The following is a 72,089-nucleotide window of genomic DNA, read 5'->3' on the forward strand; positions in this document are numbered from 1 at the left end:
ATTGGTGGAGAAGAATGAAGAAGGATATCGTTGCATATGTGGCTCGGTGTTTGAACTGTCAGTAAGTTAAGTACGAGCATCAGAGGCTTGGTGGTTTGTTTCAGAGGATTGAGCTTCCTGAGTGGAAGTGGGAGCGTATCACTATGTACTTCGTTGTTAGACTCTCATGGACTTAGAGGAAGTTCGACGCAGTGTGAGTTATTGTTAATAGGCTGACCAAGTCAGCACATTTCATTCCTGTGGCAGTTTCCTATTCTTCCGAGAGGTTAGCTGAGATCTATATCCGGGAGATAGTTAGTCTTCATGGTATGCCCGAGTCTATCATTTCAGATCGAGGTACATAGTTTACCTCACATTTCTGGAGAGTAGTTCAGCGAGAGTTGGGCACACAGGTTGAGTTGAGCACAACGTTTCATCCTCAGATGAAGGGGCAGTCCGAGCGGACCATTCAGATTTTGGAGGATATGCTCTGAGCTTGTGTCATTGACTTTAGAGGCTCGTGAGATCAGTTTTTGCATTTAGCGGAGTTTGCCTACAACAACAGCTACCAGTTGAGTATCTAGATGGCTCCGTATGAGGCTTTGTATGGTAGGTGGTGTCGGTCGCCGGTTGGATGGTTTGAGCTAGGAGAGGTTCAGTTGTTGGGTACAAATCTAGTACAGGATGCCTTGGACAAGGTCGGTATTATTCAGGATAGGCTCCGTACAGCTCAGTCCAAGTAAAAGAGTTATGCCGACCGCAAGGTTCGTGATTTCGCATTCATGGTCGGTGAGCGAGTATTGCTTCGAGTGTCGCCTATGAAGGGCATGATGAGATTTAGGAAGAAGGGCAAGCTTAGCCCTAGGTTCATTGGCCCGTTTGAGATTTTTGATCGAGTGGGAGAGGTGGCTTACAGACTTGCGTTTCCGCCGAGCTTATCAGCTGTGCATCTAGTGTTTCATGTGTCAATGCTTCAAAAATAACACGGCGATCCATCCCATGTGTTAGATTTCAGCATTGTCCAGTTGGACAAGGAATTATCTTATGAGGACGAGCCGGTAGCTATTCTAGAATGGCAGGTCGTCAGTTGAGATCGAAAAGTTTTCCTTATGTTCGTGTTCAGTGGAGAGGTCAGCCCGCTGAGGCATCGACCTGGGAGTCCAAACCCGATATGCGGAGCCGCTATCCACATCTTTTCCCCGACTCAGGTAGTTCCTTCTTCTTCCCATTCGAGAACTAATGGTTGTTTTAGAGGCTTGTTTTAAAAGTTAATTCTGTATTCCGAGGCCCTAAAAACCACTTTCAGCATTACCTCGATTTGTGTGAGCAGTCCGGGCGCATAGCCGGAAAGCCACTTTGTGAAAATCTGTGAAAAATGATGAATTTTGCATTTAAAATGAGTTTAAGTTGACTTTGGTCAATATTTTGGGTAAACGGACCCGGACCCGTGATTGGACGGTCCCGGAGGATCCGTAGGAAAATATGGGACTTGGGCGTATTCCCGGAACTGAATTCCAAAGTCCCAAGCCCGAGAAATGATTTTCTAAAAAACATTGCTTTCTGAAATTATTTATGAGTTTTGGAAATGAAAAGTGTTTAAAATTTGATGGTATTGGGCCCGTATTTTGGTTGTGGTGCCCGGTACAGGTCTTATATGTGATTTAAGATGAGTCTGTAAAATTTGGTAAGGAACGGACTTGAAACGACGTGAATCAGACCCTTTTTGAGAAAATTGGAAAATTTGAAGTTCTTGAGAAATTTCATGATTTTGATGTTAAATTCATAGTTGTTAATGTTTTTTTAGTGATTTGAATGCACGAATGAGTCCGTATGATGTTTTTAGGTTGGTGTGAATGTTTGCGTTGGAGCCCCAAGGGCTCGGGTGAGTTTTGGATAGGCCACGGGGTGGATTTTGGACTTAAGGAATTGCAGACTTTTAGCTGTTGCATTGCAGGCCTGGCTCGCAAATGCGAGTTCGCAATTGTTGCAAATGCGAACAATGGACCAGGCCAACTACCTCGCAATTGCAAGGAAATCTATCGCAAATATGATGTTTTCCCCTCTTAGCCAGTCGTCGCAAATGCGACGCATTCTTCGCAATTCCCAACTCGTAAATGCGAGAAGTTGTTTGCAATTCCCAACTTAGCAGAGTCTGGGTTCGCAATTGCGAACCCTGGTCGCAATTCCCATATCTGCAACCTGCAATTTTATAACTTAGCCGAAAATCTTTCATTTTTCACACTCTTTCAAAACCAAAACGCTCTTGGGTGATTTTACAGAGACAACTCTTCTTGCAAAATCGATTGTAAGTCAATTTTAACTCATTTTATTCAATCATTGACATCTTTTCACATGATTTCAACTCAAAATCAATGATTTTCATGGGGAAAATTGGGTGTTTTGGGTAGAATCTAGGTTTTTCAAAAATTGGACCGATTTCGAAACAAATTATATATTTGGGTTCGTGGGGGAACGGGTAATCGGGTTTTGGTTTGAACCTCGGGTTTTGACCATGTGGGCTCGGCAGCAATTTTTGACTTTTTGAGGAAAACTTTAGAAAACTCATTTTCATGCATTAGAATTGATTCATTTAGCATTTATTAGTGTAATTAAGTAACTTGTGGCTAGATACGAGCAAATTGGTGGTGCAATCAAGGAGTAAAGCGATATCAGAGGCTTGAATTGTGTTCGTGGCATCGAGGTAAGTGTTTGATCTAACCTTAGCTTGAGGAATTAGGAGTCGAGTCTTATTTGCTATGTGGTATTTGTCGAGTACGACGTATAGGCATGGTGACGAGTATCTATACGTTGGTGTCAGCATGCCTGTGAATCTTATATTGTGACTATTATGGCTTCATTGTATTATTCATGCTTTGATGATGATTTCTATTGTTGGGAAAAGTTTGTGGAAGTAATTGTGATGTTTGAACATTGAGGAGTGTTGGCTCGAGTTGTACAATGAAATGTGAAAGTATAAGTAGAAATTGAACCTTTTAGAGCATTAGCTCAAAGTGGTGAAGTGAGTTGTGAAGTAAAAGTGGAAAAGATTAGAGAATCATTATATTATCTCCTTTACCGGGATATTGTTGCTTTTAATTTCATCTCTCTTGCCGGTATGTTGGTGTGTTTTTGGTGTTATTCCCTTGCCAGGACTTGATTGTTGAACTATTGTTCCCTTTTCAGGATTCTTATCGTAATTTCATTTATTCCCTTGTCCTATTGTTTGTGATTGTTGTTTGGGTGAGGAAGAGTGTTAAAGCACGAAAGGTGATGTAGTGTATTATTTTGATGAGAGAGTGTTAAAGCACGAAGGGTGATGTCGTGTATGATTTGTGAGGAAAGAGAGTAAAGCACGAAGGGTGATGCTGTGCAGCACGATATACTATTCTGTGCCGATTATATTGATTATATGGTGAGGAGGAGAGTAAAAGCACGAAGGGTGATGTCGTGCACTTATTCAGTTCTGATTCTTTGTTGATATCCGAGAGATGTTGTTTCTTCCAATTTCTTGTTGTCTTTCTATTCTAAACTGATAGTTCCCCTACAGCATGTTACCCCTTCCATACTTGAATGTATATTATTGTTCTTCTTTTTCGCTGTATATAGTTAAATTGCACAGGGTTAATTGGTAGTCTGGTCCTAGCCTCGTCACTACTTTGCCGAGGTTAGGCTAGGTACTTACCAGCACATGGGGTCAGTTGTGCTGATACTACACTCTGCATTGTGTGCAGATCCAGGAGCAACAGCTTTTGGACCGTGGATTGGGTGGCTGCCTTCAGTCCATGCGGAGATCCAAGGTAGACCTGCAGGCGTCCGCAGACCCTACGTCTCCCTCTATCCCTTTATTCCTGTTTCATTTCCTTGATTCAGAAACAATGTATTGTTTATTTTCGGACTTTGTATGTAGCATTCTTAGATCGTTTGTGGTACTATGACACCAGTTCTGGGTAATCAAGGTTCAAACAGTTGTATTATATATATACTTCCGCTTATTAAAATTTTCCGTTGTACGCACTATGGCTTTGTAATTGTTAAAGAGTAAAAAAAGAATAAAGATGTAATTTGTTCAAATAATTGGCTTGCCTAGCTCACATTAGTAGGCACCATCACGACTCTCGATGGTGGAAAATTCGGGTCGTGACATTAGGCGATGGCTCTCTCTCCCATCCCTCATTGATTCAAAATTTAACTGGGGTGAACTTTAATTAAGTTGAGATAATGAGTTTTGAAATATATATCTAACTATGATTTATATTGGTTTTTTCTACAAACATGTAGAATTCGACCACAAGTTATCGTTCTTCATCGAACCAGCAACTGGCCATGGTTGGATCGTGGACCCAGGGGCGGCCCGACCAGTTTTGTGGCCTAAAGCCAAATTTTATGAGGGGTCTTAACTTTTTTTCAAATTTTATTTGTTTATTTGAAGTCTACTTTTTTATCATTTCTTAGATACAAAGTTATGAATAATTTTCTTATAATCAATAACTCCTAATAAGTCTTTCTTAATTGACAATATAGCTAATCCATTTAACCTTTCTGGAGACACTGATGATCCTAGGTAAGATTTTATCAATTTTAATTTTAAAAATTTCTTTCTGCTGAAACGAAGGTCACAAGAGTTATTAACATTATTCCATAAGTAATATAGGTATTGAAAAAAGAATCAAATCTTTTTATTTGGCCGAGTGTACAATTAATCTGTTGTCTTCTAATTGTGCTATTTTCTTAATATTTTTATTTCTGAAAATAAATCTAAACCATCAATATCAAATTGATTATTATGTTTTAAAGAACATTCAAGATTAAGGCAATATTTTTTCAAATTTCTATCATCTAGTGATCTTAATTTTTATCGCTAAATAGAAAACCAATAATATTTTCATATGTTTCGAATTGTTCAAATCTATTTTGAAGTAAGAAAACAACATTGTCTACTATGTATAAAGTAATCAACTACAAATGACTCTTCAAAAGATTTTAAGTATTTATTATCAACATTCCCATCAAATTGTTACTTCCTATATATCATACATTTCTTACGAAATTCGGGTTCGATATTCATTTCAAGTGCAATTTTCGTGGCAGAAATCATAGCAGTTGTAAATCCTTCTTCTCTATACTTGTTAAAGAAAGATATCAAATTTTTTCACTTCACAGAACCTTTTTCTAAACTTATACATAACCTATTAGGTATAACAAAAAATGAGGCCCTTACAAGCATGGGGCTAAAGCATCTGCTTTAGTTGCTTTATTGAAAGGCCGCCCTTCATGGACCGTAATTATTTTTCCCCCTTCTTCTTTAAGGAACTTTTTGTTTGGGAAATGTAGATTTTCTAGGGTGTATACTTTCTTTTTACTAAGTGATTATTGCGGCAAAATAAAGTTTGAAAATATCTGATTTTATACTTTTCAGTTAATAATGATCTTAAGAATGGAAGCAAAAATATGTACGTCTACTTCGGAAGTTAGGCAAGGAATGTTTCAATAGCGTGTGAAGATATTTATTTAATTTGTTGTCTACCATGTCTTGGATCTACTGAGATTCCTTTGAGTATTTCTTTAAAAAATACAAAATTGGCAAAAGCAAAAACAGATTTCTTTTATTTACAAATGCTAATTAAAAATTAGCCATAATTTTAAAAGTAATTAAATTTTAGTTACTTTTTCATGTAAAAATAAAATCTAAACAAAAATATTTTTAAAAATTCGAAAAAATTCCAGCATTATATGTTGGAGTTGGAACTTTTTACGTAAATGATTCCAGCATAATGTGCTGAAATTTCATAATGTAGTAGAGTTCCAACATAGTATGCTGGAAATTTCAATGCAGGAGCTCCACAATCTAGCATATTAATTATGGTGGAACTTTTTATATTTCATCTAGGGTATTTTTAATCCAGATTTTATCTCCGCATAAAATAGTGGCTATTTTTTTATGACTTTGTAAATATTAGTTATTTTGCAATTATCAGTCCAAAAACTCACTAACCCATGCTATTTTTCACTTGGGAAATAAATCATAAATAACCTGATTTACAACTGCTAATTAAAAATTAGCCACAGTTTCAAAAGTAATCGAAATTTAGCCAATTTTTCATGTTAAAAAATTGAACAAAAACACTCTTAAATATTCGGAAAAATTCTAGCATAATATGCTACAATTCGAATTTTTCATATATGAGATTATAACATAATGTGTGGGAGTTCCAACATAATATGCTGGAAATTTATACGCGGGAGCTCCATAATCCAGCATGATGGAACTTTCTATTTTTTAGTTAGGGTATTTTTATCTAGATTTTATCTCCACATAAATAGTGACTATTTTTTAATAACTTTACAAATATTGATTATTTTTCAATTACCCGTCTTGAAACTGGCTAGCTCATTCTACTTTGACAATTTAATTATGTAAAATTTAATTATTATCTTTTGTAAATGACCTTGACAATGCATGATTAGGAGATGGGATTATTAAACAGAAAGCGTGGCTCAATATTAAAGGGCCAAGTGACTTCCATTGGTTAGGGTGACTCTAAACGAAATCACTTGTGTCTTTAAGAAAATAAAATTGACTAATATAATGACGCTGGTGGTAGTTTTTTAAATTTTCTTCATCCAATTAATATTGGAAGTTTGATTAGACAAAACTTAAGTGTCGTTTTCAATGGTATACGCAAAATATTTATGCTATCAGTGTTGCCTATTATCACATTCAACTTGTCTTTAAGTGGATATATAGCTATATATATGTTAGTATTAAAAGATTTATTTTTTATCCCAAATTGTGGCCTATTATACATATAGATAAGTTAATTAGAAAAATATATTTATACATGTATATAATGAATTTTTAGTAGGTATCTCCACTAATGGCCTCCTTCATCTTTTGTTCAAGCTCAAAAGTTTACGAAAAATGGGACGCTGCTAGTTGTAAATAATAAATATGTACTTTAAAAATTAAAAAGAGAAGAAAATTAAGGAAAAGAGAGGAACTTAATAAAGAATAAGTCGTGCAAAGCCGGCCAAAATGCCAATTGTAAAATGCATTCCCAAGAGAACAAATCTGATCTTTTGGAGCTGTTCAAATCTCTCTGTTCTTCAAAAGAAATTAGATTTTATTCCCCTCATATATATGTGGTTGCTTTTGTTCTTTTCATTTTCTTTACTATTTTTAGGTTATTATCTTTTGTGCAAGTGTTTTTGTCTCTTTTGAGATCGTGCAAAGGTTGGTGCGGCCTTCAAAGTACATTGAAAGAGAATACTTACAGAAATTTCAAGGAAGATTTATTTGACAAAAAACAACTGTATTGTATATTTTCATTATAAATAAATTAAAATAGTAGTATAATTATTGTTCATGTACGTCAGATCAATGGAAGAGTCTCTGACGTGTATATGAAAGCGAAAAGATCGGCAGAATCAAAGGTAGTACATGAATTGGCAAGGGAGAAATTTGAAGTGTTCAGGAATCTAAATCCCAAAAAATGAATTCATATATCATATCTAAGTGTATTTTCCGATCTTAAAACCTAGATATCACTTTTTTTTGGTACATTGGAAAGTACTAAAAAGCAATACTAAAATCTTTCAAAAGCTACCATGCTTAAATCTGGTAGGAGTAAAAACACCATTTTCATAGCCACATATGAAATACCCCGAAGAACAATTTAGGCACAAGCAAGAAATTTAGCAAAAGCTATATAGAAAAAATTTATTAAACTAGCGAGAGAACTTGGTAGAAGGCTTTTTTCACAACTCATAAACTCTTGAATCTCTCTACAACGTAGCTACCTCTCTACAATAGAAAATATGTAGTAGCACCCCTATTTATAATACTACAAAACCAAATTTGACTAGAATCTATAAAACTTATTCCTACATGATTTGGGTTATGAATCCTAATTAAACATAAATTAAATAAATTAGTAAAAATCAAATCCTAGACAACTTAAGAATACTAATTAATCTTGGTTTAATTTCCTAACATTCCATATTATCAAATCTTCCTTATGTCTATGGTATTTATTCCCCAAAAAATATACACATATGTTTGCCAAGAATCAGAGTAGTAATATATGTATGATTTTGGTATAGTATTCAATATATATTTTCTAACCTTCAAGTTCTTTCCATTACAAATTAAATCTCCTAACAAAACTAAAAAGACGCTTAGGCATTAGGCAATGTTGGACCAAATGTAAACGTACCAACAACATTAATCTTTTATGTCCACCAATTGGTATTTTCTATATATGAATCTGCATACATTCTAATTGTAGATTTTTCAGTACAACTTCCTCTCGTGATTTCTTATTTGTACGTCGTCTGAATCCTTTGACATGTACAACTAACATGGTTTTGCACTTGCAGACTAGTGCATCTTGAGGTTTATGCATGTAGGAGATGACAAAACCATCTTATGAACAACTTTCTCTTTTTATCTTGTACATATGCTATCTACGGTCCTTCCCCGGACCCCGCAAATAACGGGAGCTTAATGCACCGGACTGACTTTTTTATATGTTAATTATCTACGTCTTCTGTCACACGTGATCATTCATAATTTCGTCTTTATTATACAATTGAACATCTAACTTAACATTCTTATTTTTGCGAAAACTCTCATCTTGTGTGTTGGGTATTAAAATTCGGATACCGGGTCACTCTATATGGGCTGACCCAACCCATTTGGGAAGAGATAGAGTTTGAGTACAAAGTAACTTCTTTGGAGAAGTTACTACACGTTGGATGCAGTTGAGCAAGTTTCTCATAGCAGTTAATTTATTTTCTGCATAATAACTTGGTCTTCCTATTTGAAAGGAAAGACACGAACAGAAGAAAAATAAAAGGGTGGGTTCTTGTTCTTCCTTTTTCCATCTATTTCCTTCTTCCATAACAGTTGTGAAACTAAACTTTGTTTTCCAAGAGATTCAAAGTTCGTCTTGGGGCAATTCTTTTGGTGGTGAGTTCAACAATTCTTCTGCAGCATTGACAGGTACGCTAATGTTGTTCTCGCCCCGCGATTATTAATTAACATTGGTATCAGAGCAAGATTGTGTGTTCTGTTATTTTAAATACACGACTGAAGAATATTGCCTTAAAGTTCTTGAACAATTTGTTTACTGGAAACTGAACGAAGTGAACAAAAGACATTTTTTTTCATGTCAATGGCACTACCTGCAAACTTGCCAGAGATATGATCAACATTGAGATATACACACAACAAGCATATTTTTTTTAAAGGAAAAACACCGAAGAAACCACCCCTCTCACAAATCTTCTGATTACAGAAGTGGTTGATATGATGCTGATGTTTTGTTTGAATCAAAATATCAAAAATTTTAAAAAGTTAGTTACAAGTAGATATTTGACCACACCTTCTTTTTTGATCAGAAAGTATCTTTGGCTTAAAATATGAGCAACATTATATGATTTATTGTTCTTAAATGAATTTGTGATTCATTTTAGTGTAGTAAATATATTTATGATTTGTCAAAGTCTTCTTGGGAAAATGACTAGACAATGACAGTGGATCAAATGGTTCGAAAAATAAATGATTTGTCTTTGACTGTATAGAGTTACTACGTGATTTTGTTATATATCTGTGGCAAATTGACTCATTTTTTTGAATAAGGTGCATGATATATATATTAAATAATCACTTCGTTTAAGCCATTCTTATATTGACATACTTCTACGAGTTAATGTGACATATGTTGTCACATTGAATGGTTTTAACCATTCTAAGTGTTTCCTTGGTCCTATTTCAGATATGGCTGAAGAGGGACAGGTTCGAATTACTCCAAGTAGGAGTTCTCGAAGACAAGAAAGGGGACAACGTAGAAGGGTACGTCGTCGCAGGACTTATTTCTATAATGATTCAGACTCGGAGCCTGAAGGCATCAGGAATGTCCCAAGGGCGAGACAAAATTAGTTAAGAGATCGAAGGGCTGAACGAAGGGAAAGAGAAAAGAAATTTAGGGAGTTTAAGGAATTTAAAATGGGCCCTGATGTTTCCATTCCTGAACATGTACACCTCTTTAAGATAAAAAGAGCTGAATTGGCTAATTACGTAGAAATTACTAATTGGGAAGCATTAGCTATTTTAGCGGACTCTCTTAGAGAGCCTTGGGGTGAAATTTTAACTGAGATTTATCATGATGTTTGGCCTAGTGCACCTTTTAGCGTATATGAGCAAGAGTTAATGTTCGATTGGTATATGGATATCCTAGCAAACATGTAAATTGTTATTATATGTTTTATTTTAATGAAATTTATATTATGTTTTTTGTCTCACTAGTTACATGCACTGTTTATTGTATCCTTTTGTAATGGATTGAGACTTAAAATATGTACACACTAAGAAGTTATCTTAATATTAATTAAAATATTTAGATATAGATGATGAATGGAAACGTAGTGACCGTTCGATTCTATACTAAATGTAGAATTAATATTACAATTAATTTTCTTGAGTGTGTAATCACATGCATAAATTAACTGAAGTATATATTGATGAGTTAAATTTGTAATATTGTCTATAATAACAGACATGGCATCAAAAAGTATCATTGCTGACTTGAACAAGGGTGACAAACTGAACGGTGAAAATTACGATATCTGGAGTCGTAAGATGTGGTATGTACTCGAAGAGCAAGATGCTCTTGAAAGTATTAACCATGTTATGAGTCACCCAGAGGAGGGTAACACTGCCCAACACAGGAGGGATCTAGAAACTTACAATGTTTGGAAAAAGAAAGATTTCACTGCACGTGAAATTATTGTAAGTTCAATTGCTGATGATCTCATTCACGAATGTGAGCAATATCCTATTGCTCAAGCCATGTGGGCACATTTAAGGGAGGCATATGGGGGTACTACTGTGACTCGCCTTCGACAACTGACAATCAAGTTTGACACGTACAAAAAGCGTCATGATCACGGTGTCAAGCAATATCTAAGGGTGATGTCAAATATGATTGCTCAACTCAAAAGTGCTGGCCATGTTCTCTCTGATGAGCAACAGGTTCAGGCATTCGGTCTCTTCCCAATAATTGGGAACATTTGAAGGTCAACTTGACCCACAACGATAGCATCAAAACTTTTGCTGATGTTGCCCGTCATGTGGAGCTTGAAGACGAGCGGCTTGGTGCTGCTAAAGCTGTACCTAATACTTTTGTGGCAGAATCAAGTGGTACAAAGAGATCAAGCTTCAAGCGCAAGAGAAACTGGAAAAACGACGGAAAGGGTAAGGAGACCAGAGAAGGACCCTCCAAGAAAAGAAACAAGCCAAATTCCAAGAAAGGAAAACGGTTCTTTAAGAAGAAAGACAAGAGCAAGATGAAGTGTTACAATTGCCAAGTTCCAGGGCATTTTGCTCGTGAGTGCACTGAGCCGAAAAAGGTAGCATTTCAAAACGCATCTCTTAGTGCTATATATGTTTCTAGCACTGTTTTACTAACTGAATCTTATCCTGTGTGGATTATAGACTCAGGGGCCACCGACCATGTGAGCCACGATAGAGAAGCGTTTATAGAGTTTCGTCGAGTTCCACCTGGATCAAAGCATGTATATGTGGGAAATAATGCAAAGCTTGAAGTCAAGGGGATAGGCACTTGCAAAATAGACATGCGTGGTGGCCGATCTTTGATGTTGCATGACGTTCTATATGTTCCAGAAATTCGACGAAACTTAGTATCTGTGTCTGTTCTTCTAATTTAGATTTCAATTTGAACTTTAGTCGCAGTGGTCTTAGAATTACTCAAGACAGTATTTTTTATGGTTTGGGACATCGTTACGATGGTTTTATTGTGTTAGATTGTAATCCTTCTACGTATAACTATTATGTTGACCGTTGTATTATGGCATGTTATTCTAGTAACAATGATGTTGATGTTATTACATGGAATGCAAGATTAGGTCACATAGGGTAGGATCGAATGAATAGATTGGCTAAGGAAGGACATCTAGGTCCTTTATCTAAAATTGAAATGCCAACTTGTGAAAATTGTCTTGCTGGAAAGATTACACGTAAACCATTTGGAAAGGCTAAGAGATCTGGTTTTCCATTACAATTAATCCATTCTGATATCTGTGGTCCAATGAATATGAGGGCTAGGTCTGGTGCTTTATACTTCATTACGTTCATTGATGATTTCACACGCTTTGGTTATGTCTATCTGATCTCTCATAAATCTGAAGCACTTGAATGCTTTAAGAAATATATGAATGAAGTTGAGAATCAATTAGACAAAAGGATTAAGACCTTAAGAACCGATAGAGGGCGTGAATATATTTCAAAAGAATTTGAAGGATTGTGCAATGAAAAGGGAATCACCAGACAGTTAACTATTCCGTACACACCTCAACAAAATGGTGTAGCGGAAAGGAGGAATAGAATGCTACTGGACATGATAAGGTCCATGATGGTGCAAACAAAGTTACTTATCTCCTTTTGGGGAGATGCTTTATTGACTGCAACTTATATATTAAACAAAGTGCCTTCTAAATCAGTTTCTTCCACTCCTTATGAGCTATGGACTGGTCATAAACCAAACTTAAAGGATTTACGACCTTGGGGTTGTACTGCATATGTAAAAGATTCTTTTAGCAAGTTTGGTAAATTAGGTCCAAAAGGCAAGAATTGTATCTTTATAAGATATTCAGAACACTCCAAAGGATATGTGTTCATTGGTGAATTAGAGGATGGAAGTGTTACTAAGATTGAATCGCGAGATGTCATTTTTTTGGAAAATGATTTTCCAAAGAAGGGTGAGGTAAAGAATGGAGAGCCTCTTTATGAAATGTTGAACTCAGATAGTCAGCAAGTGTCTTCTGACACAGTTGATAATCAAATTGATCAAGATATTATTCTCGATCCGAGTGGGAGTGGGAACTCTCAATCCCAAAATCCTTCTGACGAACCTGAATTTCAACTACGAAAGAGTGCCAGGAAAAATATACCCAAACGTACTTATGAAATTGAAGATTATATTTTCTTGGCATCTCCCACATAAATGGATGAGCCAAAGTCTGTGACTGAGGCTTTGTCGAGCCCTGGAAAAGATGAGTGGATGAAAGCAATGAAAGAAGAATTACAGTCCATGAAAACCAACAAAGTCTGGGATCTAGTTGGTCTTCCGCCTGGGTATAGAGCCATTGGGAACAAATGGGTTCTCAAAGTTAAACACAAAGCGGACGGGTCAATAGAAAGATACAAGGCATGATTGGTGGCAAAAGGCTTTACTCAAGAAGCTGGAATAAATTATGAGGAAACATTTTCACCAGTTGTGAAGTTTACCTCAATTCGCTTACTTTTGGCTATTGTTGCACGTTTGGATTTGGAATTACATCAAATGGACGTGAAGAAATCTTTTCTCAATGGAGAACTGAACGAAGAAATCTACATGGAACAACCTGTAGGCTTCATCATTAAAGGCCAAGAAAAGAAGGTCTGTAAATTAAAAAGATCTATTTATGGCCTGAAGCAATCTTCAAGGCAAGGGTATTTGAAATTCACAAGGAGGTGATCTCATATGATTTCACCATGATCAATGAGGACCATTGCATTTATGTGAAGAAATCCAATGGGATGTTTGTAATTCTTTCTCTTTATGTGGACGATATTTTATTGGCCGGAAATAATTTGGAGTATTTAAAAACTATCAAGTCATGGCTTTCAAAGTCATTTGACATGAAAGATATGGGTGAGGCAGACTATATCCTTGGAGTTAAGATCCAAAGAGACCGTTCCAAAAAGTAATTGAGTCTATCTCAAGAAACTTATATAAAGAAAATTTTGGAGCGTTTTCGCATGAATGGTTGCAAATCCATGGATACTCCTATAGTGAGAAGTGAAACTTTAAGCCTTGAAATGTGTCCCAGGACTGAAAATGAAAAGGAAGACATGTCTCGAGTTCCATATTCAAGTGTTGTCGTGAGCTTAATGTACGCTATGATGTGTACTCGCCCAGACATTTGTTATGTCGTAGGTCTGGTTAGTAGGTATCAATCCAATCCTGGAAGAGATCATTGGAAAGCTGTGAAGAGAATTTTCAGATACCTGAAGGGGACTGCAGATTATTCACTATGTTATAGTGGAAAATGATTTATACTTGAGAGGATATACATATGCTGATTGGACTGGTGATCGAAATGATAGAAAATCAACATCCGGTTATGCCTTCTTACTTAATGGTGGTGCTATATCATGGAAAAGTAAGAAACAAACAAGTACAGCCCTTTCAACAATGGAAGCTGAGTTCGTAGCTTGTGCGTCTGCAGTACAAGAAGCTGTTTGGTTGAAGAGATTCTTTAAACATTTGGATATTGCAAAGAACTCTCAGGGTGCCATAACTCTATATTGTGATAGTCAAGCGGCTATTGCATATACAAAAGATCCAAAGTATCACAGCAAGACCAAACATATTGACATCAAGTATAACTTTGTAAGAGACATGGTAGCAAGTGGAGAGATAAATTTACAGTACATTCCTACGCGAAACATGATAGCTGATCATTTTACAAAGGCGATATCTAGAGACCTGTTTGAGAAACATGTTATGGCTCTAGGTTTGCGAAGGATATGAATATATTTATGTATTATAAAATGACTTAAGTATTATAATACACTCATCAATATTTGACTCTTGAATTGTGATTATATCTCGTATGCATGTGATGAATATTTTGTTGATAAAGTGTGTCGAACAAGTCGCGAGATTGGCTCTCTCACACGAGCAATCGCCTCTTATATTAAGAATCGTGAAGAGATGAGACCTTATAGAACCTTGGATAATGTGAGGTTATATTCACTTGTAGAGGTCAGTCATGACAACTAATTAGACTTACGAATTTTACAATTCGATTATGACTTGTTTTGTAGGCCAGATGGAAGTTTCTCTAAGATGATGGTTTGAGGATTATTGAAGTGAGAAACTCAGGTTAGACATTTAGAGGTGTCTAGACCAAAATCTGTACGGTGTTGAATGAGTAAAAGAATAAGACACACGCACCAATATAAGGTGAGAACACCGTAACATGTGTTTCATACCACGTGTGCTATCGACCACGGGATAATGGAAGAATGAGTCTGTGCGTCTTCATTGTGTGAGATCCCAAAGAAGTTATATCAACTTTTATAAGAATACCCTTTGACCTTTTACTGTCTCTTGAAGTGCCAATCAGTGTTGCTACTTTAGCATGTCACTAATAGCCATGAGTGATTCGGCAATGCAGTGCATGTCTAGGAAAGCAGTTGATTTGGAATGGAAAGATTCGAGTAGAGAGGGAAGACAACTAAAATTTAGTAATTTAACCTGTATTCATAGGTCGACCATTACACTTACCATGAGGGTATTGGTGTAATTATGGATACAAAGTTAAACATAAACTCGAGTTCGCATCTTTTCGAGGATAAGGGATCAGATAACTAGCTACTAGAATAGCCAACAATGTCTGGGGTATTGCGAGTAATAATAAGATCCTCATGTTAGTAGTAAATCCCTTCCGCATGTGATTGGATTTTTACTTAGAGCTGTTAAACAACCTTAAAGGGTTTGATTATATTATAGCTCTTGGTGCTCGCAGGTCGCACGAACTACTTGTCTGTATGAATTAAGTATGTTATTTATTCATGATACTGGTTTGAGTTCCAGCCCATCATGAGCGAAGTGGGAGATGTTGGGTATTAAAATTCGGATACCGGGTCACTCTATATGGGCTGACCCAACCCATTTGGGAAGAGATAGAGTTTGAGTACAAAATAACTTCTTTGGAGAAGTTACTACACGTTGGATGCAGTTGAGCAAGTTTCCCATAGCAGTTAATTTATTTTCTGCATAATAACTTGGTTTTCCTATTTGAAAGGAAAGACACGAGCAGAAGAAAAACAAAAGGGTGGGTTCTTGCTCTTCCTTTTTCCATCTATTTCCTTCTTCTATAACAATGAAGATTTCTCTTCTTCTTTTCGCAAAAACACACAAGAACAAAGACATATAGTTTGTGAAACTAAACTTTGTTTTCCAAGTGATTCAAAGTTCGTCTTGGGGCAATTCTTTTGGTGGTGAGTTCAACAATTCTTCCGCAGCATTGACATGTACGCTAATGTTGTTCTCGCCCCGCGATTATTAATTAACATTGTGAAATGTTGAACCTTGGAGGTCCAAAAGTACAAATGTTCTATGAAACTTGTCTCTCACTTGAGTTTTGTTACATATATACAACAATAAAATATTAGTACACAGAAAAAAAATTCTGTGTTTTTCACTACCTACCACATTCTAACCGTCACCCTCCAAGAAACAAACTAAAATGAGTTCTCATATTATAAGAGGGAGCAAAAAACATTACAATTGAAATTGTTGCGTGGGATATCGTTTTTTAGTATAAATACAAGTTACAACACAATACAACTACTAGGGTAATAACGGTTAGGTTTAGAGACAAGATACGAGCTTGGCGCTTACTGTGTCTGATTTTGGCAGTTGTTTTAAGGATGTCAGTACTCGTCTTCCATGATCTACTGTCCTTAATTATTCTTCATTTCCCTTAACTTAATTCAAACCCCCCTCCCCCATCGTTTTTATACGGAAGAAAACAATATATCACGTTCTCTCAATTATTTTTATACAGATCGAACTCAAAAATGTTTTCTTCGAGAAAATGATAAGTTTAAAATAGTCTTATGTTATGTCCTCTAAGTTAGCAAAAAGTGTGCACTTTTGGACTTCAACGTTTTACAAACTTAACTATTATATTTAATATTGAAAACTGTGGGGGAAAAAAGATTCAATGGGAACTCATAATTTTTGCTATTTTTGGTCATGTCTACTGCAATTTTGGGGTTGTAGTTTCTAGATTTGACATTTGCTAGTATTTCAAGTTAAATCTTTTTCTTTTCATAGATCCCCTTAATTCTAACCGCCACAGTTTGTTAAGTATTGGATGAAGTAAAAAATACTCACTTTTAATAAACTTAAGGACCAAAACTGCTTACGAGTATATTTAAGGGGCTATTTTAAACCTATCCCAAACATAAGGGACCATTTTTGCCATTCTCTCTTTTCTTCTGCCAAACTCAAGAATCATCATTAATCATTTTTTAACAAAAAGACTCATTAATCAGTGGATTAAAAGCCATGCCCCAATGATTAGATTAAGACAGTTATCCTTCTAATCAGTCTTCAAAGCATAATAACTAAGTCCAAGATTGCACTAATCTCATCTGAAAGGATGCAAACTATTTTTATTTTATCATTGCATGAACTTGGTCCCACTTCTGAGTTGTCCATTGCCTGTTATTTGGCCCCACAGTGGACTCCTAGAGATTCCATATGGAATTATGGAATTCAATATACAAATTAATTATACTACTAAACATTCTTCCATATTCCTTGTAACCCTTCCTAGCATAAATAAGTTCCCAACTTTTGGCACATTCTAACTGAGATCATCCTCAAAAGCTTGTTTTGTCAGTACCACTTTTGAGAATATTTAGTGGTTATATTTAGTAAACCAATTCTCATTCTCCCCTCCTTACTAGCCTTTCAATTAAAAAAAAACACACACACACACAAAATGGAGTCTGTGGGAGCTTTCTTTGATGAAGAATGTCAATCTTTGGGCAGAATGTTCTTTACTGAAAATTCAGATTTCATGTTTCAATTGCATTGTGATAATCCATCAGACTTAACTTGGCATGATGAAGAAGCTAACAAGAATGTGACTGACAATACTAATACTCAAGGGAGTTTTTTCTCTTCTCCTTCTCATAGTCATAATGGCAACATAGAGTATTTTTCTCAAGAAAATAGCAATGACAGCAGAGGAAGTGATGGTATGTTTTTTCTCAACAATACAAGTCATGAGTATCTGCAACATTATAATGGTGTTACTAACCTCCTTCAAGTAACAAACAACCACCCTGATGAGTCCACCTGATTTTTACATGATGGGCCACAATAATCTTGAAAATTCATCGGTTAATCCATCGTTTCAAGACGACGATTTCATGAAGGAAATGGTCAGCTTAAAAGAAGATATAGGTAAGCAAATGCTGCTAAAGAGGAAGTTTCATGAAGTAGAACTTCAATCAGGAGCAGAGGATCAGAAATTGGAGGACACTAAAAATCCCAAGAAGAAATCGCGGGGGTCAAGAGAGGTGAGTTAATTAAAAAAGTTTTGATTACAGAAATTGATTGTCTTTGTGCTAGAAATCTTGAAGTCAAGATGAGAATTTTCTAATAGGGTTAATTCTTTACTAATGCAGGGACCAACAAATAAGAAGAGTGCCCAGCCAAAAGTAAAAAAGAACCACAAAAACATCCAAATTAACAATGAAGAAGTAGGAGATCAGCAAGAGATTAATAATGCAGCAAATTGTAAGAGTGGACAGAGCATAAGTAGTTGTAGCTCTGAGGAAGATTCCAATGCTTCTCAGGAATTAAACACAAATTCTGACACTAAAAGCAACTTGAATAGTAAAACAAGGGCCAGCAGAGGAACTGCAACAGATCCCCAGAGCCTTTATGCAAGGGTAAGCAGCTTGAATAGTTGAATGGCGTTTTTACTCTTCTCCTTCTCATACTTTTAAACACACTGATAGTTTAGAATTTTATACTGTCATATAACGTGAAAGATTACGATGAAAATTCTCTGTAAAAAGTGAAAATTGGAAAATAAGGCAAGTTACGTGCTTCGACATGTTAAAAGCACTGCTAATTATAACTGTCCATGTACATAAGTTAAATCCTAAAACTAAAAGGTCAGCTGGGTACACAAGGCATCCTGCGTACACGCGGGATCCGGGAAAGAACCGTACCACAAGGGGTGTGATGTAGATAGCATGCATTAGGATAGACTTCCACGGCTCGAACCCGCGACCTACATGTTATACGGAAACAACTTTATTTTTGTTCAAAGGCTCCCCTTCACGTTAAATCCTAAAACTGATATTTTTATTTACAAACTGCAGAGAAGAAGAGAGAAAATCAATGAAAGATTGAAGATCTTGCAGAATCTTGTCCCCAATGGCACAAAGGTACAATGCTTTTAATTACCATCTTACATCCCCTCGAAATAGTATGTATAGATAGCATTCTAGTGTTTCCTAAACGTGTTGAAAATAATCAAGAATAGTCCTCTGATTTAGTTCTTTAATTGGTGTAACTCAGGTTGACATAAGCACAATGCTTGAAGAAGCCGTCCAATATGTGAAGTTTCTGCAGCTACAAATTAAGGTATATATAAAAACCAAAGTTTCCCTTTTTTGCTTCTTTATTATTTCATAGATTGAAATCAGAAGGAATCTTAATAACTAATTAAATACTTCCCACTTACTGCAGTTACTGAGCTCGGATGATATGTGGATGTATGCTCCAATTGCTTATAATGGGATGGAGATGGACCTCTCGCATACCTAATTTATAATTTGGAAGCAATAATATGCCATTTGCTTTTAATTATTTACCTACAAGATACTAAGAAACCAATATGCTGACTATGTAAAAACGCATTTTTTTGTATATTGATCATGAGTAATTCTCATGTTTCATATTAGACATGTATAGCCTATCAATTGTACCTATTAACGAATAACGATCACCTACACGCTATTATGATGAGAGTTACTATAATTTAACTAACTTAAGCTAAATATCATAGTATAAAGCTACACAAGTTAAACGCATTAAAAAAAGGATATACTGCTATTTTAGTTTAAACAAAATTGAACCAAAGCCAGTGAAAAATTCGGGATTTGGAATAAGTGGATTATGTTCTTTGGAGAAATTCAAAAATAGTCAGATTTACAACTGGTCGTTAAAAAATAGCTCAATTTTAAAAGTAATTAAAATTTAACCACTTTTCATGTAAAGATAAATCTAAGTTAAAACACTGTTCAAAACCCGGAAAATACGCCAGTATATTATGCTGGAGTTCCAGCATAAGTACACTACAACTCCAGCATAATATACTGGAGTTCCAGCAAGTATACCGGTCCAGCATAATATACTGGAGTTTGTGCTCCTGTCTCCAGTATATTATACTGGAGCCAACAAAGTATACCGGTCCAGCATAATATGCTGGAGTTCATACACAGGTGCACCGAACTCTAGTATATTATGCTGGACCGGTCTCTGTTACAGCAAAATAGTGGCTATTTTTTATTGACTTGGTAAACGCTGACTATTTTTGAATGACCAGTCCGAAAAGTGGTTATACCGTGCGATTTTTACTTCTTTAAATGCTTATTTTTACTTCTTTTCTCACACACGAACATGGCCCAGAACTTTGAACCCACTCTAGATCACCATTGTCAAAGCCAATGTTGAAATTAAGAAAGTTTGATTTTGCAAGCCAAAGAATCTATGCAAACCCATTGGAGTTGAGGGGCGTTAAACGTTTAATATTAATAATAGTACTATTTATGTGAAAAAGCTGTTTCATGATCTAAATTTTTTCTTTAATTATCGTTTTGTTGGCTTTTGTAAATTAACTAAATTTCAACGAGGAAAGATGGGGGGTTAAGGAAAAGGTTGTTAGAGGTGGTGGATGACAATTGTACACACAGAAAGATTGAATGATGGAAGCTATAAAAGGTACTTCCTCCGATCCATAAGTGACAATTTTACATTTAGCACGTCCATTAAGGAAATACGAATTCTCGAAAGAAAAAAAAAGATGTATTCACTAAATTAATCTTTATTAATTGATACCTTGACACTATAGAATATATAAAAAAGGGCAAAGTTTTAAAAAATAATATTAAATTCTTCTCGATTATGTAAATGGACACTTATTTTGGACTAAAATAAAAAAGTAAAATGATCGGGATTTTTACCTAGCTATACTATAATAGAAACCTATTTACTACCTTTATTTAGGTTCCTTATTAATTACTTTATATATCTATATTTACTAGTTTTATATAAAACCATAAAAAGGAGAAAATAAAACATACCTTAAATACTGGATACCAGTTACACATAATCCCCCTACATTTAAGATACTCTTCTTTTGAAATTTTTCAAAGGATTACAAAACATCATCTGTCTTTGTACTTACCCACCATAAGAAACCCATTGATACCCAAAACCATCACCTCTCTTTCATACAAATCAACTAATCTCTCTCTCTCTCTCTCTCTCTCTCTCTCTCTCTCTCATACAAATCAAACTATTATCTCTCTAAAATTATAGCATCATATATTTCTCTGAATCAATTCCACCAATAACCATTAAAAAGTTTCAACTATTGACAAATCCATCAACATTATCTTTGAAATTGTAGGTGGAGGGTCTGCCATTGACATACCATTAAAAAGCTTCGAAACTTTGAATTAGATATTCAGATTTTACGAATTTGTGATTTTTTTTTGGATTGGGTGTTATTGAAAACGATTGAAAATATCCTTTAGAGTTTATATCACAATTTTAAGGGAGATTCGTTAAGTTTAAAGTTGGTTTTAGGTTGAATTTCTGATTGAAACTCGAGGAAGAAGAAGTTTCGGAATTGTATTATGATTGTATGATAAATATATCATAATTGTATATGAGTTGTATTTGATACGTCAATACCTAAGACAATTCTGATACAATACTAATACTATTAAAATACAATATTGTATCATAATTTAAGTTTAGAGTTGGTTCTAGGTAGATGTTTTAAATTGAAACTTGAAAAAGATGAAGATCAAAGTTGTATCATAATATAGAATTGTATCATAATTGTATCGCAATTTGTACCTAAAATAATATATGATACAATGCTAATACAAATATAATACGATATTGTATTAGTTTAAGTTTAGAATCGGTTTTAAGTTGTATCAGAATTGTGTAAGAATAATTTCGGGATTGTATCAAATTTGTATCTGAATAATGAGTAGTTGTGAGTTCATGACGAATTTCACAGTTTATATCACAAATATATGATAATTATATATATTAATTTATTAGTATTGTATCAGGTATTAGTTTGGATATTAATGTACCATCTACAAGTTAGATACAATTGTGATACAAGTATGATACAATTATGTTTTACGCATTGATATGTCTGATACAATTCAAATACAATTACGATACAGTTATCATACAATCCCTGAATATTTTTTTCATTTTCAGTATTGTCGGGTCTCCCAACAAAAGAATGATGCAATTGATGATTTAATAATATAAAGTTGTCGCCAATGGTGGAAGACAGAAGATTGAGATTCTGGGTGTAGATTAAGGAATTTTGATGTAGAAAAAAAGGAGAGAAAAGAGGAAAGGGAAAAAAAGGAAAGAATATAATTGAATCTCTTAATTGAAGGCACTAATAATGAGATGAGAGCCTTTTAAGGAGAAATCTACACAATTTGTAAGAAAAACCTAGATACTTATTAAAACTACAAAACATAGAGAATATTGGTAAATAAGTTTCTAATATAGTATAGCTAGGTAAAAATCCCTTTCACTTATTGTAGACCGGAGGGAGTAGTATTTAAACAACTATGCATACTTTGAAAAACTGCTTAAATATTGGTTGTTAAAACACTTAAAATTTTACTCAAAAATACTCGAAGAACCTTTCAACTAGATGATGTTGTTGACTGGAACACTACCATAGTTCAAAGTTCAAACGAACCCAGTAAAAGCTCTGGCCAACACGTAGGAAGAAAACAAATAATAGTTACATAGGATATACAATGCTCATACTATTTATAACTTATTAATTGTTCAGCTAGAAAGCTGAACTATGTTTGACCCAATTCCTGAATCGTCTTTGACCTAACTGATGTGGCCGACTGGGAAGAATTGATCGTTCTATGTTTATCAACTTGCTTTCACCCTCACATGGTGACCCCCAACTAGCAAATTTTAGGGATAGATCCAGTTACTGAATCCAATAGTCCATTTAGTTGAACTTTTGGTGGAATGCGAATGATACAGCAGGGCAGGTGTGATGTCTCCCTAGATGCAGTTAAAAGCCAAAAGATGACAAGTCAGTAGAAATTAAATTATCTTCCTCGCAGATTTTTTGAGTCTTTCCCAGTTGATCGCTTAAACAAATTTTAGCTGCAAACTGAAACACTCTTCAGATGACTCAGTTCAAGTGAAAGAAGAATAACAAGGAACCAACAAGCTTCCCACAGACGATATAATCATCTTCGGAGTTTCAACCATATCTTTATACAAATGTCCGACTAGAAATGAATATCTTAACATGGGAACCAAAATATATCCAAATGTATATATATATTAGCTTGTGAACTGCGATTCTATTCAACTAATAATCTTCAGGCCTCATCACCAGCCGTGTAGTAGCACCTCACATTCTTATCCTGCGAAATACCACCACACGTATACTTAGTTAGATAGACATGACAGGCCATAAAATTATGACAAAATATTTTTTCGAGTTAGAGATTCCTTCTTTAGCCACGAACCCAGATGGAACTCAAAGCTAATAAGAGAATCTTTGATGAGTGATTAATACAATTAACAGGAGATGCAACACTACCTCCCAAAAAGATACTATTCCATAAGATGGCAGAATCAACAAAAGAAATTTAAACTGATGAGAACTCATCTGCCAGCTGTGAGACATCGGAAAGTGAAGTTCAGATATCTACTCACCAGCAGTACGACCCGATGACATCATGGACACGTAAATTGACCAGAATGAAGAAGAAGGTTTTTACTTGCCTGAGATAACATCCTTTGCTTGTTTCGAAATTGAGTTCTAGCCTTGTTAGCGACTGAGTTTGGTGACTTGTACAGCCTCTGATAAAGAGGATTATCATAACATAAATGGTCAGTCAAATTATTATTATTAGGACTCAAGAAACAATGAAAAACACTTATTTTTGTTTTTTTCTGGAGACCTGACAGGGAAGAAATAAATCTATCCAGCAATACAAAAAATACACGAAGAGGAATGTCAACCTAAAGAGATCATGGAATTTCCAGTACCAGCTCAGTGTAAGTACCAAGCAGAAGCAATGGCAGCTATTTATGGGTTGAACTGGTGCAAACAAGAAGGGATTAACAACTATGATCTTGTACTAGATTCTATGGTGGTGACTAACACGCTGAATGACAAACTGACAAAGACACAAATATCCTCGAGCTGAAAAGGGTCATCAGAGACATTGTCCAGATTATAAGTGGCACAGATGTAAAGATTTCTCACTGTTACAGGGAAGCCAACGAAGAGGCTGACTTCTTAGCCAAATAGCTCGAGGATATTTAACCCCCACACTAAAGGCACACAGCCCTGAAGGTGATGGCTTAATCTTTTTAAAAAAGAAAAAATTAAAGTGATCTCAGCACGTCTACACACCACATATCCATAAAATACAGTGCTTTTAGAAGCACAGAGGCACCTTTTCTGTTCCAGATACACGATGCTCAACACCCGAAAGCAATTTTCTCTTCGGTGTGCAACCAAAGACATCATGAAGAAATTCATTTTCCTGCACAGTGGACAGGAATATAGATTATAAGAACTAGAAAAACAACACCAACAGCCCAAAAACTCAAGAGATGGATAAGGAAAAATAAACCTGCATGTGCTTCACAAAACCTCCTCCAAGGAAGTGCTTTAGAAAGTTTAACTGTTCCACAAATTACACATAATTTCAGCAGATAAGCAGCTAGCCAGTTGTTATAAGACTGACAGGGATGACATGGACCTGTATCAGTTGACGCCAGGTACTTGTGGTAAGTGACTCCCCACCAATCTTCATTGAGCTCTCTGGATTGTAACCATCCTAATACCGATTGTAAGGAAGTTACTAGAGCCAGTAGCTACTACAATCACAGAGCAATAACTTGAAAACAGAGTAGTACCTCAAGGAATTCCAAGATATCTCGAAATGTGTTTCTTTGGCTGTTGAGGTCCTTCTTGGCTGATCCTTTGCCTCCTGCCTCTACTGAAAGGCTTCTCATCTGGTTCAGGACCTTCGCTCTTAATCCTTGGATATGCAAAATATTCTTAGATTTGTTTGCTTCATCTGTGGAGCTGTCACTAGATCCTTTATCTTCAACAGAGAACTTCTCAAGATTCCCGACTTCAAAAACTAAAGCAAGTGCTTCGCCAGCTGCAATGCGTACAGCTCTGTCGTCCTTGTCCAGCAGAGTTGAAAAGTAAGAGATTGACCTGCATCATGGGAAGGTGCACACTCCAATTGTCATACACTCACCAAACACAAACCCTGCATCCCATTCTAATCTTCATCCAAATATACTACACGAATAATATGTCCTTGATGGGATGTTACAAATACAACTTTTCTCTCTTCTTTCTTCCTTTTATTGGTTTTTTCTTTGATTTTCCTTTCCAGGAGGGGTAGGTCTGGATTTCGGGCACATACTCACCCTTGCCAGCTTTTTGGGTTTAGTGCCCGTCCATCAATGGTAGCAAGGAGGAAAGACCACGCAGATACCATTGATGTTATCATTGGTGGTGAAGGTTTAGCAGTAGCTACCTGATCAATGAACCAGACACAGTTGTCAATGAACTAAGTAACATAACAAAAGTCATAAGCAAAAACAAAATACTCAGATAGGGAACAAGGATTGGAATTTCTGTTACAATATACCATCCACATGACAGCAGCAAGACCAAACCTTAAAAAGTGAAGCGCAAAACAGAAATATTGATAGATAGGGATCAAGGATCGGCATTAGCATCACAATATACATCCACATAACAGCAACAAAACCAAGCTTCTAAAATCTGCGCCCGCTGAAAAATAAACATCTAAACATGAGGGGTACATACATTAGGACCATTTTTTGGATGAATGACCTGCCACATCAATTGCATTGACTTGTCTGTTTCCTCTGCCTCTTCACCTCCAACAAAAGTGATAATGGCCAAACACTCCAGTAGCTGAATTCACCCAAAAAAGCATTCAAGCTTGATTGCAAAGAAATAACAATACTTAAAGAAGCATCCACCATCTACAAACACACCGAAGATATCTTAGATGTCTCAGAACGAGATTTAAGAGCCTCCGTAATAGGAGACGCTGATTCTTCCAACATTTCATGTGCTTTGTCCCCAGGGCCAACAGTTAAAGCCAAAATTCCTAATCACAGACGAAGACACAAGTCAAATCTAGGCATCACCTTGAAGGATAACTATCTGAACCCAACAGTTCATCAATATGCAGAGTTAGAAGATTACTGACCAAGAAAATGAGATGCCAAAGCTATCTCCTTGGAGGATCCCCGTTTAATGGAATTCAGACATTGTTGCAACAAAGTGGCAAACCTGCATGATAAAACATAACAGTAAGAAGAGCACAACAAGAAGTTACAATTACAGCAATCTGAGAAGTCAAAACATAATAGAACAAAGCTGAAGATTTGACCATAAATATTTAAAACCATAAAACAATAACTGACAGGAAGCATGAGGACCTAAAAGAAACAAAATGTCAGTAATATTGGCAAGTGCTACAAATACTTCATTGGACTCCGGAGGTGGAAAAAAAGAGCTAAATCTTCTACTAAATATTCCATGTGTTTTCTACTATCAGATATATTGATTGCAGCATAATCAATGAATATGCGATCATTTAAATTTGACAATCATCAGTATGCAAAAGACTACCCACATGGCTCATGATTCCTTTTTTAAGACTACCCACATGGCTCATGAAATTTTAACCAAAAAAAGAAAAATTAGAATTAGAAAAATTGTCAAAAATTACACAGATTAATTATTTTTTTTGGTAAGTAACCGCTATGCAGTAACATTAAAGGCTTAACATTTCCTAAGCAGCTATTGAACGAGCAGTAAACATGTTTGGCCCTCTCGCATATGGGATCATTTATTTGAACCAAACATATCCTTGATATTAGCCTTCTGTTAGAAAGAGTGGCAGTCAAAATCTTCATTTATTAATAAATAACAAATTTCTACCAAATGAAAGGAATTAACTCATAGTCATGGCCGTAGTGCTCCTAGAAACAAAAGAGAACATTCACATTCCGTAAACCAATCACATGTGAACATAAATATCTGAGCAATTCTAGCTGGTTTGGCATTTGGTAGATACTATGGATATGGTAGAAAAGTTGTCTAAGGATATTTTACGGATACTAGCCATATTACCCACCACCTTTAACCATCTTAACAAAGATTTTGTTAAAAAAACAAAAAGTAATACTAGCACAAGAAAGGTAATTCCTAAAAGCAAGCATTCCATCCATATGAACTTTAAAGTCAAAGAATAAAATCTGGACAACTGACAGATCAGCATAACACAAGTTCCCTTACTTCTTTTCAACAAACTCATGCTGTATGTCACTATTGAAGGCTTCTATAATAGACGCAAGAGCGTTCTCTCTCGTTGATCCCCTACATAACCAACAAATAATAATTTATATCAGTCACACCCTTTGTCAGAAGCAAAATGCAGTACCATATACAAGCCATCTATCAACTGGAGCTAGTGAGCAAAAATAAACAACTTAGTTATTACATGTGCTCTGTAGCCCAATTTGCTTTAGAAAAGTTCGTTTCCAAAAATTAAAACTATAGACATGCGGATTAACAAGCAAATTAAGTTACCGGAATCAGTGAACTTGTGAATGCAAAAGATTCTATTGAAAAAGGAATCTTAGTGATTCACTGGTTGGGATGCCGGAACTGTTGAAAATGGCAAACTCCCACATCGGTGGGAGACTTAATTTGGGGAGAATTTCTCCCTATAAAAGAAGGCCTAATGTTTAGGATTTAAAAACACATCTCATTTGCCTTCTCATCTTCTTAAGGCATTTGTATCTTGTCTCTTTAGTATTATTTCACTTGTATTTTTGGAGTAGAATAAAATATTAATTGTGTCCGAGGAAGTAGGCAAAATTGGCCGAATCTCGTAAATTCTGGTGTTCATTTTATTGTTGCTTTATTGTCTTATTTATTATTTGGTGGTTGTCATAATTTTTGGTATATTAGTTGTGACTCATTCACACTATATACATTTGGCTTCCGTAACAATTGGTATCAGAGCCAAGGTACTGTCTAAGTATGATCTGTGGTTGCAGCATAGTCTGATCTTCCACATCAGAAAAGATTTATCTTGGTAACTGAGTCAAGGTTCTGTCTAAGTATGCTATGTGGTTGCAGCTTAGTCTGATCTTCCACACCAGAAAGGAAATAATCTTGATTTGTGTCGTCAGCTATTAAATAATATTTGTGTCAAAGATGAGAGACAATAAACAAGAAGAATCTACCTCAAGTGTCAACAATACATCATAATTGGCATCTTCGCTTATGACAAGAATTGTGTCAAATGCGAAATTTGCAGTAAAAATTTTTGACGGGTCAGGACATTTTGGGATGTCGCAAGGCGAGGTTCTAGATGTCCTTTTTCAACAAGGGCTAGATCTTGCCATTGAAGAAAAAAGACCAGATGTTATTGGAGAAGAAGATTGGAGAATTATCAACCGTGTTGCTTGCGGTACCATTCGATCCTACCTTGCTAGAGAGCAGAAATATCCATACACAAAGGAAACTTCTGCAAGTAAATTATGGAAAGCACTGGAGGATAAATTTTTGAAAAAAAACAGTCAAAATAAATTGTACATGAAGAAGAGATTGTTTCGCTTCACCTATGTTCCTGGTACCACGATGAATGAACATATCACCAGTTTCAATAAGTTGGTCACAGATTTGCAAAATATGGATGCAACTTTTGATGATGGTGACTTGTCCTTGATGTTGTTGGGGTCACTTAACTACTCTACTCCATGGGAATGACGAAATTTCTCTCAGAGAAGTTTGTTCGGCTTTGTACAGCTATGAACAAAGAAAGGGAGAAAAACAGAAGGGCGGAGAAGGAGAAGCACTGGTTGTGAGGGGTCGTCCTCAAAATCAAACGAGGACAAAGAAAGGAAGATCCAAGTCAAGATCTAAACCCAGCAAAGATGAATGTGCCTTTTGTCGAGAAAAAGGGCACTGGAAGAAAGATTGTCCGAAGTTGAAGAATAAGGCCAAACATAACAATGAAAAGGCCATTATGGATTCAAATGTAGATGATGGTGATAATTCAGACTTCTCATTAGTTACAACAGAGCCATCAACATCATCAGACATATGGTTGATGGACTCGGCTTGTAGCTATCATATGTGTCCCAACAGGGAATGGTTCGTGGATTTTCAAGAAGGAAAATATGGAGTCGTCCACACAGCGGATAACAGCCCTCTTACCTCATATGGTATTGGTTCAATACGATTAAGGAACCATGATGGAATGATCAGAACATTAACAGATGTTCGATATGTACCGGGTTTGAAGAAAAATCTCATCTATGTGGGAGCCCTAGAATCAAAAAGGGTTCAAAATCATTGCAGAAAATAGAGTGATGAGAGTATGCTCAGGTGCACTAGTGGTAATGAAGGCCAATCGGAAGAACAATAACATGTACCGTTATCGCGGTAGTACAGTTATTGGGACAGCGACAGTAACATCCAGTGACGAAAAAGAGGCAGAAGCAACCAGGCTATGGCACATGCGCTTGAGACATGCGGGAGGAAAATCCTTGAAAACTTTATCAAATCAAGGATTGTTAAAAGGAGTAAAGGTTGCAACTTGGAGTTTTGCGAGCATTGTGTCAAAGGGAAACAGACAAGGGTTAAATTTGGTACGGCGATCCATAATACTAAAGGCATTTTGGATTATGTACACTCTGATGTTTGGGGTCCTTCCAAAACACTTTCATTGGGTGGGAAGTACTATTTTGTAACCTTTGTTGATGATTTTTCCCGAAGAGTGTGGGTGTATACAATGAAGAGCAAAGATGAAGTGTTGGGAATTTTTCTCAAATGGAAGACGATGGTGGAGAATCAAACAGGCAGGAGGATCAAGTGTATTCGCACAGACAATGGAGATGAATACAAAAATGATCATTTCAATAAGGTCTGTGAAAATGATGGCATCGTCCGACACTTCACTGTCAAACATACACTACAACAAAATGGAGTGGCAGAACGTATGAACTGGACCTTGCTGGAGAAGGTATGGTGTATGTTGTCCAATGCTGGCTTGGGCAAAGAATTTTGGGCTGAGGCAATTACATATGCATGCCACCTCATTAATCGCTTACCATCTGCTGCTATTGATGGCAAGACACCATTTGAAAAATGGTATGGAAAGTCTGCTGTAGATTATGACTCTTTGCACGTATTTGGCTCAACTGCATATTATCATGTGACAGAGTCAAAATTGGATCCAAGGGCAAAGAAGGCTATTTTTATGGGAATTACTTCTGGAGTCAAAGGATATCGCTTATGGTGTCCTATGACAAAGAAAGTAATATTTAGCAGAGATGTTACCTTTGATGAATCTGCTATGGTAAATAAGGTAACAGAAGATACCAAACAAAATGAGGGTGCTTCTAAGCAGGTGGAGTTTGAGGGAAAATTTATTTTTCCTACACAAGAAGCAGAGGAGGAAACAAATGAAGATTATCCTCTGAAAGAAGAGCCAGTAGAGAGGGAGATTCCAACTCAGGAACCTCAACAACAACTTGAATCAATAGCAACCAACAGGCCAAAAAGGACAATAACAAAACATGTTCGTCTTATAGAGACAGTTGCTTATGCCGCCTCAATTGTAGCTGATGATGTTCCTATCACTTATAAAGATGCAGTCCAAAGTTCAGAAGAAGATAAGTGGAGGATTGCCATGAATTATGAAATACAGTCCCTTCATCATAATCATACATGGAGATTGGCCAATCTCCCGAAGGGAAAGAAAGCAATTGGGTGCAAATGGGTATTTGCAAAGAAAGAAGGATTTCCTAACCAAGAAGATGTTCGCTACAAAGCAAGATTGGTGGCCAAAGGATATGCTCAAAAGGAGGGAATTGATTACAATGAAGTGTTTTCTCCAGTTGTAAAACATTCCTCCATTAGAGTTATGTTGGCTTTGATAGCACAGTTGGATTTGGAACTAGTTTAGATGGATGTAAAAACTGCGTTTTTACATGGAAACTTGGAGGAGAAAATATACATGACTCAGCCAGAAGGATTCAAAGTTGCTGGAAAAGAAAATATGGTGTGCAAACTTGAAAAATCATTGTACGGATTGAAACAATCTTCTAGACAATGGTACAAGTGATTTGACGAGTTTATGTTGCGGCAAGGGTACAAGAGAAGCAAATACGATCATTGTGTGTATTTGTGCAAGCTTAAAGATGGTTCCTTTGTATATCTTCTCCTATATGTTGATGATATGTTGATAGCTTCCGAGAATTCGGAAGAAATTGATAAGTTGAAAATTCAACTGAAGAAGGAGTTCGAGATGAAGGATCTAGGTGAGGCAAAGCAAATTCTTGGCATGGAGATAATAAGAGATAGAAGTTCAAAGAAACTCTGTTTATCTCAAAAAGAATATTTGAAGAGAGTACTGCAGCGTTTTGGCATAGATGAGAAGACTAAGCCGGTTAGTACTCCACTTGCTCCCCATTTTAAGCTAAGTACTACTATGTCGCCAAAAGATGAAGCTAAACAGGAGTATATGTCAAGGTACCATATGCAAATGTTGTTGGTAGCTTGATGTATGCAATGGTCTGTACGAGACCTGACATTTCACAAGCTGTTGGAGTTATTAGCAGATATATGCATAATCCAGGAAAGGAGCATTGGCAAGCTGTGAAGTGGATTCTACGGTATATTCACAATACTGTAGATGTTGGGTTAGTTTTTGAGCAGGAAGGCAATCAGTCTGTAGTTGGATATTGTGACTCAGATTTTGCAGGTGATCTAGACAAACGAAGATCAACTACTGGTTATGTGTTTACTTTTGCAAAGGCTCCAGTTAGTTGGAAGTCTACTTTGCAGTTAACAGTTGCTTTGTCTACAACAGAGGCGGAGTACATGGCTATTACAGAGGCTGTGAAAGAGGCAATTTGGCTTCAGAGATTGCTAAAAGAGCTTGGTGTTGAACAAAAAAGTATCACAATTTTTTGTGATAGTCAAAGTGTTATTCAATTAGCGAAGAACCAAGTTTATCATGCAAGGACGGAGCACATTGATGTTCGTTATCATTTCGTACGAGAAATCATAGAAGAAGGTGGAGTCACGGTGAAGAAAATTCATACTACAGAGAATCCTGCTGATATGCTGACAAAAGTGGTGACTGCGGTCAAGTTTCAACATTGTTTGGATTTGATCAACATTGTTGAACACTGAAGATTGAAGATGAAGACACAACCAAAATTTGTTACCGAGAGAAAATTGAAGATGTGGAATTTTGCCAAGGTGGAGATTTGTTGAAAATGGCAAACTCCCACATCGGTGGGAGACTTAATTTGGGGAGAATTTCTCCCTATAAAAGAAGGCCTAATGTTTAGGATTTAAAAACACATCTCATTTGCCTTCTCATCTTCTTAAGGCATCTGTATCTTCTCTCTTTAGTATTATTTTACTTGTATTTTTGGAGTGGAATAAAATATTGGTTGTGTCCGAGGAAGTAGGCAAAATTGGCCGAACCTCGTAAATTCTGGTGTTCATTTTATTGTTGTTTTATTGCCTTATTTATTATTTGGTGGATGTCATAATTTTTGGTATATTAGTTGTGACTCATTCACACTATATACATTTGGCAACAGGAACAACATCTTGGTGATCGTTTCTACCTAACGAATGGGGAATTCGCTTTAAAATCGTATATGCTTCAACAAGAATCACACAAGCGTATATTAGAAACCTCTGATAAGATGCCCGCCCGTAAACTAGCAAATAAAGTACATTATATAGTCCAGTGATTGATGATTTAACCATTCACTGGCGTTCAGTTTCTAGCTTCCAGAATTCAAACCAAAATATCTTTTGACAACTAAAGCAAACCAAAACATGTTTATTAGCTTTTCCCCCCCCCCCCCCCAAAAAAAGGATCAACGATCTTCCTTTTAATTTTCACGTACTTATCTTTTCAATATGATTTTTTTTACCTATGTGTTTTTCAAAGATATATGATTACTTACCTTTTAGTACTTTCATATTAATTTATCTCAAAATTAAAAATTAATATAATGCACATCTTACTTAGGAATATAGCTATAACTTATCAATTGTAGCTAGAACTAATAAATGTAAGTTTGGATGATTGTTTTACAAAGTTCATTCTCGACAAGTGATGGTTTGCAATAATATTTTATTTTTATTTTCTTTGATAAATCAATCCAATCCAAACACAAATCATAAAAAGCTTCTCATAAGAACATTCCCCCAAGCTTACCTCACTTAATATTAAACCTTTTAAAAAGGTGGTACCAAAAAGAAAAAACAATGTCAAAGAAAGAAAGAACATTTCCATGGAAAACTCTACGGTCCACTATGTTTTCCCAAAAGCTAATAGCCCTCTGTACCATTTCTATTTTATATAATAAAGAAGTTTAACTAGACTTAGATTTTAAATGCCAATTTGACAAATATTTACCATATTGGTATTAGCTATGATAATAAAACAATTTTGAAACTGAAAAACAAGAACTTCCCCAGGTATTTGACTATATGGAAGTTAATAGGTTAATTTAGCTTATATACATTATATGAACACAAAAAGAAAATATTAAAACAAGGGTTAAATGTAATAAATAAAACATCACATCAAAATTCAAATCTACATAGTTGAATTAATTCAAACAATTTTAAAGCTGTTAAAATTATGTTCATGCAACCTTATATTTGATGGTCCATTTTATTTATTCACCATGCAATATTAATCCATTTTTTGGTACGATGATGACATGACTTAAGTTTATTACTTACTCCAATTTGTTTTAACGTGCAACATTAAAATATTATGTAGCGTAACGCGTTGGAAAAAACCTTTTCTCATAGAGGGCATCGACACATTGATCAAGCAAAGTCTCCTTGTCAATTTGAACCACCTCTACACCTGACACTATCATATCTGACCGAGAAATTGACAATGAACTCGCGCTATCAGCGTCATCACTATCCAACATCACAGCATTCTTCCTTTGCGAACTCTCTGTAAAAATTTTATTAAAAAAACAGAAAATTAAATATCAATTTTAGCCGAATTACAAGTATGATTTCACTAATTAGAAGCAGAACTTACTTCTTCCCATGGTGAAATTAAGGTCAAAAGCAAAAACAGAGTTGACTAAAAGTCAAACGATGAAAATCAACTGAGGGAAAGATATCAAAGGGCAGAAATTGATTTAAGGGAACAGAGGAACTACACTTGTTTGAATGGAGGACCAGTGTATCCATAAAGAAACTTTTGGGGAGGGAAATTGAAGTTTCTCAGATTGTTAAAAGGTGTTTTTTGAAGAAGAAAGGGAAAGGACGAGATGTTTTGGTATTTATATGTGAAATTTTACAAGAGAGGGGAAGAGGTGGTTTCGGTGAGCTTGGAGTATTTGGCGATTATGTGGAAGGGTGTAGGGAGTTGATGTAGTTGGTGTGATGACGTGGAGAGATCAGGACCGGTAGTTTTCTTCATCGCGGGAGAAGGTTCCAAGGTGTTTTGAAGTCCAGTCGTATACGAGTACGACTCAGGTAAACAGATATCAGTTGTATTTTTTAAGTAATTTAGTGGGCATTTCGATATAAGAATGGTAAAATTTCGCAAAAAATGGGAAAATATTTTAAGTGTGTTTGGATATGAAAATAATTTTGGGTTATTTTTAAAGTTTCGTGAATGATCTTTGAAAATAGCTTTTAGAAGTGTTTTAAATTTTTGAGAAATTCTGAAATTCATCTTCAAGAGGAAAATTTAAAATTCCATCACCAAATACTGATTTTGAAAAAAAAAACGAAAAAGGTCAACAAAACAAAAGTTTTGATTTTTACATAATTGCTCCCTTTTTAAAAATTATTCTTATAAATGATAATAATCTTTATTTAGTCCAACACTGGCACATTTTTTTACTTTTTTAGCATTTTCATGTTAGTTACTCATTAACTAAGGGATCCCTCTACATCACTATACTTTTATTACATTTCCTTTTCCCTCCATCTTTCATAATTTTTTCTTCTCTTCCATAAATAACACTTACCCACATATATTAATGATTCTGAAAAATGAATATCTAAAAAATAATCCCCTCTTTAACGAGGTTGCACAATAGGAATTTTAGTATTTTTTTTCTTTAAGTTTTAAGGTTTTTTTTTTTTTTTGAGAAGTGGATAATATTATTAATAATAACTACAGTGGCATTACATCATTAGTACTAATAATAGGAATAACGCTTAGGTTCCCAAACATTGCTAGTTTGTTAAATATGGAACTTGATAAGAGCCTAGTAGTAGATGTTGCATTTTTGTCTTCTTGGATCGCCCTCTTGACCGGGTCTGGTGGGGAGTTGAAAATATTTATAGTAGAGGTAGGTTGTTGTTTGGAGCCCAATTTACTCAAAAAGTGTGCCACCTTGTTTCCTTCGTGGAAATTGTGTCGGACCACTAGATTCCCCAATTTCTTCAACAAGCACTTGCATTCAATGATAGTGTTAGTGTAGGCAGGGAAACTATTGTGCTCAAGTAGTTGGATTATATCCGTCGAATCAGTTTCAATCTCCAGGGGAGCTAACTCTTTGTCATTTGCAGGCTTTACCCCTGCATGAAGTGCTAGTAACTCTGCATGCGTAGGGTTGTAAGCTTTGATTGCTTTAGTAAATCCTACTATCATGTTGCCTTGAGTATTTCTTATAAGGCCCCCAATACCTCCTAGCTTATGGTTACCCAAGAAGGAAGCATCTATATTTAGTTTATATGTTTGGGGTGGTGGTGGGTACTATTTGATGTGGATAGTATTTTTGTGTGTGGGCTCGTGTATTTACAAGCTAGTAGTTTAAATTCGATGTTCTGTATGTTAACCATTTGGTAATTAAGAGGTTTAGAGAGGTTGTGGAAGCAGTTATTGTTTCTATTTAACCAAAGGTGCCAAATTGCAAATGAGAATACGACATCCCATGTTATACAGTTATAGGTAGTGGGTATTGGGAGGTCTTTGATTGATAACTACCAGTGTTTGTTATTGGGGAGAGCATTAGTGTCGATTCCCCTACTGTTCCAGAATGTGTATGCAACTGTGCATTGGAAGAATATATGGGTGATGGTTTCTTCTGCTTCTTTACATATCGGGCATATATTGTCGTTAGTGACTCCAATTTGGTGAATGTAAGACTTGGTGGGGAGTCTATTTTTATAGCATTGCTAGAGGAAAAATTTGATCTTGTAAAGGGTATGGAGTTTCCAAATCCAATCATATTCAGTGCCAATTTGGAGGTGTTGATGAAGTAGTGTGTAGACTAAATGGGTGGAGAAGGTGCCATTTATGTTGAGCGACCAAATGGGGGTGTCTATAGCCATTGGGCTTGTTGAAAGAGAGATGGAAGAGATATCATTTTTAATATTCTCTGGGAGTTCAAAGGAGATTTGTGACCAGTTCCACTGGTCATTTCTCCAAACCTGAGCGAGTGTTAAGTTGCTATCATTTTTTTAAGAGGACCTTGAATGGAAGAGCGGATATTTGGGGTGCTTGGAGTCCAGCTTCCAAAGTAGAAGTTGATGGATTTCCCATTGCCAACATCCCATGCTATTCCTTTGGCAATGATTTCCCACCCTCTCAAAACATTTTGCCAAATGAAGGAAGCGGTTTTGGCATTTGATCTAGGACTATACTTTTGGATAAGGGTGTTTGCCCACACTGTCGACGGGTTGATGAATAATCTCCATGCTAGTTTTGCTAGTATGTCTTGATTTTTGTGGGTTGCTTTAGGGATTCCCAACCCTCCTAGTTTTTTAGGAAGGGTTACAATATCCCATGAGATGTAGTGGATCCTTTTTTTGTGAGGAGTTGTACCCCAAATAAAGTCATGCTGGATTTTATCAATTTGATGTAGAATCTTTTTTGGAAGGGATATATATATTGCATGATATGATTTGGAATGGCATTAAGGGCAGCCTTTGCTAGAATTGTGCAGCCCGCGAGAGTTAGTAAATTTGTTTTCCAATTTGAAAGTTTGTTACGCATATTATCAATTACAAATTGGAAGTCGGAAGGTTTTGGTTTGTTATTGAGAATATGGAATCCCAAATACTTACCAAATTGAGTTATTGGATAAATATTGAATAAATCAATTGCATAATCCTTGATGGCAAGTGAGCAGTTACTTGAAAAGAGGATTTTGAATTTGGTGTTATTTATTTTTGGTTAGATAGAGAACAAAAAGTGGCTAAAGAGTGGTGTATGATATTGATGGTTTTTTCATTGACCTGTGCCATAAATGTCAGGTCATCTACATAAAATAAGTGTGACAATTGAGGTCCTTTGGTCCTAATTCTAATGGGCTCCCACAGAGTTAGGTCAACTTGGTGGTTGGTGTATACAGACAACAATTCCATGCATAATATGAATAAATATGGAGATAAAGGATCCCCTTGTCTGATACCCCTCGTGGGCTCAAAGAAATTGGTTTGTGCACCATTCACCAAGACAGTTATCTTGGTTGTGGAGAGGCAGTTCATGATTAGGTCAGTGATCTTTGGTGGGAATTTAAAGAAGGTTAAAGCCTTGTAGACAAAAGACCATTCTAATCTGTCGAAAGCTTTTTCTAGATCAATTTTGATTATTAGTTGCCCTTTCACCCATTTTCTTTTTTTAAGTTGGTTAACGGCTTCTTGAATAATAATAGCATTATCACATGCTCTCCTTCCTTTTAAGAAGCTAGATTGACATGGGCTGATGAGTTCATTTAGAAAACGTGTAATGCGGTTAATAATTATTTTGATGATTATTTTATATGTAGTATTGCAGAGGCCTATTGGGCGAAATATTTTGAGGTTATTTGCACGTTTGAATTTGGGAATAAGACACAATAAAGTGTGATTCATTTTGTCAGGATTTTGGTGCTGGCAAATATTTCCTTGCATAGTTGGATAATTGAGGGACCCACGATATTCCAATGTCTTTGGTAGAAAATGGGGTGTATGCCATCAGGACCTGGGGCCTTGTATGGCTTGAAAGAATAGATAGTAGAGATGATTTCTTGGGTGTCCAATGGCCTATCAAGTGAGAAGATGTCGATGTCGGCAAAGTTAGTATGTGCATTTTTGATAGCTTTCCAGTCTGATTGAGTATTATTGGTTGTGAACACATTTTGGAAATATTGGTGAGAGTGACCAATAATTTTGTGATGATCGGTTATCCAATTCCCATCGTTATCTTTAAAAAAGAAAATGTTGTTGCGCCTACGCCTATTGAGGATAGAAATATGAAAGAATTTTGTATTGGCATCACTCTTATTGAGTCAATTAATACGAGATCTAATCTTCCAATGGTCCTTCTCAAGGCGAAGAGTATTATTATACTCTATGAATAAAGTTTGTTCCAAATTTCTAAGGAACGTGCTAGTAGTATAACTAAGTGAGTTTTGGATTCCCCTTAGCCTGGCCAGTATTCTTTTTTTATTTGCAAAAATATCTCAAAAATTTTGGGCACTCCATTCTTTAATATTAGTTTGGAAAAAGTTGAGTGTGTCACTGAAATTCCTACTATCCCAACTTTGTTTAACCACCTTACGAAATTTTGGGTGGCTTAGCCAATATTTTTCTAGCCTAAAGGGTTTGTTAGTGTTACCCGAAATGGGATTTGTTAGCCTGATTAAGAGCGGATTATGGTTGGAGTAAGTTTTTGGGAGGTGGATTATGGTTACTGAGGGGTATGATTCTAGCCAGGCTTCATTGGCAAGACATCGATCTAGTCTTTTTAAGATAAGTCCATGCCTCATATTTCTATGGTTAGACCACGTGTAATGACAACCCTTGAAATCTGGATCAATTAAATTACAGTAGTTAATACAAGACTAGAACCTCGAAGTCCTATTATTATTAATATACCTGCCTCCCCATTTTTCATCCTGAGTCAGTACATCATTAAAGTCATCACCTATAAACCAAGGCCCTTTGTAATTGTCAAATATAGACCTAAGATTTTTCCATAGAGTTATTCTATTAGTTACATAAGTACTTGCGTAGATGACACTAAAAAGCGAAGGGTTATGATTGGGAAGTACCTAGACTAGGGCATGCATCTCTTGATCAGTTTGCCTAACACGTTCCACTACCACCATGGTCTCCATCCACATGGTAACTAGACCACCAGCTCTTCTAACTGCTGGAATCTCAATTAGGTCTGAAAAATTGAAGTCTACCTTAAACCACAAAGTTTTAAGGTTTTTAATATTTGGACATTTAGACCTATAAGCGTGTATGAAGTAATATAACTTAAATTCAGTAAATATGCATTTACAACCACATGTTTATTTATTTAATAATTTTATATTCTATTATATTTGAATATAATAGTTACATATTTATCGTATTTTTCTAGAATAAATTTAACGATTTATGTTATTATTTTAATATAAATTTATCATAATAAATTTAAAAATCTTTTACGCCATGATTTTCTCTTCCTTTTCACTAGTTTCTCTCCCTACCACAAAATTCAATCACTATATACAATGAAAGGCTTTAAATGTGAAGCATTCATGAGTTATTTTTATACTTTATATATAATTGTAATACTATATAATATTTAAACAACTACAATGTTCTCTAAATAAATAATATTTATACAATAAATATGTGGTATATTTTATATTATAAAATTTAATATTCTGAATATACGTCGTATATATTTTTCATATTGAGAAAAAGAATTATGTACTATGTATATCCAAATAAATAATATTTTATACTAATAATATACTTATTAAATAAATAAATATTAATGTATTATACAAATTATATAATATTTACAATAGGTAAATATTATAAAGATTACTTATTCATCGAAGTATGCACTATTATACAAGCATTCACATTTATACCACCAAATAAAACGTTATCGTAACTGAAATAGAGAGAAAGTACCAATAATTCCATTATTTGATGGAAAACTGAAATCCTTTGGTTTTATATTTAAGGAAATGAACATTTTAGATGCGTAATTGTAGGTAAGGGTTTAAAGCTTTTTGCTAGGAATATAATTATTTAATTGTGTTTGTAGGTAAAATACCTAAAAACATTTATGGCCAAATGGACCCTTAATCTCTTCTTCCTTTTCTTCCTACAATCTCTTTTCTTCGTTTGGGATAATTTTGTCATGCTTTTAATATTTTAATAATAATTTATGAACTTAAGTAATAGTTCTGTAATAATATTTAAATCATTTGTTTATTCCAAAAGATTTTTTTTAAATGATTATCAACTACAGATTGTTTCTTTAATGATAGATGAAAATGTTTCTCAAATAGAGTGCTCAAATACTTAAAAAAAAAAAATCTACTCTCTCGAGAAAATGGGTTTATTAATTGGTTATTGTTTTAACAATTTGATGATTGATGTTTATTCTTTATAATACAGTCAAATTTTTCTATAATATCATCGTTTGTTCCGAATATTTTTGGACGTTATAGCGAAATGTTATTATAAAGAACATATATTATAACATAACATGAAAATTGGTTCCGAAAAAAGCTTGGCTTTTATAGTAAAATGTTGCAATATAGGGATGCTGTTACATAGAGGTCTGACTGTATTTGAAAATTATATTTTAAATTAGAGCTCATTTGGAGTAGATTTTAGGTGTTGAATCATGTGTTGGATTGTAGAAGTTTGAAAAATAAGTTTATCTTTCAGAACTTAAGTTTCAAAATTTAAAATTGCATTGAAAAGATTGAACTACTTAAGCTCAAATTTCTGAAGTTGCATTTGAAAGATACAAGAACTTCATATTTGATTTCTGAAATTGCATTGAAGAGATTGAACTACTTAAAATTTGAATTTCTGAAGTTGCATTTGAAAGATAGAAGAATTTCAGATTTGATTTCTGAAGTTGCATTGAAAAGATTGAACTACTTCAGATTCGAGAGGGTATATTTTACAAAAATTTTATAATACGGGTATAACTTTAATAGTGACCCTATATATATATATATATATATATATATGTATGTATGTATGAAAATACCCTTATATTTGCTGCACACATAAAAACGGCGTTTTGGGTTCTCAAAAAAGGTAAGGAACCAGAAAAAAGCGAAACTACCAGCTATATCCATTTATAAGTATCTCATTATAAAAATTGGCCAATTCATAAAATATTACTAATATTAGCCAATTAGCTATTTGTAGCAAAAAATATCAAAATTCTGCTTTCTTTTGAGTGGGTGTTATTAGAATAGATTGGGTACATCTTAAGTAGCTTGAATCTTGGGATGATTTGGTGAAGTTTTGAGGTGGTTTGAATTGAAAATTCGAAGTAAAAACTGAACACGAAAAAAAAAATATGTGTATCACATTATGTATCATTTGTATATCACATATGTATCATATTTGTATCAATTGTGTATCACATGTATATCCATGTATGCCTGTGTGGGAGATACATGCGTGAAACATGTATCGCAGAAGAATTTTTTGAACTCGATTTAATTATGAATTTTGATACAAAATCAGTCCAAATCACCTCCAATTTTCTTCAAATTTTGTATATTGACTTATCTATATTTTCAATGAATTTCAACTATACCCATTGAAAAAGTTCCTTTTTTTTACTTAGATTTTTGGAATATTGTATATTTTTTTTGTATTTCATCACCTTATTTTCTACCTCATCCATGAAATTCTCTTTCCGTCTTGCATCTAATGTTGTTAATCACGCTTAAAAATATGGAAGGTGATTTTTTGCATGTGATTCTTTGAGAGAAATAACCTTATTATTTGGGTTTTCAATTTTTATGTGTTTGGTTAGTTTTGATAAGTATATGACTAATGGTTAGAGGTTGGTTAAGTTGAGACCTATTGGGACATTTGTGTAAGTTTCCAAAAAAAAAAAAAAAAAAAAAAAGCATATTGGGCTATTGGCTGAAGATGGAAGGACATTTTGGTTCAGCTTAGAAACCACAATAATAAAATATGTTAAGCTTGAAGGAGGTACAGGCACAAACAAGATTATATCGGTTGGTTTGTGTTTCCAATAATTTCGAAAAATAAAGGAGGAATTTATACTGAATACAATTTATTTAAAATTTATTTAAATTAGTTATAATAACTTTTAGAAAATTATATAAGTACAATTTATTCTAAGAGCTACAACTTTTTGTATCCTTAATATATTTCTTTTGAGATTATCTCACTAAAATATATTTTAATATATTTCTATTGAGATTCTCTCTTACCGATACATATCTATCCATATTAATTTTCCCCCGATTTCTTCTTTCCTCTCTTACATTCTCCTCTTACCGGTCATCTTCACCATTTATATACAATAGATAGCTTTTCTGTCACGATCCAAAATCATCCGTCGTGATGGAACCTATCGTGGAACGAGGTAAGCCACTACTCAACCATTTCAAACACAGTAAAAGCTTTATAAATATATATGGAAGCAATTAATATTTAAGAAAAAAAACTTTTTAAAACAGAAATAAACCTGCAACACAATACAAATCTCTCTCAAAATCGGGGTGTCGCCGAGTACATGAGCATTTATACTGGAATACAATCTACCACAATGTCTAAAGAATAAGAACTGAAATACAGATAAAGATAATAAAGGAGAGTCAAGGCATGCGAATGTCATGCAGCTACCTCGATAGTCTCCCAATATCATGTCTCCTCACTCAGCAGCCGCTGTGACCGGAAGCACTTGGATCTGTAAACGAAGTGCAGAGTGTAGCATGAGTACAACTAACTCAATACGTAACAAATCCAACTTTTGGACTGAAAGATAGTGACAAACTCAACCGGCACAGTTCAATATAGAAATAACATTGCAGAAACATAGGCATGCTTTCAAGTTCAATAGATAACTCAAAACAGTAAAATAGATCAAATCTGAATGATATGAAGAATATAACTCCTCTACTTCTATATGCCAATGCACATGCCTTATGTCATGCACCATGCTGATAACCTCATGTGCTCACACTCTCAAATGCTCAATTACTCGGTATTGTATATGGCCTATACGGCCTAGGGAAGATCCATTCCGGAATATATACATTACTGACCATCAGTCACCCATTACCGAGTAGGGCCAATCCAGCCTATGGAGAATTTCCATCTCCAGGTATATAATGCTTCGGACAAGATCCATGTCCAGGGAAGATCCATCCCTCAATATAATTAACCGCGCACACTAGGGTGTATGCAGACTCCGGAGGGGCTTTTTCAGCCAAAGCGCTATCATAAATCAGTATAAATGCTGCAGCGTGCAGCCCGATCCCATAAATGTCACTCATAATCAGGCTCTCGACTTCACTCAGTCATCAATTTCTCCAATCTCTCTCATGAGCTCATAATGTCATGAAACTAGCCCGAACATAATGATATGATGTATCAATAAATAACAACAGAGACTGAGGTATGATATGCAATGAGTAAATATGACTGAGTACAAAATATCAATGAAATCAGTAAGTCAACAACAAGAAACGACCACTATAGGTCCCAACAGTACCAATATATAACCTAAACATGATCTCTAGCATGATTGACAGCTCAATTACTTTATCACATGGTGAAAACACGGATATCAACAAGTTAGAATCACTATACAGTGCCATGGAATCGACCAGGTCACAATTCTCACGGTGCATGCCCGTACGCCCATCACTTGGCATGTGCGTCACCTCAACACCAATCACATACATATAATTTGGGGTTTCGAACCCTCAAAACCAAGTTTGAAAGTGTTACTTACCTCATTCGAGCAAAAATCTCCAACATGCCTTTGCCTCTCAAATCGGCCTCTAAACATCCTGAATCTAGCCACGAGCAGTACAATATAATTAATACGGGCTAAAGGAATTAATTCTACAAGAAATTACGAAGTTATAACTCAAAAATCCGAAATCAGCTCAAACTCGGACCCCAGACCCACGTCTCGAAATCCAAAATAAGTCACTCTCGATCATGAGTCTAACCATAACAAATTTAATAAAATCCGACATCAAAATTGCCACTCAAACCCCAAATTGAATTCTCTAAATTCCTAACGTCAAACCCCCAAACTTCACCTCAAAAACACACCAACTAGGTGAAAAATCAGTGGGGAAACATAATTATTGAAGAAAAATGAACACAAGGAACTTACCTTAAGAATCCCCTTGAAAATCCTCTCAAAAATCTCAAAAATCCGAGCTCAAATGTTAGAAATGGTGAAAATTTCGGAACCTTCGCTTATATAGGTTCTGTCCAGTCAAACTGCTTCTGCGCTCAGTTAGCTGCTTCTGCGGCCTCGCACGTGCACCTCAGAGCCCGCTTCTATTGCTAACTCCGCACCTGTATCCAAACTTCCGCTCCTGCGGACTCGCTTCTGTGAGAAAGATCTCCGCTTCTACGGAGCCCAACACTACAAGCCAACTCCGCTTCTGTAGTCCTTCAGCCGCATCTATAGTTACGCAGGTGTGGGAAAACCATCGCACATGTGACCATCTATTGCTTCACCTCAAACTACACATCTACGTTGCCTTCTCCGCATCTGCGAGCTCGCACCTGCGTTTCCCCCTCCGTAGGTGCGATTACACCAGTAGAAACAAAAACTTCAACTGCTTCTCTAATTCAATTCCAAGTCCGTTAACCACCCGTAATCAACCCGAGGCCCGCGGGACCTCAACCAAACATACCATCAAGTCCCAAAACATCATATAAACTTAGTCGAGCCTTCAAATCACCTCAAACAACATAAAAACAACACGAATTGCACCCTAATTCAATCCTAGTGAACTTTGAAATTCCCAAATTCTACAAACAACGTCGAAACCTATCAAATCACGTCCGATTGACCTCAAATTTTGCACACAAGTCACAAATGACACCAAGAACCTACTCCAACTTCTGGAAATCCAATCCGAACCTGATATCAAAAAGTCCACTCACAGTCAAACATTTCAAAACTCCAACTTTCGCCATTTCAAGCTTAATTCTACTATGAATCTCCAAATCACAATTCAGACACGCTCCTAAGTCCAAAATCACCTAACGGAGCTAACAGAACCATCAAAACTCCATTACGGAGTCATTTACACATAAATCAACATCCGATCAACTTTTCCAACTTAAAATTTTCATTCTGAGACTAAGTGTCTCAATTCACTCCGAAATCTCTCTAGACCCGAACCACTTAACCCGGTAAGTCATATAATAACTGTAGAGCACAAAAAGAATATTAAATGGGGGAATGGGGCCACAACACTTAAAATGACTGGCCTGGTCATTACATCCTCCCCCTCTTAAACAAATGTTCATTCTCGAACGGGTCTCGAAACATATCTGGAGTCACAAATAGGTGTGGATATCTGCTCCGCATCTCCTGTTCTGTCTCCCGAGTAGCCTCCTCAATTAGCTGACTTCTTCACTACACCTTCATTAAAGTTATATCCTTTGACCTTAACTTTTGAACCTGCCGATCCAAAATGGCCATTAGATCCACATCATAAGTCAAATCACCATCCAACTGTACCATACTGAAATCCAAAACATGAGACGGAACACCGACATACTTCCGGAGTATAGAAATATGAAATACTGGATGCACACTCAGCATGCTAGGTGGCAAAGCAAGCTTGTAAGCCACCTCCCCAATATTGTGAAGTACCTCAAAAGGCCCAATGAACTGAGGGCTCAACTTGCCCTTCTTCCCGAACCTCATAACACCCTTCATGGGTGAAACCTTCAGCAAAACCTTCTCCCCAGCCATGTAAGCAACATCACAGACCTTCCTACCGCAATAACTCTTCTGTCTAGACTGCACTGTGCGAAGCCGCTCCTGAATCAATTAACCTTGTCTAAAGAATCTTGAACCAAGTTAGTGCCCAATAGCCTAACATCACCCGGCTCAAACCAACCCACTGGAGATCTACACCGCCTCCATATAAAGCCCCATACAGAGCCATCTGAATGCTCGACTGATAGCTGTTATTGTAAGAAAACTCTGCGAGCGGTAGAAACTAGTCCCTAGAACCCTCGAAATCAATGACACAAGCGAGTAGCATGTCCTCCAATATCTAAATAGTGCACTCAGACTATCCATCCGTCTAAGGGTGAAATACTGTTCTCAACTCAACCTGAGTGCATAACTCCTACTGCACGGCTTTCCAAAACTGCAATGTAAACTGCGTACCTCTATCTGAAATGATGAAAATCGGCACACTGTGAAAGCGAACAATCTCTCGGATGGAAATCTTAGCTAACCGATATGAAGAATAAGTAGTACCAACTAAAATGAAGTGCACGAACTTGGTCAGTTGATCCACAATCACCCAAATAGTATCGAACTTCCTCGAAGTCCGTGGAAGCCCAACTACGAAATCCATGATGATCCGCTCACGCTTCTACTCTAGGATCTCTATCCTCTAAAGAAATTCATCCGGTCTCTGATTCTCATATTTTACTTGCTAAAAGTTAAGACACCGAGCTACAAACCCAACTATATCCTTCTTTATTCTCCTCCACCAATAGTGTTGCCTCAGGTCCTGGTACATCTTCGGGGCACCCTGTTGATACCCAATTTTTTCCTATGTATTTTTATATACAAAATACTTTCAAAATAGCATGTACATACATATATAAGCATGCCCAAGAGTTTTGATATTTTTTCCTAATTTGTAAGATTTTAAAATCAATTTATTGTCTATTTTTAGCAGTACAAAATCCAATAATTATTCCCAAGATTATCATTTTGGTGAATAAATTATTTTATTCTCATATTTACACCAAAATATAATTAAGTTAATTTTTGTATATTTTTTACAAATCTATTTGGTATTTTTAAGCTAAATTGCATGTAATTGCAATTATAGCCTATTTCACGATTAGTAGCATTTTATAATTATAAGATTATTTTCAGTATTTTTAAATTAATATTTATATAGTATTTGTTGGCTCAGTGTTTTTAATTTACTTTTAAAATTATTATTTCTATTTTTATAAAATAAAAAGGGAAAATAGGCTATTTAACACTTAGCCCATTTCTATTTCAATTAAAGCCCTTTCACCTCTCAATTTTGGCCCTCAATCTGACCCAATTCCGCCCCCAAATTAAACTAGCCCAATCCCCAAATTACCCAACCCCTGACGCGATTAAAAAAACCCACCCGGCTCCCCTTTGATCCAGGTCGTTGATCATTGTAATTCACCCTTTCCTTTTTAATTCCCAAACTCCCTTGACCTAATTCATTTCACCTAGGACACCGCCCTTGAACCCCTTCGTCTCTCAAATCCTCTCGAGCCTCTACGAAACCCTAATCGTCTCTCTTCTTATCTCACCATGTTTCCACCGGAATCCATGGCGTCTCCAGCCATGGATGGTCTGTACTCATCCTTTCTCACCATCAGACCTAAAATATTCAAGGTTTTGAAGCCCGACTTCAATGGCTCTCTTCAGATCCTTTTCAGATCTGTAGATCTATGGCTTCTCCGGCCATTACCCTGGTATGTTCAAGCAATATGAGTCTTTTCGACTCAGGATCTGACTTTCCTCAAGACCTTTCTCATTTCTAGGGTTTTCTCTGAAACCCTAAGCTGTTCGAGGTTCTTTACTTGCTTATTTTCTTAGATCTGGAAAATGTTTGTGTTCTATTGAACTTTTTAAAGGTTTTCCCCAAATTCTCTTTTCAAAATCGTTTAATTTCGATTTAGGGTTTCTGAAAGGTTTTTCAAAAGCATCTTTCTCATTCTTTTTGTTCTTTCTTTATGTGTGTTTGTCTATGTTATGCTTGTATGACTTATTTTACTACGCATGTACTGTTCTTCTACTTCCTTTTTCTACTATACATATTACTCCTGTACTCACATGTTAATCCGTTTTATGTTTTCCTTACTCTTCTACTATATGTGTTTACTGTGAGTTCTTTGATGTTGTTGGCTTTACTGGACTATGTTTGTGTTCTTACTAAGCATGATTCATCTGTTTTTGCCTAAGTTTGTATCACTTTTTCTTCTAAACTTGTTTAAGTTCTGAGTTTTTCTCAAAACATGTTCTCCATGCTCTTAACTGTGTATCGTGTCTGTTTGTTTCTCATAAGTCTTTGGAAAAGACTTCTGAGCCTCTATCGAGTGGCTTGCCTTCTCATCTCTATTGTCTGATTCATCTTAAAACCCAGGGTGTCCTTTGGCAATTTTGATTTTTGTGTTTGAATTAGGGTTCCGCTTTGGGACCCTGGACTCTCAGACTCATTGTGAGTCTACAAACGGGACTTGCAGCCTTTTTTGCTTGTGATTCTGAACCTCTCTTTGATTAAACTCTCTTCTAAATAAACTTCTTGATTCATATGTTTATGTGCTATTATATATGAGAACTCTTCTTTCAATAGGTCTTTACCAACTAATTGATTGATTTCGAATTCCTATTAATAAGTCCTGACTGATTATTACTGATTTCCTTTAATTGAACCCTCTTTACCTATTCCTGACTTGGTTCATTCGAAGTAAGCCTGTAATGTTGATTTTACGGGTTGTCTGATTGATTCCCTTTCCTTTTTCTTTACAAACGAAGTACCAATGGACTTTTGCCTTAAATAAACTCTATGTATTTTACCCCTTTTATGCTACTATGAAAAGATTTTAATCAAATTTCTTTCCTCAATTGTATTCTACCCGTTTGAAATCAAATCCCTTAACTGAAGAAAGATCATATGAGACTGATTTCAAAGTTATTTCCTTATCTTGCTTACTCGTGTTCTGCACTATAAAAGGGACTACCCTTCTGCACTTTTGACACCACTTCGAGTTCAATACACGACACCTTCACACTACCAATCTTTAAACTTTCAATTCAATACTTACAATACTGCTTTGAATTTAATACTTCTTTCAATACTCTGCTTTGCTTGAGATTTTTTTGAACTGCTTTGCTTACAACTTGGCTCTTTCAAGACTACTGTTTTACTTGTTTTCCCTGAAACCGGTATGTTCTGGTTTAATTTTCTGCCTCACCCCTATGTGTTTACTTCATAGCTTCAGCATTCCTGTCTACTTTACTATTGTTGTTCAGTGATTAAACTACATATGTCCTTTCTTTGCATCTGTTTCTATTCTGAATCCCTACCCCTTATTCCCTTCTATGTGTTTGAGTTAAGGTTCTTGGCCTGGCAGTATCCAAATTATTGCCCAGGTCATAACCTGATCCACAATGGATCCTAACTCTTAAGATTTGGCTAACAAGCTGGTCAGGGATGTGCAGTATTTCCAATTGCTGGGCATGACCACCAGCCTGCCATGGCTTTCCTTGATCCCCTCCTATGCACTTACACTTACTCTTAGACTCTTAAGTTCTGCCCTCTCTTATGACCCTTGCTTTGGGACCTTGAGTTCCTTCTAAACTTGGACATCTGAGGGCTGGCCCTTCCACACTGCACTATGATCTTAATTCTGCAATGTGTTTGGGGTGTAAGCACTGTCCGGAGCCCTTTTGAGACTCTTAGGAACTTTGACACATCCCAAGTATGAGAAAGGCTTTTGGAAATCCGATCCTGGAAGTTGGTTTATCTCATATTGTTGGACTTTGATTCTGAATTAGGATGTTCGATTGTAGCTGGAACTTCTGACGTAATTTTTTACCTTTTTTTTCTGAGTCATTCGGGTCTGTAATAATTTGTAATAACTATTGGGGATGGCTAGTGGAAAGGGATGGGATGAATGTATGCAAAGGGGTAGATAACTTGCCTATAGGATTTTCTGATTCCTGCATTCACATAAATAGCATGCCTATAGGTTACTTATAAATTTCTGCATCTTAGAAATTATGCCTATAAGTTCTGCATTTCTGTATATAGAAATCCTGTATCTAGGTTTTTGCATTTCTGCATATAGAAATCCTGTATCTAGGTTTCTGCATTTCTGCATATAGAAATCTTATCTCTAGGTTTCTGCACTTTTGCATATAGAAATCATGATCATAGGTTTTCTGCACTTCTGCATATACATGTCATTAGGCAAACAATCATAGGTTTAATAATAATCAACTTCATTCTAGATATCATGCCTATAGAACTTTTGCATTTTTGCAATCGTTTAAAAACCAATAACGCTTAGAAATCATGCCTATAGGAGTAATCAATTGAATCGGTTTCGCTATTCTATCTCTGAGTTTAAAATCAGTAGTAATATCGTTTACAATCTACAGAACTCTTGTTTATAAAACCAGTAATCCTTTCTTTAAAATCAGTATTGTTAGATGTCATGCCTATGGGTCTCATCTAGGTAAACCATTAGGTGATTAATTAACTATGTCAGTTTTGATGAACTACAATCAGACAAGGCTAATTCGGACTCCTCATCTGAGAAATATGTGATGAATCAGCCTGTCCTAACACTTTAATTCAGACCATAACCAGTATTTGATGTCATGTTATATATTTGTTCCTCTGAGTGAGGAGGCTTGTTTGAGCCTTAACTGCTATTTGTTTTTCCCCTAATTGCTTATGTGTTTTGTTTGTCGCCTAGACTTTTTATCCTTTTAAAACTCTGAAAAGCCCCAACTCCCTCCCCTTTAGGATTAGTAGTCTCAAATGCCTCCGGGACTGATAGGATTGAGACGGGTAATAGCATGCAATAAGAAACGATACTATTCTGCGTTTTAATACTTTAACGGGGTGGGAAGGATAGATATGGATATGATAACTGGTGCGCTAATACCATGTGTAGCCCCTCTTTTGAGGAGTGATTACCGGGTATTGCATTGATGTGATCCATATTATTTGTAAACCTAGGACCCCCTTTCCTTTATTTGTTTATTTTATTCTCAAACTATTTCTTTAAAATTTCTGCTTTCTTTACTTTCGTCAAACTCTCAACTTGCTTGCAATATTATGTGAAAACCCCTCTCTACTTGAGACTTCTGTTTGCTTACTTGTTATTCAAAGTCACAATTGTTATATGGCCGGGAACCACACTAGTGGATCTTGGGGGGTGTTTCTTACCTTTCCCTCGAGATAATTTCTAGCCCTTACCCGAACTCTGGTTTTCCAACTCGAACTCTTCTTTAGTGTCCTAATGCACTTTAATCATTAGGTGGCGACTCTTCAACCCAAAAAACCCAATTCCCAAGAGGGAACGAGTTGTCCTCCCAAATGTCATGAACCCGAATTCGCCTTAGAAAAAGGGGGTGTGACACACCCGGATGAATGGAATATCGTAAGCTGTGGGCCTCCTCAAGAATCAACTCGTGTAGCCCATCCACATTGGGCAACATATCCATCCTTGAATCCTAAACACCCCATCATCTCCAATAGTAACATCTATGGCATCATCATGCTGAACTTTGTCCTTGAAGGCAAGCAAATGAGGATCATCATACTGGTGCTCTCTGATGCGATCAAATAACGAAGACTGAGAAATCACACAAGCTAGAACCCGACTGGGGTCCGATACATCTAATCTCATGAACTGGTTGGCCAAGGCCTGAACATCAACTGCAAGAGGTCTCTCACTAACAGGAATGAATGCAAGGCTACCCATACTCTCTGCCTTCCTACTCAAGGCATCGGTCACCACATTGGCCTTCCCCGGATGATACAAAATAGTAATATCATAGTCCTTTAGTAGCTCCAACCATCTCCGCTGCCTCAAGTTTAAATTATTATGTTTGAACAAGTGCTGGAGGCTCCGATGATATGTAAATACCTCCCAAGACACACTATAGAGACAGTGCCTCCAAATCTTCAATGCATGAACAATGGCAGCCAACTTCAAATCATGAACAAGGTAGTTCTTCTAATGAGGCTTTAACTAGCGCAAAGCATAAGCAATAACTCTACCCTCCTGCATCAAAACACACCCGATACCGATCCGATAAGAATCATAATACAATGTATAAGAACCAGAAGTTGAAGTTAAAACTTGAACTGGAGCTGTGGTCAAGGCAATCTTGAGCTTCTGAAAGCTCTCCTCACACTCATTTGACCACCTGAAAGGAGCACACTTTTGGGTCAATTTGGTCAAGGGCGATGCAACAAATGAGAAACCCTATACGAAGCAATGATAATAACCAGCCAAACCAAGAAAGTTCCGAATCTCCGTAGCTAAGGATGGTCTGGGCCAACTCTAAACTGCCTCTATCTTCTTCGGATGCACCTGAATCCCCTCACTAGACACCACGTGCCCCAAGAATGCCACTGAACTGAGCCAGAACTCACACTTAGAGAACTTGGAATAAAGCTTCTACTCCCTCAACTGCTACAACACAATCCTCAAATACTGGGCATGCTCCTCCTGGCTACGAGAGTATACCGGGATATCATCAATGAATGCTATAACAAACGAGTCGAGGTAAGCCTGAAACACACTGTTCATCAGATGCATGAATTATGCTGGGGTGTTGGTCATCCCAAAAGACATCACAAGGAACTCATAATAATCATACCAGGTCCTAAATGCTGTCTTGAGAATATTCGAGTCTCGAATCTTCAGTTGGTGATACCTAGACCTCAAATCAATCTTGGAGAACACCCTCGCTCCCTAAAACTGGTCAAACAGATCATTAATATGCGACAAAGGATACTTGTTCTTGATTGTGACTTTGTTCAACTGCCTATAATCAATGCACATGTGCATGGTACCATCCTTCTTCTTCAGAAACAGAATCGGTGCACCCCGAGGCAACACACTAGGCCTAATAAACCCCTTATCAAGGAGTTCCTGAAACTGCTCCTTCAACTCAGCTGGTGCCATATGGTACGGAGGAATAGAAATGAGCTGAGTGCCCGGTACCAAGTCAATACAAAAATCAATATCCCTGTCGGGCGACATACCCGACAGGTGTGCAGGAAATATATTTGGAAAATCTCACACCATCGGAACATAATCAATAGTAGCGGTATCAGCACCAAAAACCCTCCCAAAGGCCAAATAAGATAAAAACCCCTTCCTAACCATCCGCTGGTCCTTCAAGTATGAAATCATTCTACTAGGAACATAGTCTAGAGAACCTCGCCACTCAATCTGTGACACCCCCGGTATTTCTAGCGTCACGATCTTAGCGTGATATCCAAAATGGCATGACATGGAGACAACCAATCCATATCCAAGATCATGTCAAAATTGACCATATTAAGGAGAAAAATATCAACTCTAGTCTCAAATCCCCCAATAGTCACTACACAGGATCGGTACACACGGTCCACAATAATAGTATCGCCCACCGGCGTAAATAAATGAACAGATAAAGCTATAGACTCACAGGGCATATCTAGATAATAAGAAAAATACGATGATACATATGAATAGGTGGAACCACAGTCAAATAATATAGAAGAATCTTGGTGACATACTAAGACAATACCTGCGATCACTATGTCTGAAGCAATATCATCTGGTCTGGCAAGGAGTGCATAGAATCAGGCCTAGACGCCACCTGATCAGCCTTCCCCTTTAGGGCGACCCCTTGCTGACTAAGCTCCACCCCGAGCTGGCTGAGCGGGTGGTGTAGTAACTGGTGCTAAAGTCGAAGACTGACTCCTCTACTGAGATGAACCTCCTAAAAGGTGGGACAATGCCTTTTGATATGACCCAAATCTCCACACTCAAAGCAACCTCTCCCTGAACATGGTGGTAGGGACTTAAGGGAGCCTCGAGCACTAGGATAACTGCTAGAAGGACCCGACATAGATGAACCCTGAGCTGATGGTGCATGAGACGAACTCTAAGCTGGAAGGCACTGAGAGATGAGTGACCCTGCTGAGAACTGTGTGAACTATGGCAAGATGATGCACCACAGTGAACTAGATAAGTCGTTTGAGTGTTACTGTAAAGACGACCTCTGCTGGTAGAAATGACCTCCAGAAGGAACACCACTAAAACCATATGATCTATGATGCCTCTATGCCTCCCTCTCAGCTCGCTCTTAGCTGCGAACCATCGTTATATGCCGAGCAATACTGACAACCTCATCAAAGGTAGCACTAGATACCCTCTCCCTAGTCATAAGCAAGCACATCTGATCTGTGAGGCCATCAATAAACCTCCTGATCCTCTCCCTATCAGTGGGAACCATCTAAACTACATGATAGGCCAACTCAGAAAACCTCATCTCCTACTGCATCACAAATATATCATCGTGATGTAATTGCTCAAACTGTTTGCACAGCTCCTCTCTATGAGACTTCGGCACGAACTTCTCCAAGAAGAAAAGAGAGAACTTCTTACAAGTAAGTGGTGCTGCACCAACCGGCCTGCGCCTCTCATAAGCCTCCCACTATTTGAAGGCAGCCCCAGAAAACTGAAAAGTAATGAACGAGACTCACTAGTCTCCATAATACCTGTTGTACGGAGAATCCTCGAACACTTGTCTAAGAAACCTTGGGCATCCTCCGCCTATGTCCCGCTGAAAGATGGAGGTTAGAGCCTCCCAAACCTCTCCAATCTCCTCTACTCATCATCAGTCATAACAGGAACCACATGGGCCTGAGCAGCTACACCCGGCTGGGCTAGTAGTGCCCCCGGTGTCTAGAGTCCCTACATCACTTACTCTGGTGTACGGGCAGCAGGAGTCTGAGTACCTCCCCCGATCGGAACAGAGACCGCATGAGCAAGATTGATGCATATGGTCAGAATCTGAGCTAAGGCCTCCTGAAGGCTTGGAATCACGATGGGCACAGCTGGTGACTGAGCTGGCCCCACTAGATCAACTGTATCTAGAACTACTCCTGATATGGAGCGGCTGGTGGGTCTGCAGGTGCTGCCCTAACTGCTGTACGAGCTGCACCTCTGCCCCTACCGTGGCCTCTACCATAATCTCGGCCTCTTACAGCCCTGGCTGGTAGGACTGGTGGCTGTACATCCTGCCTAGTAATACGTGTCCTCACCATCTATGAGAGAATAGAATAACATAAGTATAGTTGCCAGAATCAACAGATTCGCACGACAAAATTCAAGAATGTAAAGTTTCGTAAAGGTTCGGTAGCCTTACGAAGATAAGTACATATGTCTCCATACCGATTCGCAAGATTCGACTAAACCTACTCATGAATCATGAGACCTGTTAACCTAGGCTCTGATACCAACTTATCACGACCCAAACCATCAGTCGTGATGGCATCTATCATGGAACTAGGAAACCCACTACTCAACTATTTCAACACAGTAAAAGCTTTAACAATATATATGGAAGCAATTAATATTTAAGAAAAATAATTTATAACAGAAATAACCCCGCAACGCAATACAAATCTCTCCCAAAATTGGGGTGTCACCGAATACATGAGCTTCTATACTGGAATACAGTCTACTACAATGTCTAAGGAATAAGAACTGAAACATAGATAAAGATAATGAAGGAGAGTCAAGGCCTACGAACGCCATGCAGCTACCTCAATAGTCTCCCGAGATCCTGTCTCCTCACTCAACATTCGCTATGATCGAAAGCACCTAGATCTGCACACGAGGTGCAGGGTGTAGCGTGAGTACAACCAACACAGTAAGTAACAAATCCAACCTTTGGACTGAAAGGTAGTGACGAAGTCAACCGACACAGTTCAATATAGAAATAACAGTGCAGAAACATAGCCATGCTTTTAGGTTCAATAGATAACTCAAAACAGTAAAATAGATCAAATTTGTCACGGCCCAATTCTAAAATAGGCCGTGATGGCACCTAACGCCGCCGCTAGGCAAGCCAACTGTGAACTAGCCACGTGATTTCCTCTATTTAAATAAATTTTACCAACTGATTAAACTTTCCTTAAATTAAATAGATTTTAGAAATAATAGATTTTGTTTACCGTAAAAATTGTAATAACAATTAAATTTGATTTAGTGGTTCTGAAAGTACGTGATATATTTTTATGCTAGTTGTTAGGCAGTAGATGTTATGCAAAAGATTTAAAAGCGAAATAAGAGCTTAAGAACGAGGTGATAATCAAACCGAATCTCTGCCAATCGGGGCCTCGAGCTTGCCTATTCGAGGGCCTCGGGGTCGAGTCTGAAACTCAGCTGGGAGCTATCGAAAGCGGTCAATGGCGAATAACAATTACAAATAGATCAGGGGTGGTTCTTTATGGAAAATAATAAGCAATAAATGATGAACGATGAATAGAATCACAATAAATACGAGCAATAAATGAAGTAACATGATCAAGAGAATATGTTAGAGAGCATTGAGAATGTTCTTGTATATTTAGTATGGAGCAACCAATGTCTACAAAATAATAAGGATCCCCCTTATATAAGAGAGGGAATTCCAACATAGTACGAGTGCATTAATTACAAAGATATGGGGATGAGACAACTAGTTGACACCGTGATTTGGGTCTGAACTTAGCTTACTAGACTTCGTCAAACCTAGTTGTGCACCTTGGGAACTCCCCACCTTTCCATAAAAGCCGTTGGTCTGTATTGCCCCGAGTCGAGTGTCGGTATCCCTCGAGGTTGAGCCTCGACCCTAGTCTCAAACCTTGTGAAATATGCTTACGAGCTATCATAATAATGGAAAATTGGACCCTTCGATTTTACCGTATACAGATAATCCCCGCATTTCTTAGAGTGAAAGTGGTACGAAATGATTTTCCTGCCCTTCGGGTATTCCCGTAACGAAGGCAGTCATAAGGTGCCAAAAGATGACATACATACATACCTTGAAGCCTTCGCATTGATTACGGCGGTCGGCTATCCCTTGACATCCTTCAACGCGCGTGCGAGGCCTCTATAAATACTTCTCTTCTCGTTCCTTACAACTCACTATACTACCAAGCCCCCAAAAAAGGTTCTTTCTTCCTTTACTTTTGTTCTTTCTTAGAAACACATCTCCCCTTTCTCTTCCGGAATCTTTTAGGAATAACGAAAACCTCCTCCTCTTTGCTTCTGTCTAAAGGACAAACATCAATGACTTCTCGTTCTGACGAGTGTGTTTTGGAATTTTTTGCAACGACTTCCAATTTCAAGGTCAAGAGACCTTCTTCGAAGCCTGGGCATCACGAGCCCGTGTCTCAATATATTAGCTCGGTATCAGACGTCGAAAAAGTGAGGATTAATTGCCGTTGGGGGACGCGGTGTTTGTGGAGATCCCTACTCAGGAGGAGGACATAACGACATACAAGGTCGGCTTCCTCAGTGTTTATACTTACCCATTTACCCTGGGGCCGGTGGGGTCATCCTTGCCTCCGCTAGATCCCGTGATCCTCGACTTCTGTCGGTATCAGGTGACCCTCGGCCAAATTCACCCTTCATTCTAGCGCACTATCTACATGATCAGGTACTATGTGAATATGGTTAAGGAGATTCCTTTCACCCTTGATCACCTGATCAAAATGTACAACCCCCATCTCTTCCGTGGGGCCCTGATTAAGCTTCATTACTAAGCTCTGAGGGCTCTCTTTGCTTGTATCGAAGAAGCTGGGAATGGAGGATGGATGAGACGCTTTGTCCGAGTAAGGACTTCGGACCTGATCCCGGTGGAAATGATGTCGTTCCCTGAAAGGTGGAATATGAAACGTAAGTAGACACACTATCTAGCATTTCCTCGCCTCTTTTTAGGTACATCTTTCCATGCGCTTAATTCTCTCCATTGATGCAGTCGTGGCAATTTACCCTGGTGCGGTCACGGACCTCTTGGGTTGGGTTGGTCGGCTGGACTCAATTCGCCCATATGCCGAATGAGTGTGGCGTGATTTGTCTCGAACTCGGTGGGAAGCTAAGGACCACAGTGAGATTTCGCCCCTGTTGCAGCCGTGCTTTTCGACCTGAATTGCTACTTATAGCGCCCTCATTCCCTGTACGTACTTTTCTCATTTGTGTAGGTCTGGGTGAGATCCCTATGATGAAGGGAACATTGCTTGGTAAAGAGAGTATTTTGGGGCCCGATGAAGGGAAGAAAAGGTAAAGGGAGCCATCAAACGAACCTTCTGAATCCAAAAAGATCAAAGTGGAAAAAACTAAGGCCGACCTAGTAGCCCCGACCTCGGGAGCAGTTGGAAGTCCCCAAGTTGAAGGCGAGAGGGAAAATAATTTCTCTATAGTGCTCGAGGGAGGGGAAAACCTGACCGATCCTCAGGCCGTAGAGACAATGGCTCTTGAGCCGGAGCTTGATGTCGTCGTGGTCCAACTTCAGAATGAGGAGGCTACTGAGGAGGTATCGAGCAATATTCCCAAGCTGGCCAATGGCTAAAATACCCCTCGAGATGGAACGTATTTGGTAGGCGGTTCAGAGGGGCCCAGTTCTGGAGCCTTTCATCGGCAAGAGATGGCCTTGATTGACTCTGCTGGCGTCGTTATCATGAGTGGTTCCCCTTAGGGAACGACCTTACCCCCTAAGGGAATGCAATATGTACCGAATGAAGAATCTTCCGATGTGGTGATTACTATCGGAGGCAGATAGGCACTCAAAAGGCCTTCTGCCGCTCCCGAGGGAATTCCCGGGCTCGATGTTTCACTTGTCTTTGGCGAGAAAGCTTTGCGAGCAGGTAGCTTTAGTAAATACTGCCTTTCGCTCTGATTTTTGTCGGTGTAATCTTTGTCTTTCTAACTTGTATTTTTTATGGCTTCAGGCCAAGGCGCTTTACAACCAGACTTTCGCCTGGTTTCAGGCTGAGGTGACGCGTTATGAACGTGAGAAGGCTCATCTTATTGAACAAGTTATGTAGTTTCTATTTTGCTATTGTCTCAATGTTTGCCAGATCCTAATGTTTTAATGTCCAGGATTTGATCTACGCAGTTTGAGAAGGAAGGTGCCCTGCTGAGGGAGAGGCTCCAAGCCAGAGATTCTAAAGTCTTCGAACTCAAATGGCGTGTGAGAGAGATAACCACTAAGAGGGATACTCTTCAGGAAAGGATGTCCTCAGTCGGTTGTCAGCTTCAAGATGCAAGGTCGGACAATGACAAATACAGAGGTCTCCACTCTGAGTTAGTGGCTACACTATCCGAGATCAAAATCGAAGCTGAGTTCATTAGGCTCTTACGCGTTGGGTCGGTATGACCTTTTTTGTGGGTTGGCGACAATAACTCTTACACCTTGGGTCGATGTGACCTTTTATGTGGGCTGGCGACAATGGCTCTTACGCCTTGGGTCGATGCGACCTTTCATATAGGCTTTGATTTTCCCTCGTTAAGGACTTTTTGAAATAATGTTTGCCTGACTCTTTGACGGCTTAATAAAAACCCTCAATTGTGAGTCGTTATATGGTGATGATCGAGCACCTCGGAAGGTTTGGCTCGGAGGCTGAGTGTCTCGAAGCCAATTGTTTAGGAGCTGACATGGTCGAAGCTTTTTTACCTATGTCAAGGGTAGCCTATTTTAACCATTCCTTTCCGAAGTATATTCGAAGTAATTAAAGGCATGTGATTTATAGCGACGATCAGGCATCCCCGAGTCGCGTTAGTTTGGCTGGTACAGCCTTGTAACCGGAGTCATTTGTGTTCGGCCGGAGCCTTTAAGCCCCGAGTAAAGTAGTTTCGGCATCTATATCGAGGGTATGCCTTTTTAGGGGTCTTACAAGTTCGATATATAGCCGAAGCTTTGAGATCGGGTTTATGCCTTTAGTAAGGTCTTACAAGTTTTACATGCCATTGAGGTCTTACAGTTTTGGATACTTGGTACAAGTATTGTTCATGCCTTGCTTGAGGTCTTATAGATATTGTTGTTGCCTTACGTAGGTCTTTCAAGGCCGAGGTTGCCTGGTCTTACAGTTTTAGATACTTGGTACAAGTATTTTTCATGCCTTGATTGAGGTCTTACAGATATTGTTGTTGCCTTATGTAGGTCTTATGAGACCGAGGCTGCCAACATGTGGCCTTACGACCTCGGATTTTGATAAGTCGAAAGAGGTGGCGCTTGACGGTAGTCCCCGAGTCGTCGAGGGTTAGTTGACTCGGGATTCATTACTTGTAAACTTGGTGCTGCCTCATTAAGGGTTTACAATTTTGGAATTTCTGACCCAAAGGTCATTTTAGTTTTTGATGCCAGTCCCCGAGTGTTCGGGTCGTCTTTTGGCTTTGGAGCCATTTTGCGATCTTGTTGTTACCTCATTGAGGGCTTACGAGCTCGAAGGTCCAACCCGGGGGTCATGTTGTGGTGAGTTATTGATGCCAGTCCCCGAGTGTTTGGGACACCTTTCTACTTTGGAGCCATTTTTTGCAAAAATATTGACCTTTCTTGAAATGCAAAAATGCTTTTGGGAAGTATTCTTTGACTACTTGGTACAAGTATACATGTTTTTGCTGTTGCGGGCTCGGTCATTCTATGCGGACACAGTTCGTTCTACCGTTTGGCCGGTACATTACTTTCCTATTGAGCCCCCGATTGGCGTATCTTGGCTTCTCTAAGTAGGTGACCTTCCGGGGGGATGCCCCCCAGTATTTGAGGTTGATTGCAAAAGAAGCCTTAAATACTTGTTGGATCTTCCTTAGGTAGCATGTAGATGTTGCCTCATTAAAAACCTTGCTGGTAAAACTCTTTTTGGGATAAAATCCGGTTGAAGGAAAAGAGTGCAATACATGCCTTAGCAGTAGTATTGTTTCAGCATCGATATGTTCCAATTGCTTGGAAGCTGCTCGCCTTCCATTATGCTGAGCTTGTAGGACCCTTTGCCGATCACTCCGAGGATGCGGTACAGTCTTTCCCAATTCTGGCCTAGCTTTCCTTCATTAGGGTTTTGGGTGTTGAGGGTGACTTTCCATAGGACCAAGTCCCCGATTCCGAGATGTCGAAGGTTTGTTCTCCTGTTGTAATACCTTTCGATCCTTTGATTTTGGGCGGCCATTCGGACCAGCGAGGCTTCTCGCTTTTTATCTAATAGTTCGAGGGCCATGGTCATAGCCTCATTGTTCGAGCTCTCACTGGTGTGTCGGAATCTGGCGCTTGGCTCCCCGACCTCCACTAGCATCAGGGCCTCGACGACATATACTAGACAGAAAGGCGTCTCCCCTGTGCTTGACTTTGAAGTTGTTCGATATGCCCATAGCACTTCGGGCAATATTTCTCTCTATTTTCCTTTAGCACTTTCCAACTTTTTTTTAAGTTTTTGATGATGGTTTTGTTTGTGGATTCGGCATTTACACACATATGGTAATGCGTTGATTGGATTCTCTTGATTTTGTGATCCTCAAGGAACTGTGTTACTTTGCTTCCGATGAACTGCCTCCATTATCACATGTTATCTCAGAAGGAATCCCGAATCGTCACATAATGTGATCCCAGATGAAGTCAATGACTTCTTTTTCGCTTATCTTCTCGAAGGCCTGCGCTTCCAACCATTTTGAGAAATAGTCATTCATAAATAAGATGAATTTAGCTTTACATGGTGCCATTGGCAGGGGTCCGATGATGTCCATTCCCCATTTTATGATTGGCCATGGCGATAAGACCGAATGTAGTTGTTATCCAGGTTGGTGAATCATAGTGGCAAATGTCTGGCACTTGTCGCACTTTCGGATAAATTACTTAGTGTCCTTTTCCATGTTGTCCCAGTAGTAGCCTGCCTTGATCACCTTTCGGACCAAGGAATCGGCGTCGGAGTTATTCCTATAAGTACCCTCATGGATTTCTCAGAGTACATAGTATGTGTCTCCTGGCCCCAGACATGCTGCTAGGGGGCTATCGAAGGTTCTTCTGTATAAAGTCCCACTTTGATTGAGTGAGAATCGGGCTGCTTTGGTTCGTATGGCCCTTGATTCCTTTGGGTCCGCGAGTAATTTTTCATCTTTCAGGTAGTCAATATATTTATTTCTCCAATCCCATGTTAGGCTAGTGGAATTAATCTCGGCATGACCTTCCTCGACCACTGATTTGGAGGGCTGAATAACAGCCCCGGGGAGTAGATCATCTTCTTCAATAGATGATCCCAAATTTGCGAGGGCATCGACCTCGCTGTTCTACTCACGAGGTATGTGGACCAAGGTCCATTCTTTGAAACGGCGTAATGTGATTTGGATTTTGTCCTAATACCTTTGCATCCTGTCTTCTAGAACCTCGTAGCTCCCTTTTACCTAGTTTACTACCAGAAGTGAATCGCATTTAGCTTCGACGGACTCAGCTCCCAGGCTTTTGGCCAATTCCAGACCTGCAATCATAGCCTCATACTCGGCTTTATTGTTAGTCAATTTGCAGTTCTTATAGATTGCCTGATTATGCCACCCGTAGGCAGCTTCAGGACTATACCGAGCCTGAATCCTCTTACGTTTGCAGCGCCGTTGGTGAACAGGGTCCATACCCCGGAAGATGCACCTGATTTTAGCAAGAGTTCCTTCTCTACCTCGGGCACGAGGGAGGATGAGAAATCGGCCACGAAGTCTGCTAGAATCTGGGACTTGATGGCCGTTCGGAGTTGATATTCGATATCATACCCCCCGAGTTTGATGGCCCATTTGGCCAATCAGCCCGATAATTCGGCTTATGGAATATGCTTCGGAGAGGGTATGCTGTTAAAACGCATATACGGTGGCATTGAAAATAGGGTTTCAGCTTTCGTGATGCGCTTATAAATGCTAGAGCTAATTTTTCTATGTGCGGATACCTGGTTTCGGCATCCACTAGGGTCCGACTTACATAATAAACAAGAAATTTTATAACTTGCTCTTCTCAACCAGCACATCACTTACCGCTATTTTAGATACGGACATGTGTAGATACATCGTTTCATCCTCTTTTAGCATGTGGAGCAAAGGCGAACTAGTCAAATACCTCTTCAGTTCCTCTAAGGCGTGTTGGCATTCCGGAGTCCACTCGAAGTTGTTTTTCTTTCCGAGTAGGGAGAAGAAATGGTGACTCCTGCCCGACGACCTTGATATGAATCTACCAAAGCCGATATTTGCTCCGTCAGTCATTGCACGACTTTTACGTTATTTACCATTGTGATTTCTTCGATGGCCTTGATTTTGTTGGGGTTGATCTCGATCCCCTTGTTCGATACCATGAAGCCTAAAAATTTGTCCGAACCCTCTCTGAAGGCACATTTCTCGGGGTTAAGCTTCATGTTGTAACTTTTGAGGATATCGAATGTTTCCTACAAATGAGTCAAATGGTCCTCTGTGCGCATGATTTAACTAACATGTCACCAATATAAACTTCCATGGATTTGCCTATTTGATGCTCGAACATTTTATTAACTAGACGTTGGTACGTGGCCCCTGCATTTTTCAGCCTGAAGGGCATTACATTGAAACAGTAGGTACAATACTTCGTGATGAACGAAGTCTTTTCCCTATCCTCGGGGTTCATATGAATTTGGTTATACCCCGAGTAGGCATCGAGAAAGGTGAGGGTCTCATGGCTGGCCGTTGAATCGATCATTCGGCCGATGTTAGGCAATGAGAAAGAATTCTTGGGGCATGCCTTATTTAAATCTTTATAATCTACGCACATTCTCAACTTATTCCCTTTTTGGGCACTACCATTACGTTGGCCAGCCATTCGGGATACTTTACCTCATCTTTGATGAATGTGTGTTTTACCTCGGATTGTGGTCTTCTTTTTTGTTTTACCGGTTTAAACCTGGGATCAACACTCAATGGGTGGGTGGTTATTTCCGGCGAGATTCCTGTCATGTCTAAATGGGACCAAGCAAAATAGTCGATGTTGTTAATAAGGAACTGAATGAGATTTTTCCTGAGTTCGGGGGTTAATCCCGTTCCCAGGTATTCCTTCCGATCCGAGAGATGCTCAATCAAAACAGCTTGCTCCAGTTCTTCAATTGTCGATTTTGTTGCATCCGACTCTTTGGGGGAGACGAAAGTTCAAGGGGCGAGGAAATCTTCTTCATCGTCCTCTAGGGTTTGTATGCTCCTAGACTCACCCGAGGTGGAGTGTATGGGGCTCGGTGCCTCCTAGTAAACTATGAACATTTCTTTTGCCGCATGTTGTTCACCATATATGGTCGTTATGCCATCTTTTGTTGGAAACTTTATCATCTGGTGCAGAGTTGACGGCACCGCCCTCATGCTGTGTTTCCACGGCCTGCCAAGCAATGCATTATACCTCGTATCACAATGACGACATGGAACTTGGTATTCTGAACTGTACCGAACACATCAACCGGGAGGATGATCTCTCCCTTCATTATTTCGCCGGCCATGTTGAAGCCGTGGAGGACCTGGGAGACGAGTGCAACTTGGTCGAGAAACCTAAGCTGTTCCACTACATTTGACCTGATTACATTGGCTGAGCTACCTGGATCCACGAGTACACATTTAATTTGAACCTTGCTTAAAAAGAATGAAATAACTAGTGCATCATTGTGTGGTTATGCCAAGGTCCCGAGGTTCTCCTCACTGAACGCGAGGGTGTCTTCGGTCATGTGGTCTCGGATCGGCCCCTCGATTGCAGCGAACATTTTTGTCCATTTGATCACGGGTCCTTGGGGAATGTCGGCCCCCCCCAATAATCATATGAACAATATGCCGAGGAACCTCTTTCTTTGCCCAGGTCGGGTGTTTCCGAGTTTCCCGGTGAGTTTCTCGGCGTGCTCCCTAGTTAATGTGAGGATTGGCATTAGCGTCTCGGGCGTTGCATGAGGTCGTATCCTTGGGAATCGGCTTCGATGTGTTCTCAGGGTTTTGTGGTGTCACACCAGCACCTGGAACTTTTACACCATTTTCTCCGTGGTTCTCAAGATTGTTGTTTATTGAGTCAGAAATTTTGACCTGACATCAAAGGTCTTGGGAAAGAAGAAGTGTGAAAGATAACTTGCGTTATGTAGTTAAACCAGCAAGAAAATAATCACTATTAGTTTTAGCCCTACGGTGGGCAACAAACTTTTTACCGTGAAATTTGATTTAGTGATTCTAAAAATACGTGATCTATTTTAATGCTAGTTGTTAGGCAGTAGATGCTATGCGAAAGACTTAGAAACAAAATAAGAGCTTAAGAATGAGGTGATAATCAAACCGAATCGCTGCCAATCGGGGCCTCGAGCTTACCTATTCGAGGGCCTCGGGGTTGAGTCCGAAGCTCGGTTTGGAGCTATCGAAAGCAGTCGATGGCGAATAATAGTTACAAATAGATCAGGGTCGGCTCTTTATGGCCAATAATAAGCAATAAATGATGAACGATGAATAGAATCACAATAAATATGAGCAATAAATGAAGTAACAAGATTAAGAGAATACGTTAGAGAGCAAAGAGAATGTTCTTGTATATTTAGTATGGAGCAACTGATGTCTACAAAATAACAAGGATCCCCTTTATATAAGAGGGGGAATCCCAACATAGTACGAGTGCATTAATTACAAAGATATATGGATGGGACAGCTAGTTGACACCGTGATTCGGGCCTGAACTTAGATTACTAGACTTCGTCAGACCTAGATGTGGGCCTTGAGAACTCCCCACCTTTCCATAATAGCTGCTGGTCTGTATTTCCCCGAGGTCGAGTGTCGGTATCTCTCGAGGGTGAGCCTTGACCCTAGTCTCGAACCTTGTAAAATATGCTAACGAGCTATCATAATGACGGAAAATTGGACCCTTCGATTTTACCATATACAGATTTAAATAAATAACACGAAAGCAACTGAGTGCAATCATAATCATGAAATAAAAACCAAAACCACGAGTCTACTAGTGTGTGTGCCAAGACCTGGTGTCACAAGAGTATGGGCTACTAGTAGAACGACTCGGAAGGGCAACTCACTGTGTAGTCTCGTATCGGGAGTCAAGCATATGTGCCGGAATGATACCCAGATGCACCTGCCTCAAATTCTACACATTTAAGTGCAGAAGTGTAGCGTGAGTACATAAACAACATGTACCTAGTAAGTATCCATTCTAACCTCGAAGAATTAGTGACGAGGGGTCGACTTTGACACTTACTATGGGCTAATAATAATATGCCAAAATTATAACTAAGCATGGATTGCATGAATAATACTGAAAACTCAATAACATGAAATAGTAAATACTCCTTTCACAAGTATTAAGTCCCAAATTAATTTTCATCATTTAACAATTTTATATTTCAAGATGTTGAAGCAATATCAATTATGAATTGTTCCAAAGGTTTATCATGCACAAATTATGCCGAGGTCGTACGGCCCGATCCAACATACAAATATTTAAACTGTTCACTATCGAGGGTCGAACCGCACGAACCATAGATGCATCTATCTGCTACCGAGGCATTCGACCTGCTCCACAAATAGAAAATACTTCAAAGAAGCACAAATTCTCAATAACAGTCAAGTGTCTCATTTACAACTTCAAGTGAGTGAAATTTAACCTTTTACAATTCTTTTATCAAATTTCAATATGACTTAGGCAATTAAGTTATCAAGTAGGGGCAAACATTGCAAATATAGCATGATATGGGTCCTAGACTACCGGGACAATAGCATAATTAGTAGCTACGTACGGACTCTCGTCACCTCGTACATACGTAGCCCCCACAATAGAAACACATATTCCCTCCATTCCAATTTATTTGAACCTGTTTGACTGGGCACGGAGTTTAAGAAAAAATGAAGATTTTTGGAATTTATGGTCCTAAACAAGTTAAAAATGGGCCTAGAGTATTTGTGTGGTTATAAAAGCTTCTCAACAATGGTATAATTGTAAGTTTGAGCTAAATTATTTCTAAATTTAGAAAATGGTCACTATTTTTGGAACAAACCAAAAAGGAAATAGGTTCATATAAACTGGAACAGAGAGAGTACTAATTAATTCACCTATGGGGTTAATTCCCTCTTACAAGGTTAGAAAAGAGACTTACATCGTCTCAAAGCCTACTTCCGGTCCAAGATTGTGCCCAAAACCCTCAATTCGGTGCCAAACGACTCAAAACTAGTCAAATATTATATAAAATAATCAACACATGTTCAAAAGACCGTATTATAATTATCAAAGTGATTTTCCAAGCCTATTTTAAGAATTCCTAAAATTCACCCAGAGCCCACGTGCCCGGATTTCGGAAATTGTTGAAGAAAGTTGTTACCCATAACCTCACAAACTCAAATATATAATTTTTCCTAGGTTCCATAATAAATTTCGTGGTTTAATCCCATTTTTATCAAAAACCTAGGTTTTCATCTAAACCCTTGATTTTACCAATTTTTACATGTTAATCTACCCATAATCTATGTATTTTACTCATGTTGTGTAGAAATTACTTACCTCAAATTGCTAGGTAAAAACCACCTTCCAAAAGCTCCAAAAATCGCCTAAGAGATGAAAGGAAATGAGCTAAATGGTCTAGGTCCCGCATTTAATAAGCTGTGTGCAGGTCGCAGATGTCGCATTTCTAATACCCAGTTTGCAAATGCAAAGGTCGCAAATGTGACAAACTCATCATAAATATGAACCTGGGCTCCCACTGCCAAGGTCGCAAATGCGACCAAGGAGTCACAAATGCAAACATTGTCAAGGCCGCAAATGCGACCAACGTGTCGCAAATGCGAACACTTCCCAACTCAGGCTTCTTCGCAATTGCAAAGCCTTCCTCACAAATGCGAGGTTCGTAAATGCAAACAAATTCTCGCATTTGCTAGACCTACAACAGCTGCCAAGAAACACCAGAAAAGTTGAAGTTTTTCTCATCCTCCCGAAAGTCTGAACTCACCTGAGCCCTCGGGGCTCCACACCAAACACCTATACCAGTCTAACAACATCATACAAACTTGCTCAAGCGATCGAAACACTGAAATCACATCAAAAATCATGAATCGGATGCCAAAACGCAATACTCATGAACTCAAAACTTCTAAAAATACTTCCGCGCGTTCGATTCCTATTAAATCAACTCAGAATAACACCAAATTTTATGTGCAAGTCTTAAATGACATTATAGAACTATTCCTGGTCTCAGAATTCCATTTGGACCTAGATATCACCAAAACCTACCTCAAACCAAATTTAAAGAACTTCAAAAACTTTCAAGGAACTAACTTTCACTATTAGGCGCCAAAATGCTCCTGGGTTATCCAAAACACGATCCGAACATACGCTCAAGTCCAAAATTATCATACAAATCTATTGGAATTATCAAATTCAGATTCCGAGGTCGTTTACTCAAAACATTGACCGAAGTCAAACTTAGCCTTTTAAGGCCAACTTAAGGAACTAAGTGTTCCGATTTCAACCCGAACTCTTCCAAATACACAAACCAACCATCCCCGCAAGTTATAAAGCAGTAAAAACACGTATGAGGAGTCTTATTTAGGGGAACGGGGTTCTAAAAAGCAAAACAACTGGTCAGGTCGTTACATTCTCCACCTCTTAAACAAACGTTCTTCCTTGAACGGGTCTAGAATCATACCTAAAATGCTGAATAAATATGGATATCTACTCTGCATGTCCTCCTCAGACTCCCAAGACGCCTCCTCAACTGGTTGGCCCCTCTACTGAACCTTTACCATGGAAATCCTCTTGGATCTCAAGTGGCGAACTTGCCTATCAACAATGGAAACTGGCTCCTCCTCGTAACCCGGACTCTCATCTAACTAAATCGTGCTGAAGTCTAACACATGTGACAAGTTGGCATGATACCTCCGAAGCATAGACAAGTGAAAAATCGGATGAACTCCTGATAGACTAGGAGGCAAAGCAAGCTCATAAGAAATCTCTCCAACTCGTCTCAACACGTCAAATGGGCCTATAAACCTTGGGCTCAACTTCCCTTCTTCCTGAACCTCATAATCCCCTTAATCGGCGACACTTTCAAGAGAACTTCTCGCCCACAATAAATGATACATCACATGCCTTCCGATCCACGTAACTCTTCTGTCTGGATTGTGCTATGCAGAGTCGCTCCTGAATCAACTTTACCTTTTCCAAGGCATACTTCACCAAATCAGCACCATATAGCTTAGACTCGTCGGGCTCAAACTACCCGATGGGAGAACGACATCGCCAACCATATAAGGCCTTAAATGTATCCATCTCGATGCTAGACTGATAATTGTTGTTGTAAGCAAACTCGACTATGGGTAAGAATTGATCCTACTGTACCCCAAAGTCAATCACAAATCCGAGCATGTCCTCCAATATCTGAATTGTCTGCTCCAACTGCCCGTCAGTCTATGGATGAAATGCTATGTTGAGCTCTACACGAGTCCCCAACTCACTTTGTACTGCTCTCCGAAAATGCAAAGTAAACTGAGGGCCTCTATCTGATATGATGGAAATAGGAACACCATGCAACCGAACTATCTCCTGAATATAAATATGGGCCAGCCTCTCTGAAGTATACATAGTCACAACTAGGATAAAGTGTGCTGACTTGGTCAACTTGTCAACAATAACCCAAACTGCATCAAACTTCCGCAAGGTCCGCGCCAACCTAACTATGAAGTCCATAGTAATGCTTTCCCATTTCCACTTCGATATAGTCATCTGCTGGAGTAGGCCACCTGGCCTCTGATGCTCATACTTAACCTGCTGGCAATATTTGTCACCTAGCTACATACTCAACTATGTCTTTCTTCATTCGCCGCCACCAATAATGTTGTCTCAGGTCGCGATACATCTTCGGAGCACCTAGATGAATGGAATACCGAGAACTGTGTGCCTCCTCTAGAATCCTCTCCCTTAAGCCATCGACATTAGAAACATATAGACGACCCTAAAGTCGTAGAGCACCATCCTCGCCGAAAGAAACCTCCTTGGCACCACCCTATAGTACCATCTCTCTGAGAACTATCAAATGCAGATCATCCAATTGTTGAGCCTTGATCTATCCCAATAGTTAAGACTGGGCAATCGATGCATGCAAGAACTCGGCAGGCTCTGAAATGTCCAACCTCACAAGTTTGTTATCTAAGCAGTGAATGTCCAAAGCTAGTGGCCTCTCCTCTGCTGAAATGAATTCCAAGCTACCCACACTCTCTGCCTTTCTGCTAAAGGCATCCGTGACCACATTCGCCTTGCCCGATTGTTAAAGAATGGTAATATCATAATCATTCAGTAACTAAAACCATCTACACTGCCTCAAATTGAGATCCCTTTGCTTAAAAAAATATTGTAATCTATGATGATCAGTGTAAACTTCACATGACACACCATAAAGATAATGCCACCAAATCTTAAGAGCATGAACAATTGTAGCTAACTCTAGATTGTTCACTAGGTAATTCTTCTCATGGATGTTCATCTGACAGGAAGCATATGCAATAACTCGCCCCCCTGCATTAATACACAACCCAAGCCAACGCGTGAAGCATCAAAATACATTGTATACATCCCCAGACCAAAAGGTAACACTAGAACTGGTGTTGTAGTCAAAGCTGTCTGGAGCTTCTAAAAGCTCGTCTCACAATCATCGGACCAATGGAATGGATCACCCTTCTGGGTCAATCTAGTTAAATGTGCTGCAATAGGTGAGAAGCCCTCCACAAACAGGCGATAATAACCTGTTAACCCCAAGAAGCTCCTGATCTCATTCGTCGAAGTAGGACGAGGCCAATTCTGAACTGCCTCAATCTTCTTGGGATCCACCTTAATACCCTTGCCCGATATAACATGCCCCAAGAATGCTACGAAATCTAACCAAAACTCACATTTATAGAACTTAGCATATAGCTTCTGTTCTCGCAATGTTTGAAGTACCAATCTCAAATGCTGCTCGTGCTCTTCCATCCTACGTGAGTGGATCAAAATGTCATCAATGAAGATAATGACAAACAAATCAATGTACGTCCTAAACGCCCTGTTCATCAAATACATAAACATTGTGGGGGAATTTGTGAGGCCGAAGGACATCACTAGAAACTCATAATATCCATATCTAGTGCAGAAAGCAGTCTTCGGAACATCTGAGTCCTGATGGTAACTCGAAGTCAAGTCAATCTTATAGAACACCCTAGCACCCTACAACTGGTCAAACAAATCATCAATATGCAACAACGAGTACTTATTCTTAATGGTAACTTTGTTCAACTCGCGGTAATCAATACACATCCGCATATTCCCGTCTTTCTTCTTCACAAATAACACTAGTACACCCCAAGGTGATACACTTGGTCTGAAGAACCCCTTTGCTAGAAACTCCTCAAGCTTCTCCTTCAACTTTTTCAACTCTTTCGGAGACATACGGTACGGTGGGATAGATATAGGTTGGGTACCAAAAGCCAAGTCGATGCAGAAATTGATATCACGATCTAGTGGCATGCCTAGAAAATTAGAATGAAACATATCGAAGAACTCATGGACTACTGGCACTGAATCAATCGCCGGAGACTCTGTAGTAGTATCCAGAACATAGGCTAGATAAGGTAAACAAGCCTTCTCGACCATGTGTCGAGCCTTTAGAAAAGAGGTAACCCGAAAAGATGTACTGACGGACGAATCCTTCCACTCCAATCTAGGCAAATCTAGCATCACTAAGGTAACAGTCTTGGCATGGAAATCAAGGATGGCATATTATGGAGATAACCAGTCCATGCCCAAGATGACCTCAAAGTCGGTCATATCAAGAAACAAAAGATCTGCTCTAGTCTCGTATCCACAGAATATGACCACATAGGGCCGGTAGATCCAATCCACAATAACAACATCGCCCACAAGAGTGGACACATAAATAGGAGTTCCTAAGGACTCACGAGGAATATCTAGGAAATGAGCAAACAGAGATGACACATATGAATGGGTAGACCCTAGATCAAATAATATCAAATCATCCCTACCACAGACAGAAATAATACCTATGATCATGGCATCTGAGGCCACTTCATATGGTCTGGTCGGAAAAGCATAGAACCTAGATGGAGCACCGACTGGCTAGCCTCTACCTGACTGAATGGTAGCTAGCTGACCTCCCTGGCCTCCACCTCTAGGATGGACTCTACCCGCCTACCTTCCCCCTCTGGGTGGCTGGACAGCTGGTGTAGTAATCATGGGTTGAGGACCCTATTGTACTGCCTTTCCCCAAAGCCTGGGGTAGAACATCCGCATATAACTAGGATCCCTGCACTTGAAACAACCTCTCGGTGCGGTGATTTGCTATCCTAAAGTCTGTACCTGATGGCCTGAATACCCACTAGAAGAACCCTAAATGGCTGGCGGGCGGCAAGAACTCTCTGGCATAGCAATGAAGTAGGCACTGGAAGAACCTTGGAGGCCTGAGCACCCACTAGAAGGACCCTAAATAGCTGGTGGGCGGTAAGAACTCTACGACATGGCGCTGAAATAGGGTCGTGCTGGAGCACCCCCA

The 72,089-nt window shown here is 38.1% G+C and overlaps 3 protein-coding genes across 4 annotated transcripts; 1 reads left to right on the forward strand and 2 right to left on the reverse strand.

The window, feature by feature from the left end:
* Positions 1 to 17,935: 17,935 nt before the first annotated feature.
* On the forward strand, positions 17,936 to 19,406 carry LOC107813215 (uncharacterized). Its single transcript, XM_016638448.2, has 5 exons — positions 17,936 to 18,145; positions 18,254 to 18,520; positions 18,959 to 19,024; positions 19,158 to 19,223; positions 19,329 to 19,406. Exons 1-5 carry the CDS (start codon positions 17,936 to 17,938, stop codon positions 19,404 to 19,406), a joined length of 687 nt encoding a protein of 228 aa, XP_016493934.2.
* A 3,664-nt stretch (positions 19,407 to 23,070) lies between these two features.
* LOC107813216 (uncharacterized) lies at positions 23,071 to 34,511 on the reverse strand. 2 transcript variants are annotated; one of them, XM_075240942.1, is made up of 13 exons: positions 34,073 to 34,511; positions 33,817 to 33,982; positions 27,259 to 27,339; positions 26,165 to 26,247; positions 25,947 to 26,062; positions 25,753 to 25,863; positions 25,347 to 25,456; positions 24,819 to 25,128; positions 24,662 to 24,739; positions 24,533 to 24,583; positions 24,353 to 24,442; positions 23,673 to 23,750; positions 23,071 to 23,308 (listed from the first exon to the last, which is right to left on the reverse strand). In XM_075240942.1, exons 1-13 carry the CDS (start codon positions 34,080 to 34,082, stop codon positions 23,264 to 23,266), a joined length of 1,329 nt encoding a protein of 442 aa, XP_075097043.1. In that variant the 5' UTR covers positions 34,083 to 34,511; the 3' UTR covers positions 23,071 to 23,263. The 2 variants fall into 2 exon arrangements, with proteins under 2 accessions (XP_075097043.1, XP_075097042.1); XM_075240941.1 differs by lacking the exon at positions 23,071 to 23,308 and having other exon boundaries at positions 23,489 to 23,750.
* A 653-nt stretch (positions 34,512 to 35,164) lies between these two features.
* On the reverse strand, positions 35,165 to 35,644 carry LOC142174477 (uncharacterized). The gene has a single exon (XM_075240278.1). The coding sequence runs from the start codon at positions 35,642 to 35,644 to the stop codon at positions 35,165 to 35,167; it is 480 nt and encodes a 159-aa protein (XP_075096379.1).
* Between the last annotated feature and the right edge of the window lie 36,445 nt (positions 35,645 to 72,089).

The sequence above is a fragment of the Nicotiana tabacum genome, chromosome 20 (genome assembly GCF_000715075.1).
Source record: "Nicotiana tabacum cultivar K326 chromosome 20, ASM71507v2, whole genome shotgun sequence".
In the NCBI taxonomy this organism is placed as follows: domain Eukaryota; kingdom Viridiplantae; phylum Streptophyta; class Magnoliopsida; order Solanales; family Solanaceae; genus Nicotiana; species Nicotiana tabacum.

Bases quoted from the DNA above. Each gene is read 5' to 3' on its own strand.
- LOC142174477 (XM_075240278.1), bottom strand. From the start codon at position 35,644: ATGATAGTAGGATTTACTAAAGCAATCAAAGCTTACAACCCTACGCAT.
- LOC107813215 (XM_016638448.2), top strand. From the start codon at position 17,936: ATGGGCCACAATAATCTTGAAAATTCATCGGTTAATCCATCGTTTCAA. The intron at 18,521-18,958 runs GTAAGCAGCTTG...TACAAACTGCAG, and splicing joins CCCAGAGCCTTTATGCAAGG to AGAAGAAGAGAGAAAATCAA. The intron at 19,025-19,157 runs GTACAATGCTTT...GGTGTAACTCAG, and splicing joins TTGTCCCCAATGGCACAAAG to GTTGACATAAGCACAATGCT.
- LOC107813216 (XM_075240941.1), bottom strand. The intron at 26,063-26,164 runs GTCAGTAATCTT...GTCTGTGATTAG, and splicing joins TTTGGCATCTCATTTTCTTG to GAATTTTGGCTTTAACTGTT. The intron at 25,129-25,346 runs GTGAGTATGTGC...CCCATGATGCAG, and splicing joins AACCCAAAAAGCTGGCAAGG to GTCAATCTCTTACTTTTCAA.